Raw genomic sequence first — 70,419 nt, 5'->3', positions numbered from 1 at the left:
ACACAAAAATGCGAATTAGATCATTAATTAGATTTTATTTCATCTCTAAATGTGAATAGTTGTATAATCAACATAATACTGCAAACTTTATTGCCAAATTTTATTTTTATTTTTTTCTCCACAATATATATATATATATATATATATATATATATATATATATATATATATATATATATATATATATATATATATATATATATATATATATATATATATATATATATATATATATATATATATATATCACCATGGATAAATTAAGCGATAAAGATTGTCATAATACAAATAAAGCCCTTCCTCCATACCCGACCAATTGCAAACCTCCTCCTTACATCGGCCCCCAACCGCATCTCTAAAATAGTCGAACATTACATAACTCGTTGTCCTAATTCCGATTACGAATATACACTTAACTTTATACGGTGCGCCGTGACTAGTGTCGAAATAGTAACTAAACCTCATCGTCTCTCCCGTTCTGATCGAATCCGCGGCTATGGATTTTCCGCCAGCCTGGCATGTAATGTTCATGGGCAATGATCCAGGTGCAAATTCATCTTCTATCAATATTTCGTACAGAGTTGCTTCTGATTCAGCCAATGGCAATTTATTAATTATGAGAGTAATTATTGTCAATATAAAGAGGTAAGAAATTTGATTATTGGAACGAGTCATTGTTTTTTTTTTTTTTTCCTTTTTTGATGGAATAGAACTTTTGATTGTACATTTATATAGAATTGAGTACGTGAAGATTATGGTGATGTATGGTGACAATTTGCATGGATTATTTTTTGATTTTTCTTTTATAATTTTTTTTCCTTAAAATTATAATCGTGTTACAAATTGGAAATATAGGAGGGGCATGATTTGAACATTCTTGTAGTATAAAAGGTAAATATTTGTAACTCATGTAATCAAATTGTATTTACTAGATATTTGGTCAATGGTACAATAGTGAAATTTCAAAAGGTCAAATATTATATGGGTTAAATAAAGAAAGAAATCATATCGAAATGAAAGATATGGAAAGGAAGGTAGTTTATTGTGTGAATTGATAATTATTACCAATATTGCATATTTAAATTTGGGGTTTTTGTGGAGAAGTACTTAACCAAATATCTTTATTATTGTAGGTTTAGAGGTTATATCTCTATTATCAATAAACTCATCTCTTTAATATTCATTATAAATAAAGGAAAAATTCATGTATATGACAAAATTACCCCCAACCCTTTATACACAATTCTTAATTGTAACCCCAATTTCATCAATTTTGACCACAAACATCCAATTTTGACTACTTTTTTTCATAAAATGTTTTTTTGCCGCCGGATCCGGCGTTGACTTTTCGGGTTTTTTTTTTTGCACTTTAAAATAAGCCCATCAATGGGTACTTATTCATAAAGAGATCCAGACAATAAACTATTTTACAAAAAAGTCCACACATGGTTCAAAAGTTTGTAGAAAACTAAAATATCCCCTCATACTTTAATATGCTCAAATTTCATCATTTAATTTAATATAACCTCAATTTGACCCAAAATATCATAAATTATTCAATTTTGACCCAAAACACATTTTTATGGACAATTTCGTCTGTCACCGCCGGTCTCTGGCGTTGACTATTTTTTATTATTTTCTTCTTCCTGATTTTTCCGCCGGTTTTCGGTGTTGGCTTTTTTTTCTTCTTGATTTTTCCACCGCCGTTTTCCGCCGTTGACCAACTCGTTGATTTTTTTTGATTTTATTTCTTTAACATCTCCCTCCCACCGTTTAAACAGCAATATTGTTGGGGTTAACAGTAATATTAACTATATTACCGTTAAACATAGTAAAATTAATTATACTACAGTTTAACACAATAATATTTGCTATATTAATCTCAAGCACAGTAATATTAACACAACAAAACTCATTACTATTGTGTAATGGAGTAATATTAATATGTTAACCGTTCAACAAATGTAAACATAATAAAAAGCCAAAAGAATTAATATTACTGTGAGTGACAGTAATACTATTACGTTACTCCGTGAATAACTCAAACAAAACAAAAACCCCAAAAAAATAATAATTGATGTGGTTGACAGTAATATTACTATAACAACAGTAATATTACCGTCAACCACCGTAATATTATTGTGTTTGCAGTAATATTACAATAATAGACAGTAATATTATTACGTTGGGCCATGAATAGCTCAAACAAAACCAAAAAAAACCCAAAAAAATAATAATATTGATGTGGTTGACAGTAATAATATTGTGTTTACAGTTATTTTACTCTCAACGATAGTAATATAAGACTTGTCAACAAATCAAACAAAATTTAAAATAATAATAATAATAATAATAATAATAATAATAATAATAATAATAATAATAATAATAATAATAATAATAATAATAATAATAATAATAATAATAATAATAATAAATAATAATAATAATAATAATAATAATAATAATAATAATAATAATAATAATAGTAATAATAGTAATAATAATAATAATAATAATAATAATAATAATAATAATAATAATAATAATAATAATAAATAATAATAATAATAATAATAATAATAATAATAATAATAATAATAATAATAATAATAATAATAATAAATAATAATAATAATAATAATAATAATAATAATAATAATAATAATAATAATAATAATAATAATAATAATAATAATAATAATAATACTAATAATAATAGTAATAATAATAATAATAATAATAATAATAATAATAATAATAATAATAATAATAATAATAATAAATAATAATAATAATAATAATAATAATAATAATAAATAATAATAATAATAATAATAATAAATAATAATAATAATAATAATAATAATAATAATAATAATAATATATATATATATATATATATATATATATAGAGAGAGAGAGAGAGAGAGAGAGAGAGAGAGAGAGAGAGAGAGAGAGAGACACACAATAAATTGAATATCATGCTGAATTATCGGCATGTACCGAATTTTTGTTCGGTTGGATTCGGTCGGTTTTACCGACCAAATGAACACCCCTAGGTAAATTTGACACTGTAAGAGTGGACGTGTAAGATAATATATAATTAAGAGGTAATTACAATTATGCAAAAAATATGATTTTTTTCTTCTCGTAATTTAACCCTACCTTAGGGGATGGCCGTAATTTGCTCCGTGAAAAAAAAGGGGGGAAAAAATATTCTAAAAGTCAAAAGAGGTCCAATAATTATATTTTATATATGTCCTAAATATTTGATCATAGTTTTAACTGAAATTTATCATACGTATCTTATGTTTATTGTGCTATTTTATATGTCAATCACAAAAAATCGAGGGCGTTGTCCCAAAGTCCCGTAAACTTTTAACTCACAGAGTTATTAAATTATGACTCCACCATTGTATTGTACTGCTCTCTATTTGTCAATTAGTCGTAAACTTTAGGTTATCGCAATCAAATCGAAAAAAAAAGGGAGAGACAGAGAGATTATACAGTAACTTAAATTACCTCGTAAGAAAACACAAAAATGCGAATTAGATCATTAATTAGATTTTATTTCATCTCTAAATGTGAATAGTTGTATAATCAACATATATAATACTGCAAACTTTATTGCCAAATTTTATTTTTATTTTTTTCTGATCTCCACAATATATATATCACCATGGATAAATTAAGCGATAAAGATTGTCATAATACAAATAAAGCCCTTCCTCCATACCTGACCAATTGCAAACCTCCTCCTTACATCGGCCCCCAATTCACTACAAAAAAAAGTATTTTATGTGACAATTTTTTTGATTTTATCACAATAAAGAAAGATATTATGACACAATTTCACATTGTCACATAAGTGAATATTTTAGGTGATGAAGGTTAATTTCGTCACATAAACTTCATTTTATGTGACAATAATGAAAAACCGTCACCATAGAATATACAAAAATTTTAAACAATTGACGACGGGCACTATCTTGCGACAAATATTTAGGTTTCTCATGACAAAGTAATTTCGTCACATTCTTTTTTTGTTGTGACAAAATTATTTCGTCGCTACATACAAATAATCTAAATTACTAGAAAATCTTCCCCCAATTTTCTAGACTTAGTCCGATTCCTTTATTTTTTTTTTCTCTCATAAATCCCGTTCTCTTTCCTTCTCATTTTCTTTACCCGAGCGATCTGCTCTTCGATTTGGCTTTCGCGTCCACCATCATCGTTGCACCGCCAGTGTTCGTTTGCCTTCGCCACCGCCAGTGTTCGTTTGCCTTCACCACCGCCGGTGTTCGTTTGCCTTCGCCACCGCCAGTGTCCGTTTGCCTTCACCACCGCCAGTGTTCGTTTTCATTCGGCACCGCCAGTGTTTGTTTGCCTTCGCCACCGCCAATCTCAATCAATCCAGGTATAATTACTAATTTATTTTTCTCTCCATCTCCCCTCTTCACTCTAACTCCACCTCTCCCGTTTTCTTCTCTCCATGGAATGTTAGATTATTTGCATAAAAGGACCAGAATTTAGTTATGTTCTCAAAATTAAGTTAAGCAGGTTTATGATTTTATTTTTGTACCTATTCAAGTGATTTTAGGTTTGGAATTAAATTAGATTTTGTAAAATCGCCTATAAAAAAATTAAGTAAGGGTGTTTTGTATCCATGAATTGCATGTTTTACCCCTCTTTGCAGAGTCATTTTCTGTGGAACGGCTTTAAAAAAAATCAATTATCAAATATTTACTTTTTTCACAAACTAATCATAATTTTAAGTTTCAGGAAGTTCACTAGTGATTAGTGAAGACTTCAAAGAAGAAATGACAAAGAAAACAAGGGGTACAGGTATTCTCATAACTTTGACATTAGTTTAATGTTTCTTTGTGCATTTTTCTTTCTTTTGTTTCTTCTCTATGCTTCACATTTTGTTCATTAGGTTGTTACTCTTCCTTCTATTTTTCCTATTTATTTTGTTGTTGTTCTACCTTTTTCCACTTGTCTTTTCAGATTGAAGACCCTAGGAATTGTCAGTGATTGTTGATTTATGGTGGATTGCTGCTGGATAGAGTGGTGTTTTGCTGCTCGATGGACTGGTGTGTCAATTGTTTCTAAAAATGTAAGGGAATAACACTGCCCAAAATTCTTCATGGTATAAAGCTTTTGATTAAAAAAGTAATTCACTTTCATTTTTTTTTTGTGTTTGATAAGAGTGAAAAATATGAAAATACTAGTTAATTATATCTACTTGAGTCTCCTTACTAATCTAGTAAACATTAGTTGTGTTGCCATTATTTGGGTTGTCATTTGTGTTATATCATAAAAAATAGCATGTGGATTTTCCTCGTAAGTTGTCATTTTTCATTCGTTAAAATTGATAATACCCTCAGTTGACTTCCTAGATTGAGTTTGTTAAATTAATTTATGTTGTTTAGATGAAAAGAGCTATATTAATATCATCTATCTGTCTATATTGATTTGTCTATTTTTTATACATATATAATTATTTTCGTACATGTGTATTATGATTATTAATGCAGGACGTTGTTGAGTGTGTTTTTGGAAATTTCAGTTTCAACTCAACTGGTGACAGGTGATTGTTTCATGCCTTACTATCTCACGTAAATGCAATTTTTTGTCGAGTAGTTGTGGAGCCATTTATCATTTACTTTTAATTGCGTTCTATCTTAATCTTGCACTTTCTAGACAATGCATCTTTTCGCTTGTGGTTGGATTTAGATTTATCTTGATGCTAAAATCTTATAAACGCTGCATTTTGCTCTCGAGAGGAGTAGAAACTTACTGTCTTGTTTTGTGTTTGATGGTCCGAGGAGGATTTCTTCACATTAAATTTCAGAACTCTATTCATGCTCATCTTTTGGTCTGAGAAGCTGAGAAACTGAATTATTTTTATTCTATTATATATATATATATATATATATATATATATATATATATATATATATATATTTGTCTATGTTTTTCTATGTTATGGATTAATTTTTGTTGGTGCAGGTTGATAGAAGGTACCAATACTTCTGTAATGCATGAAAAATGAGTGTTTTCACTATTATAAATAATTGCTGGAAATAGATTTGCAACAAAGAAAATGAATTATGGGTCAAACTACGGCCACAAATTCCGATTACATAACTCATTGTCCTAATTCCAATTACGAATATACACTTAACTTTATGCGGTGCACCGTGACTAGTGTCGAAATAGTAACTAAACCTCATCGTCTCTCCCGTTCTGATCGAATCCGCGGCTATGGATTTTCCGCCAGCCTGGCATGTAATGTTCATGGGCAATGATCCAGGTGCAAATTCATCTTCTATCAATATTTCGTACAGAGTTGCTTCTGATTCAGCCAATGGCAATTTATTAATAATGAGAGTAATTATTGTCAATATAAAGAGGTAAAAAATTTGATTATTGGAACGAGTCATGGTTTTTTTTTTTTTTTGATGGAATAGAACTTTTGATTGTACATTTATATAGAATTGAGTACGTGAAGATTATGGTGATATGGTGACAATTTGCATGCATATTTTTGTGTTTTTCCCTTCTAATTTGGAATGGGTATGGAAGGTAAATATTTACTTCAATTCATATAATCGAAATCGTATTTTATCTCATATTTTAGTTTAGGGTAAATTCCACTTTCCTCCCTATACTTTGGTTCGATATTACTTTACCTCTTTCTATTTTCGATTGCATCGATTTGCCCCCTTATATTTGAAAAATTGTCTCAATGTGGCCATCACCATTAGTTGTCAGACATTTGATCGTAACACCGTTTGATCTAAGTCTGAAAATTACAAAAAAAACACCACTAACAGTTTAAATAATTATTAAAAAAAATTAAAAAAAAAAAAACAAAAACAAATTGTGACTGGCGTCGTGGACTAGGTTTTCTCGTTGTCTTGAATTTTTTATCATTCTAAATTAAGCACATAACCCCTACATAGTATCCATAGCGATCTTCTGTTTTATTAAAACGATAATGTTGCTCTTACGATTTTCTTCCAACTACACATCCTACGGTTTTTTTAATCAATCCGAGACTTGGCCACGAGAGTCGTTTTTTATAATGATTTAGACAATGTTTGAATACACTTTTGGTAGGTTGTGAAGAAAATGGGGATAGAATTTTAGGTTGATTTGGGGATAGAACTTTTTTAAAATATCAAGAACTGAATTGAAAATTCTGAAAGCTTCATTCACTATGAGGAAAATGACATTAGTGACACCAAAATTATGATAACATCAAAAGTTCTCAATAAAGCATATATATATTAAGTCACAACATTTTCTTTTTGTTTTTGACACTAATAACTATTTTTGTTGTCAATTAATTTTTTTTTATTGTCACTGCAGAAAATTAGTGACAATGTTTGTGCCCTAACCATGTGAAAAATTGTGTTCTCAGTCAAAAGATTAATTTTTGTAGTGATTTTGAGTTTATGAACATTTTGAGGTAATTTTTATAATTTTCATTCTTTTTAATTTAAATAGTATTTTAGTACAAAAACACATATACAGTCGCACAAACCACGAGTGTATCGTCAAGAAGAATTAAATTATGATTAAAGGGTGTTTACCAAACTGCCCATTTATTAATTAATTGATTGTAACCATTACATTCCAATTTTTTGATGATGGTAACACGAAAACAAAGACTTAATTACTTCATCTCAAAACCAAAAAAAAATGTAACACAAATGTTAATTGTAGTACAAACTTAAAATACTCCAAACTTAAATTTAATCAACACACGTCAAATTAAACTCTCTCTCTCTCTCTCTCTCTCTCTCTCTCTCTCTCTCTCTCTCTCTCTCTCTCTCTCTCTCTCTCTCTCTCTCTCTCTCTCTCTCTCTCTCTCTCTCTCTCTCTCTCTCTCTCTCTCTCTCTCTCTCTCTCTCTCTCTCTCTCTCTCTCTCTCTCTCTCTCTCTCTCTCTCTCTCTCTCTCTCTCTCTCTCTCTCTCTCTCTCTCTCTCCCCGCGATTTACGTCAATCGCCACGGATACACCAAGCGATAAAGGTTGTCATAATACTCAGAAACACCATCCTCAGTCGCCGACCACTCGCAAACATCCTCATCGCATCGCCCGCCAACCACATCTCTAGTATAGTCGAACAAATTGAAATTCGTCCATTTCTTAGGTCCGATTTTGAAAGTGCAAGAAAGGCTAGTGACGCGGTGGTCAGGGTCGAAAGTGTAAGTAATGTTCATCACATCTCCCTGCCTGAGGGAATCTCCGGCAATGTAGCGGCGACCGGCCTTGCATGTCACGTTCATTGGCGGCGAGCTAACCGACAACTCGTCCTCTAACAATATATTGTAGAAAGTTGATTCTGATTGAGCCAATTGTAAGTTAATTATGTTGATAATTATTGTCAATAGAAATAGAGGCGACGAGTATGAAATTCGATTATCGGAACGAGTCATGGTTTTTTTTTTTTTTTTTTTTTTTGAGATGAAATAGAACTTGTGATTATGTAATTATATAGAATTGGAAACGTGAAAGATTATGGTGATGTATGGTGACAATTTGCATGGATTATTTTTTGATTTTTCTTTTGTAATCTTTTTTTTTCCCCCTTAAAATTATAATCGTGTTACAACTTGGAAACATAGGAGGGGCATGATTTGAACATAAAAGGTAAATATTTGTAACTCATATAATCAAATTGTATTTACTAGATATTTGGTCAATGGTACAATAATGAAATTTCAAAAGGTCAAATATTATATGGGTTAAATAAATAAAGAAATCATTATCAAAATTAAAGATATGGAATGGAAGGTAGTTTATTGTGTGAATTGATAATTATAATTAGGTTTAATCCCACTTTGCACCCTTGGAATGGAGCCTTTTGGCACTTTGCACCCTTAAAAAATAATAATAGCACTTTGCACCCTCAAAACACAATGAATCATTCACAATGGCACAATGCACCCTTAACTGAATAATAAAGGATAATTCATTTTTTATTGGGTTTTTTTTTCCGGTTTGCAAAATAACAATTATTTTCTTCAACCTCCAAACTAATTTCGAGCACAAGAAGTGCGAAAAAATAAAAATCATGCACATCGAATAATTGAAAAAAAAATATATTTTCTTACAAAATAAAATCAAATAAACTTTTATCACTAAATTATTCAATTGATAGATCTTTTATTGTAATTGGTGGAAATATTAGGTAGAAATATTTGGAAAAAAATATGATTTTCAAATAACTTGATAACAAAATAGTTGAAGGTTTTTTTTCGTAAATATGTTTTTGTGATAAAAAATATAATTTTTAAATACCACTAAAAATATTAAATTATATTTATTAGCTTTAAAAAGTAAAAACTCATGTGGGGCGCATTATGCATGATATATTGTATTTCGAGGGTGCAAAGTGTCAAAATGGTATATTTCAAGGCTGCAAAGAGGGATTAAGCCTTATAATTACCAATAATGCATATTTAAATTTGGGCTCTTTACAAATAATAATAAACCCATCAATGGGTACTTATTCATAAAGTCCAGAAAATAAACTCTTTTACAAAAAAAGTCCATACATTGTCCAGATTATTGTAAAACACTAAAATAGCCCCTCATACTTTAATATGCTCCAATTTCATCATTTAATTTAATATAACCTCAATTTGACCCCAAATTTCATAAATTATTCAATGACCCAAAACACATTTTTATGGACAATTTCATAGATTTTTTTTTTCTGTTTTTTTTTTCTTCCTGATTTTTCCGCCGGTTTTCGGTGTTGACTTTTTTTTCTCTTCCTGATTTTTCCACCACCGATTTCCGGCGTTGACTTTTTCGATTTTTTTTTCTGTAACATCTTTTTTTTCCATTTAATCAACAATATTGTTGTGATTGACAGTAATATAAACTATACTAGAATTTTCCCCCGTGCGATGCACGATGCACGGGATAGCCTTTAAAAGGATAATAATGATTAGTTTAATACATGATAATAACAATTAACAATTATAATAAAATTTATTAGTGATATCGATAACAACATCAACATTATACAAATTTAATATATAATACAAACTCATTCAAAAATCAAACAATAAAAACTTAATTATCATAATACGAAATTGATCATTAAATAAATGAAGCAATTTTTTTTAGAAAAAAATAGGCTGAAAAATAGGAGATAAAATAATAATAATTAAAAAATATAGATGTGGTGGATTATAATTGTGGAGATTTGATGTTAAAGTAATTAGAAAAAAAAATGGCTTCAAAATAGAAGATAAAAATAATTATATAGACACATAAATTAATTTATTTTTACAGATATGCTATTAGGGTTTTTTAGGTTACCCAAGTGTTTTTTTCTTTTATATATAAGATTACTGTTAAACACAGTAAAATTAATTATACTACAGTTTAACACAGTAATATTGCTATATTAATCTCTAGCACAGTAATATTAACACAACAAAACTCATTATTATTGTGCAATAGAGTAGTATTACTATGTTGACCATTCAACAAATGTAAACATAATAAAAAGTCAAAAGGATTAATATAACAACAGTAATATTACAATAATAGACATTAATATTATTACGTTACTTCGTGAATTACTCAAAAAAAAAAAAAAAAAAACTCAAACAAAATAATAATATTGATGTGGTTGACAGTAATATTATTATAACAACAGTAATAATACCGTCAACCACAGTAATATTATTGTGTTTACAGTAATATTACAATAATAGGCAGTAATATACGTTACTCCGTGAATAACTCAAACAAAACAAAAAACCCCAAAAAAAATAATAATATTGATGTGGTTGACAGTAATATTATTGTGTTTACAGTTATTTTATTATCAACGACAGTAATATAATTACGTTGACTTGTCAACAAATCAAACAAAGTTAAAAAAAATAACAAAAAAATAATAATAATATTATGTTAATTTATTGTCAACAGGAGTACAATTACATAAATGTATTGTCAACGACAGTACAATTATGTTAATATACTGTTAATGACAGTATAATTACGTTAATATAATTTACTGTAAGTGACAGTATAATTACCGTTAATGACAGCACAATTACGGTCAGCGTTTAGCGGCAGACGTAAAAAAATAAAAAAAATAAAAGTCAACTCCGGAATCCGGCGGTGGAAAAAACTGACCTGAAAAAAAAATAGAAAACTCAACGCCGGAATCCGGCAGCAAAAAAATTTTTTTTTTTGACAAAAAAAAGTCAAAATTGGATTTTTGTGTTCAAAATTGAGTAAATTGGAGTTACAATTAAGAATTGGGTAGAATTGCAAAACAAGTTCGGCGTGATGCTTTATTTGGGATTTCGACTCCGTTTATTCCTGGAATTGATTTTGCACTTCAAATTTGTATATGCGCATGAATATGAGATTCCTAACTTTTGCCGACCTGATTTCGAGTGTTTTCCTTGGGAGTATCGTCTCTTCACTCGCAATCTAAGCGACAATGCCAGCGAATATGTGATCCTCTTCTACCAAGGGCATTGTAGAGCTTTTATAAATAGAAACAACTTCAGTTAAACTTTATCCCAAGGGTCATCTCCTTCCCATGTAGTGATTATTGTTGTTGTGAAAATTTATAAATATTATGTGAAATTTTTGCATTCTTTTATGTAATTGTAATTCAGAACATGAGATTGTGATAAGTTGTTCTTCCACATGACTAGAGCATTTGTTTTTTTCTTGCTGAACCTGATTGATGCCTTCAAAGGAACAAGAAAGTTAGCAGGAAATTATGAATAAATAAAGGTGAAGCTATGTGGGATGTGTTCATGGTGGCTATTCTTCATCTTACAAAAGATGTTATCCGAAATATGTTATGCGTACAAATTTTGAGCAGTTGACTACTCATGGTGTATTATGGAAAGTGGTGTTGTGTTTCTTTGACTCTTCTCAGATCTACTACACAGTTTTGTACGCTCTGTCACAACTTGTCCAAATATGAATCTTGACTCTTGAGGATTCTGAAACAACGAAGATATGGCAAGTGACGATATGTTGGACTTCGACAAGCTGTAGAACCTTAGGTTTGATTGTTCAATCGTGCGGCGTTATTTATTCTCAATTATTTAATTCCGTTTGTTTTGTAATGGTACCCCGTGCAACGCACGGGTATAGTTACTATTGTTGTTAATTACAAGATATTTACTCAAAGAAAAAAAAATTACAAGATATTTCAATAATGGAATTAATTACATAATTGGAACGTTTAGTCAAGATAAGATAGTCTGTTGATAACCAACCACCTTGCACCTAGGATCTATTTGATCATGAATTTGAAACACCATAAACGGTCTTGGGGAATCAGTAACTATAATTCTTTAATAAAAAAGATAAGAAAAAAATAATAATTGGAATGTTATACTGGGTGAAACACATTGGGTGAGTTTGCAACATAGATATATACAAATAAGGGTAAATACAGCCACCCTCTCTGAGGTAAGGTCAAATTACACAAAACCCCCTCATGCTTGGGTAATTACAACCACCCCTCAACTATGAATTTTCTTACACATCCACCTTTATGGTGCCAAATTCAACATCATCTTCTAGATTCTACGGAATGTTCTCTAGTTTATACTCATTGTGCAAAAAATGTTGTTTCTGATGCACCACAATATGAAATATCCAAGCCAAAAAACACATCTTATGATCATCTTGTTTCAAAATGTGGAGCTCGAATGGGATAAAACGGGTACAATCTTGAGAATATTCCATATCATCTAGAATATTCTACTAAATTTGACACAACAAGGATGGACGTGTAAGAAGATTCATAGTTGAGGAGTGATTGTAATTACCCAAAAAAGATGGGGTTTTTTCGTAATTTGACATTACCTCAAGGGAATGACTGTAATTTACCCATACAAATAATCACACACTAATTAAGCACATATACACATAAATGTATGTTATTATGTGTAGATTAATAATGTTAAATTCAATGGGGTATTTCATCGGGTGTGATATCTACAAAAGCGACGTAATGCATACTTACAAACTGTTAGTGTAAGATATCATATGCATGTTCAATTAATATATATACTAGTATTTTTCCCCCGTGTGATGCACGGGATATGATTTCAAAAGTGAAAAAAAATAATCAATTTAATACAAAATAAGAAAATATAGTACACTATAATGTGGTAAAATTTAATAATATAGTATTTTTCATATTTTATATAACATTAGTTTTTTTAAATTTTACATATTGAGATTTATAATTCAAAAATATATAGATTAAGATTTAAACATTAGGGTAGGATTCTTCATGGTTTAGTTTCAATTTGATAATTGTTAAAAATTAGTAGAGAAAATTTATTAAAAATAAATATTTAGAGAAATACCATTAAGGTTTTGCTAGGGTTGCCCAGCGTTTCTTTCTTTTATATATCATAAATTAGTAGAGAAAAATTATTAAAAATAAATATTTACAAAAATACCATTAAAGTTTTGTTAGGGTTGCCCAGCATTTTTTTCTTTTATATATAAGATAATAATGGATTTCGAATATTATTCTCAAAGACTAATGAAATTAATCATCACTCGATCGATATTATCCTCAATGAGTAGATCTATTTAATTGTTGGTCAGGCAATCAAATTCATAATGCACAAGAAAACACAAATAAAACAAGGCAAGGTTACTTTTATATAAATTAATGGGTTATTTGCATTCACCTTCCCTCAATTTTGGTCTTTTGGCAAGCACACCCCAAACGTTTAACATTTTGGCATATACACCCCCTTCATCCATTTTTCCGTTAGTATTACTCAGTATTAATTTTATATGTTTTGAATTAATGGGTAGTTATTTTTTATATGCCAACAGATTAAACGTTTGGGGTGTACTTTCGAAAGACCAAAGTTTAGGGGGTGTGGATGCAAATTACCCATAAAATAATTCTTTAGTAAAATGCTACATTGGATCGATATCCTCTAGAAGGATAAATAGCATTTGAAACCCTGTGGTTACAAGATTTAGTAGATGAGTGCCACAGGTGCTCGTAATATCAGCACATAACCCCTTTGTGGTTGATAGGGGTAGATTCTGATAGTTTTTCCGTCAAATTTAACTGCGTGTGTCAAACGTCAAAATACTAGCTATATTTTGCAGATGACTTTCTTGTGCTTACATTTTTCCTTTAATTTTTGTAGATGACCCTCTTGAAGTTTGACACGCGCTGTTAAGTTTGACGAAAAAACTAACGGACGCTACATCTATCAACCACAAGGGAGTTATATGCTAATATTACGAGCATAAAGGGGTCATCTGCAAAAAGCTTATAACTTCAAGGGGTTAAGTGTTATTTTCCCTGAATAGAATCAATGCATTCAATTTATGAGATTCATTATAAAAGAATTAAGAAGAAAAGCAAAAGTGAACCTGTCTAATCTTTAAACTCTAAACTTGCCAAGTGTACGAGTTAACTCGCTGAGTGAGCTCCCAAAATGTAAGCTAATTTTTGGCTTAAAAGGATGTCCTATGTGTAATGGTTTGTGAATCAAAGGACTTCTAGCTAAGAGTGTAAACAAATCGAATCGAACTTGTTGGCACCAGATTTCTGTTAGTGAAGATTGAAGAAATCCGCCATACGTGGAAATTAAAGATTGGCAAAGATTTGTTTTCCATGTTTATTTTGGAATTAATTAAAGTCCTATTTTTGTAATATTTTTATTAGGACTTAGATTTATTTCCATGTATTATATTCTAGTTAGGTATCTTTTGTACTTATCTAGAATAGAAATAGAAACCGACTAGGATTATATTACCTAGTTAATCGATTTCTTAGGGCTCAAGTTAGGTTTAGGGTGGAGATTTCGTGCCTATATAAGGCACTCAACCTCATATGAGTCCGATGGAGCTTCAATAAGAAAAATCCCAGCATAAAGGTTTTGAAGGGTGCAGCCCGTGCTGCAGCCCTGTATGCACGACAGGTGTGGCAACAAAACAGGTTTCTTCTACCAGGCCATAAAGAAGATCGGCGTTTCGGGAGAAGTGATTAATTCTACCAGGCCATAAAGAAGATCGGTGTTTCGGGAGAAGTGATTAAAAGATCTCGGGAGAGGTCGATCCGTCGTTTGAAGGAAGTTCAACATTGGAGGAAGTCCAAGAGTGCGGAGGAGGAATTGCTTTGATTATCAACAAGTTCGAGTCGTGTGCAAGAACGGCATATTACATAAAGAGGGAGTCTTTAGTGTTTTTATTAAGTCCTATTAATGTACACTTAAAATTTGAACTAGTTTTGCAAGTCCTCGTGGATGTAGGGTACGTTTGTATCCGAACCACATTAAATTGTTGTGTTCTTTATTCTGCTTTTAGTAGATTTATTACTGTGACAACACAAGAATTCTGTTACGACACCTAATGTCGTAACACGTAATCTGTCTCAACAGATGAGTGGATATTCATAGGCATTTAAAATCAATAATTGGCATCAGAGCGGGTCACTAAATATACTTAGTGTCCGATTTTGGATTTTGATTTATTTGCTTTGCTTATTGGATGACGTGTGTTCACAAGGACGGTTGAGACGGAAGTCTGTCACGACATTCACCCAATTCCGTTGCGTTGTAATGTGCCCCATGATGGGACACTCTGATAGAAGACCAAGACGGGTGAAGAAAAGTGACATCTGTGTTGCAGAGGGAGTAAATCTCATCTGCAGGGGGAGTTCTTGTTAAACATGGATTCTAACCAATCTATGCGAGATTGTTGGCACGAGATTTCTGTTAGTGAAGATTGAAGAAATTCGCCATACGTGGAAATTAAAGATTGGCAAAGATTTGTTTTCCATGTTTATTTTGGAATTAATTAAAGTCCTATTTTTGTAATATTTTTATTAGGACTTAGATTTATTTCCATGTATTATATTCTAGTTAGGTATCTTTTGTACTTATCTAGAATAGAACTAGAAATCGACTAGGATTCTATTACCTAGTTAATCGATTTCTTAGGGCTCAAGTTAGGTTTAGGGTGGAGATTACGTGCCTATATAAGGCTCTCAACCTCATATGAGTCCGATGGAGCTTCAATATATAAGAAAAATCCCAGCATAAAGGCTTTGAAGAGTGCAGCCCGTGCTGCAGCCCTGTCTGCACGACAAGTGTGGCAACAGAACAGGTTTCTTCTACCAGGCCATAAAGAAGATCGGCGTTTCGAGAGAAGTGCTTAAAAGATCTCGGGAGATGTCGATCTGCCGTTTGAAGGAAGCTCAACATTGGAGGAAGTCCAAGAGTGCGGAGGAGAAATTGCTTTGATTATCAACAAGTTCGAGTCATGTGCAAGAACGGCATATTACATAAAGAGGGAGTCTTTAGTGTTTTTATTAAGTCCTATTAATGTACACTTAAATCTGAACTAGTTTTGCAACTCCTCGTGGATGTAGGGTACTTTTGTATCCGAACCACATTAAATTGTTGTGTTCTTTATTCTGTTTTTAGTAGATTTATTACTGTGACAACACAAGAATTTTGTTACGACACCTAATGTCGTAACACGTAATCTGTCTCAACAGATGAGTCTATATATTCATAGGCATTTAAAATCAACAGAACTGAACACATGGCTATTCAAATTTGTTGGGGTATTTATCGATTCTTAAAAGTCGGGTTTCAACTTCATTTTAGCAGCAATTGAGTTGAGCTCTAGTCGAGTCATATACAAATCGAGTTCGATTAATTAGAGTTTTAGTTAACTAATTCAAATTTGATTGCTAAATCAATAAGAAATTAGCAAAAAATTTTAAGAACTAAGTTGTGAAGATGTGCTCAAAACTTTATTACAACACCAATAGTTATAGCGCGCACCGTTTAATTCTAATATGTTACAAATAACTCTTAACTCTTGAAAAAAAAAAATTAAACAAAATAAACAATAACTCAAGGCCAATGATAGATCAAGTTATATTTGTTGTCATAGAATTGGTAAATCCCGTCGGTTCGCACACTCCAGAGGCACTTATCGCCGGGACACAATTCTTCATCAAAGTAATTAAATATCGAAAAATGGCCTTTTCTCTTTCCGATTTCAATGTTACAGAAAAGAGCCAATCCCGAAAATTTGAAAAAAAATATGTAGGATTCACCCTCTATGAGTGAATCTTCACCGTTAAAGAATCCCCCTTCGCATTTTATGTGCATCAGTAAATCGCCAGGCACATTATCCACGATCGTAATCTCGTAAGTGGTTGGAGACCGAGCGAAATGAGACGATGGAAAGTAAATCAGGACTGCCAATAGTAAAACAAGAAAGTAATTAGGGAAAATAATATGAATCTTGGAACAAGCCATAATTTTATTTTATTTTTCTTGTCGTGATTATAGAGATGGGAACCCTTATTTATAAGATTGATTGTAGTGAATAGTTATGAGATTCATTTGATTTAATTTGTGGGGGTGAAATTAGATCAACTCTATTTTTATTTATTTTTACATTGGAAGCTATGGAATGGATAATCATTACCAATAATCCATATTTAAATTTTGTGTCAATATGATTCCATTGTAAAAAGAAATAAAAAAGAAAAAATAATTATCATTAATTCAACGTGGATAATGTGCATGTGTTGACTAGATTACATGTGTTAATTACAAGATATTTTAATAATGAGGATTTACATAATACCTACATGCAAAATATAGAATAATTAAATATTGCTCTCAAAGACTAATTGATTTTAATTCAAGTATTGTACTTCAAGAAGTTGATGAAGTGTGCAAGACGGAACGACAAAGTACATACATATGGAGTTTTTAGTGTTTTTGGTAAGTTTAGTTATTGTATGTATAAATCTCAACTAGTGAAATTTTATTTACATGTTCCGGTAGATTAAGTCAGATTTATGTCTGAACCATGTTAAAAATATATATGTCTGCATTATTTATATGTTTTACGAACTTATAAACTGAATACGAATTCTTGTTGGAACATAAAACTTATTGCAACAATTTATCTGTTACAATAGAAACTAGATTTCTATAGGCCTATAAATCAATATTGTTGAGGTGCAAACAATGTCCCACATCGGTTTAATATGAGAAAGACCAATGGTTTATAAGGAGGTGGATAGCACATTTATTTATATGAGGCATTTTGGAGAAATTCAAGAGCAAAAATTGGTTGAGCATGAAACAATTTGGACAATATCATACCAATGTGAAGTCTGTGTCAGAATACGGGTGTAAATCCGTCTATAAAACATTAGAAGACTTTATTAAAAAAAATTCATAAAGTTTTTTTATTTCAAAAAAAATCAACGCCGAAAAAAATAATTTTTAAAGAAAAAATGTCAGCAGTGTGAAATTTTGTTTTTGAGAAAAAACAATTCATACAAATTCAAAACTTTATGAAAAATGGGTATCAATATTGCAATATGGGGTTAATGTGCAATATTTATTAAGATATGAAGTTAGGATAAAAATTAAAGTAAATCAGATGGAAGGTGTATTTTAGTCTTTTGTAATTTGTAAGTTAAATTTTGAAAAAGATATAGTTGCAAATTGCAATTAAGTATGGCCTCATATAATTATCCTCAGGTTTTTATTAGCAATAAACTAAACATATTCCTAACTATGCATTTGTACTAAGCAATTTTCCTTTTTAATTTATTCTTATTCTTATTTTTTATTTTTTATTTTTTATTTTTTTTTTTTGTACTTTTTTATTTTATTTATTATCCAAAAAAATATGTTTTAACAACTCTTTTATGATTTTTTCTCACTTTTTAATTTGTTTTCAAGGCTACTAAAATCGTAATTGTAGTCTAGTCGACTACTAAAATCGTGATTGGTTGACGTTGTCGACTACTAAAATTGCAGTTGACTAGCGTAGTCGTCTACTAAAATCGAAGCATTAAACTACTACCTCGTGGCAGTCAACTATTGAGTTCCACCACCAACAAAGTGTAAATCGAATTTCTTTTCAAAAGTTCCAACTCCGACGCGAACTGTTCGATTTTCACCCCTAGTCTTGAGTGACTAAAGCAAGGGGAGTAATATGCAAGTACGTACGATCCTTCCACAAAAAATCGAACACTTCGTCTCATTTCAACAACAAAAAAATTGGATATTTTCATGAGTTTCACAAGGCTAACAATATATATATAAATAAATATATAACCTGTGAAAAATTACACATTTTGAACTCATTACACCTCAAAAATTGCACAAGGACTATTGACCAACGATTGTTCGTTCGTTCAACACAGCGACACGGTAGTCCTCTGTCTCTCTCTCTCTCTCTCTAACTCTCTCTCTCTTTCTCTCAATGTGAGAAGAAAATCAAATGAAAAAAAAAATGACGATTCTCAAATTTCTTCATAGAACAAAATATAGCCTTCGGAGCGCAAAACGTCTTCGAAAGAAACCTCACCAACAAAAGAATCACTTGTGTGATACCAAACGCAATCCCCGTTATTATCTTTAATACCTCTCACGTACGCGACGTAATGCCCACCTCTCATCGTTCCTTGATGCTCCACCACTCCCACTAAACGGTACGTATACCTCTCTCTCTCACTGCACCTGCCGATAAAACAAAAAAACAAAAAAACGAATTTCAGAAAAAGAAAAACGAAAAAAAAAAACGCATATCCATTTTACTTAGACGAAAGAGAAGTACGAGTTCTAGAGTGCATTTGAAGGAGAAGCTTAAAAAGTGTTTCTACGTGAATTTGTTTCTATGTATCTATTTTTCACCGACTCGTCAAAATTAAGGGAAAGGATTAACAATCCCTACACAAAAATAAACATTTTCATGTATCTAAGATTTTATCCCGAATATGTTACTGCATGCAAGTTCCGTATCGCATGCTCAACATGTATATCAGTTTACAAACGTACATATACTTTACCCTTCCGACGAATTGTCACACATTTTAGATACATAGTATAGAAATCAATGTCGATTTTATCATGTTTGAGATGATAATTTAGTGTAAAGAATAACAATTACTATCACTTAGTCGATTTAAAATACTTCACAAGAGATCAACGGTGAGAAACGAACCTGGGATCCATGTACGGTTTGAGATCGACTATCTCCCCAAAATTCACATGCCCATTCAATTTATTAAGACGCCCTCGAGCATCTTGTATGAACCTCTTAAGGTGGATCGTCAGTATCGAAGGGGCCTTATTGATAAGTGTACTCTTAGTCGCGTCCCTCTTCACTATCAAATTCTCCGAATCCGCCTCGTCATCTTGCTCACTACCTTCGGATTCGCGTTCTTTATCAGCCTCACATTCATTATTACCAGCCACACAACCATTTTCTGACTGGATATCGATTGCATTCACCTCCGATTCCGTGCTAATTTCAATACCAGTATTACTATCCCCACTACCATTTCGAGATTTCCTCATTAACCTACGTCTTTCTTCTCGCAGAGCCTTCGAACACTTTTCGCACTGCCAAGCGTGTTCGTCTTTCGAAAGAAGCTCAGGTTTCATAAAAAGGGCCAAACAGCTCTCCACGGATACCGGTGCGTCGGCATTACTATCGACCTGGTCTGGATCGGATTCGCTGCTGTTATTTACAACAACTCCGTTTTTCGTAATATCACTTGCCTCCGAAACGGGAACTTCCGGTTCACTGAATAAATCTCCGAATCCAACAAAATCTAAGGAATCTTGTTCATCAGGTACTACTTCATTGGAAAGTGAATTAACTTCCGAATTGTTAATCTGTGCAGTATTTGAATCTTTCGAACAAACTTGACTGGAAGAATCGGAACAACGAGCTGCCTCGCCATCAAATACAACAATTTCCATGGAAACAGAAACTTCAGGTGGGATTCCCTCGTTTGATTGTGAATTTACATTATTGCCCTCGGAATGGGGAAAGGCATTTTCTTGCTCCGCTACTGAAACGCCGTTTACCAAAGAGACAGCATTCTCAACAGCCGAAGTTTCATCGGTTTCTGAGGCTACATCGACTGGATTTTCATCAAGATAATCCAACCATGCAAAACTATCCAAGGGAGAAATCAACGGCTCTCCTTCAATCTCAACCGCTTGCTCGTTTTTCGGCTTTTGAATAGCCGAAAGATCATCAGCTGTTAAACCCATATCGAGAGCTATATCTGTGTCGAATTCCTCTGCCACCGGTTGTGCTATTGTTTGGTCAGAAACACATTCTTGAGGTGGTAAAATTATCGCATCTCTTCTGATTTTTGCAAGATTTCTCGAACTTTTTTTCGTAGGCAATTTTGATTTCTTACTTCGAACAACGGGCTGGTTCCTTTTTGCTACAGGAGGCCTCTTGGTAGGAACAGGTAAAGAAAGATCAAGAAACGGTTCGTAATTAGTCGAAGCGTAACCGCATTCCAAACAAGTGACAGTACTAGAAAGCTGCCCACCGAAGATTGTGTCCACGAATGTGGGACCCACCAAAGATTCGGTTTGCTTCTTCTTTCTTGAGCTCAGTTCTTCACCTGACAAATTATCAAGCAAACACCTGAGCAGCTCGTGACTATCTTGCTGCAAAGAGCCCTTGAACTGTGGAGCCTTTGTGCAGAGAATACCGAATAAGGTTCGAGGGTTAATCACGGTTTTGAAGTTGGACCCCATGTTGGTTTCGATGAAGAGCTTTCTTAGAGCAGAAGTTAGTGGGCCGATTGATTCGGTTTCGGTTTTGAAGAAATATTCGCGTAGAGTGTTTATTGATAGAAGATTCTGCATGGTTGAGTTGAAAAAACACGTGTTCCCCAAATTCGATAACCCTCTCACTGAATAGCCAACTCTTTCACAAGCAACACTAATTGCCGAACAATCTGAGTTTGTGGCGTTTGTCTCGTTATTACTTCCACTTCCAAACCAAATATCTTCGACGTTTTTCACACACGGTTCTTCGCCCGGTTTCTTTTTCAGCCTTTTTACGACCTCGCTCAAGACTTGCTTATTTTCGCTATCTTCGGCCGATTTTCCCGAATTTATTAGTTTATCGCACGAAAAACACCAAATTAGTTGGTGATTTTCGCAATGGACAACTAGCCAATGATGCTGCTGTTTCGCGTGGCGAATAGCGTGGCTCTGAGGTGTGGTCGGTAACCCAACACCTCCGCACGAGAAATGCCCACACTCCAAACAAATCCATACAGCTTTCGACTCCGACCTTGCGCCTTTCCCGTTTCCACTTTGTTTGCCTTTGCCTTTCCTCGCCCGTGCATCGACAGAATTTCCACGACAGTCTTCGCACTTGAAAGATTCCGAATAACGGAGCTTGGCAGAGAGTTTGTCCAAATTGATTCCCCGATCTATGTGGGAGCATATTCCTCGATCTTTAACAGCAGTAACGGCATCATCGGGGGTTTTGGATGCGCTCGCGCCTTGCTGAGAAACTGTTTCTTGAGAAACAGACGGAACCCGTTTGTCTTTCTGACCGGTTTTCGGCTTCTTCTTCACCTTCTTCCCCATCCTTGCCTATAATGTATCCAAGAAAATGAAAACCCATTAATGCAAATTAAATCGAAAATCTGAAGACCCATTATACATTTAATATGTCTAGAAAAATCAAATCTAAACTAGATGATAAAAGCAAATATTCACAACTCAAGCATTCTACTGGAGTTCAAACAAATTGAAAAAAAAAAAAAAAAAAAAAAAAACCCTAGAGATTCAAAATTGAGTGATATACTAAAATGGAATATTCCGAATCGATACACCAGATGAAATTCAATACAAAATGGAAGTGCGGCAGAGCAAAGAGTTCACTTTTAATCAAACACCAATAAAAAAATCGATTTCGCTAAATTAAAAAAAAATTAACTAAATTGAATTAAATTATACCTAAAGAAGATGGGTAGAAGAAGGGGCTGATACTTTGTCGCCAAGAATCTCTTCCTAGTAATATTGCATCAAATGCGAAGAAACAAATTGACAGATTGTTATCTTCAATTCGTTGAATTGGGGATTTTGGGTGAATCGGATTTTTTTCAGTAGAGAAGCTGATTTATTTATTCTGTGAAGAGTGTTTGAGAGCAAAAAAAAAAAAATGAGGTGAAATTGGAAAGCAGCAGAAAGAGAAGAGAGAAGGTTAGACCGGAAAATGACTCTGGGCTGTGAGGGCTGTGTGGGCAGGAGCGGAAAAGCCTTTTTTTCTTTGTGGAGGGGCTAGAAATGATATTATCGAATTTTTGGGGGTGAAAATGTAATTTTGTTTTTCTTTTGGGTTACAATCAACCTCCAACTATGAATCTTCTTATACGTCCACTCAAGGTATTAAATTTAGTGGAATCTTCTGGATATGTGAAATATTCTTCAGTTTGTACATGTTTTGTTTACCCCATTCGAACTTCATATCTCGAAACAAGATGATCATAAGATGTGTCTATTGACTTGTAAATATTAGATTGTGGTGCAGCTGAAACTGTTTTTTTTTTTTTTTTTGCACAAAACGAGTACAAACTAGTGAACATTCCATGGAATTTAGAAGATTTTGTTGAATTTGGCACTATAAATGTGGACATGTAAGATGGTTGGTTGTAAGTACACAGACATAATTTTTTTTTTCATAATTTAACATTTACTCAAGGGTCGTGGTTTTACCCTTTTCCTTTTACTTCAATGGCTCGAGCACACATTGTATTTAGAGCAACTACAAGAGTGATGTGCAAACCTATGTTTCACATTTTTTACATAATTTCAGCCCAAAAATAGAGCTCCAACAGCAAAATGAGAAAATGCAAAACTTGTTCAATTTTAATTTTAGTTTTTCAAATTTGAAAAACCAAAGATATCATTTAACAAATTGTGTAAAGATAATAAAATAATAAATTTGCCACCACCCATCCCTTTCAACATATTATATATATATATATATATATATATATATATATATATATATATATATATATATATATATATATATATATATATATATATATATATATATATATATATATATATATATATATATATATATATATATATATATATATATATATATATTAATTTAGTTGTTCGAAGTTGTTTGGAATTTAATTTTTCGAATTTAGTCTTTTTATTAAGAAATTATTTTTTATTAATAATATTAGGGTAAATTACAAACACCCCCCTGAGGTATGACCAAATTACAAAAACACCCCTCTTGTTTGGATAATTACAACCACCCCCCTTAACTATGATTTTTTCTTACCTTTATGGTGCCAAATTCAACATAGTCTATTATTTCAAATAATTTTTTAAATGGTCGTTACAATACGATCGTTTGAATTTGCTCGTTGAAGTATAGTTGTTTAATTTAATTTAAATTAAAATTTTCTAAATAAATAAAATATGATAATTGTGTAAAATATAAACAATATTGTCGGCGTGTGAGGTTAAAAGCAATGGTATATAACAATGTTCGTCTCTTAAATTATAGATATAAACAACCGATTTTTAAATAACTGTTGGAGATGGTCTTAGAAGTGAAATAGTGAATGATGGCATAAGGTGAAAATTAACACATTATTACAAAACTTGCAATAAAAACTGAATTAGTTTGTGGTAAATTGTATTTCAATAAATTGTAATGAGTTATTTGGATGGGTATAAATTGTGCATTTGTTTTGTAACTTTGTATTACGGGGTGCAAGTCGGAACTGGATTTCCGACTTTTGCCGATTTCGATTTAAAAATTTATGACTTTGGAATGAACAAATATTTATATTTCAATTTCCTATTTATGATATTTATATTTGTAACGTGTATAATTTTTTTTTTTTTTTTTTTTTTTTTTTTGTAATGCAGGAACCCGCAGCCAACCATATAGGTGCACTGGGTAAGCCTACACTCTCGTATAATAGCTTGCCTACACTCTCGTATAATAGCTTGCAAACCATACGAGAGATGTAAAAGCCTACACTCTCGTATAATAGCTTGCAAACCATACGAGAGATGTAAACCACACTAGGCTAACCATGTGTGACAAGCTCGACCTAGCGACCGTTGACAAGGGGATTCGAACTTGGGTCAATTGACCCAAGCTCTCTTGCTCCAACCGCTAGGCCACCCTTGCGGGTATGTGTATAACTTTGACAATATAATAAATAATTTCAAAAATACAAATAACATTCTTAGATTGATTTAACGTTTCTTTCTCTAGTCTAAATATAATGTATGTAGTATACTCTGATTACATGGACTTGACAACTTTTATTGAAGGATACAAATGTCTTTTTGATATTATTATTAGGGTAAATTCCAGCATCCGCTATATACTTTGGATCGGTACCACTTCACCCTCTTATATTCTTGATTGCATCGATTTGCCCCGTGAATTGAAAATTTGTATTAACGTAGCCTTTGTTGTTAGTTTTCAGACATTTGGTCTTAACACCGTTCGGTCTAAACTCTGAAATTACAAAAACGCCACCCCTCTCAGTTTGCATAATTATTAAAAAAAAAAAGAATAATAAAAAATTCAAAACAATGAGAAATCATAGTCCACGATGTCAACCATAATTTTTTTCATTTTTCTTTTATTAATATTTTTTTAATAACTATTTAAACTGGGAGGGGTGGTTTTTTTTGTAATTTTCAGACTTGGATCAAACAGTGTTAATGTTAAACATTGAAAATTAACGGCGAACGCCATATCCAGACAATTTTTCAAGTACGATGGGGCAAATTGACGCAATCGATAGTAGAAGGGTAAAGTGAAATCGAGTCTAAGTACATGGGAGAAAATGGAATTTACACTTATTATTATTCACGGTGTCAAAAAAAAAAATAAAAAAAATAAAAAAATAAAGTGTTATATATTTTTAACCTATGGAAGTAAAATTGAGAAAACTGTAAAACAAAATCCCTAACTCTCCCAATTCTCTCTCATTTTCTGATTTGGGAGCAGGAATTAGGAATTCTGGAGGCTTAGCAGCAAACCAGAAGAATTTCGTTCCCCAATTCACAACTTGGAGGCGATGCCGTCATCTAGCAAACGCCGACGCCGCCGCTCCTCCGACGGTTCTCCGTCGGACTCGCCTTCCGAATCCGACAGACGCAAGGACCGGAGTCGTGGCCGCCGCCGGAATTCCGACAGCGACTCCGGTAAGCCGTCAAAGCGCAGCAGTAAGCGAAAGATTACCGAGGAAGAGATGACGGAGTACCAAGCTAAGAAGGCTCAAAAACTGGTCGGTAGCTTCAGCAATATTTGTATTCTAGTTTCTATGTTAAAGGTTAATTTTTTTTTTTTTCCCCGTGTTCTTACGTTTCGTCGTGTTCTGTCATGATAGGCTGCGAAATCTGCTAAGAAGCTGAGGATGCAGTCGGTTTCTGGATATTCGAACGACTCGAATCCCTTTGGTGATTCTAATCTCAATGAAACGTGAGCCCTCAATTTAATTCTGAACTTCTCCTGTGTTTTAAAACTATACCGGGCATCGTTTTGATACGAGAATTTTAAAATTTGAATTTCAGATTTGTGTGGAGAAAAAAGATCGAGCGCGATGTGACCCAAGGCGTTCCTCTTGACGAGTTCTCCGTCAAAGCGGAAAAGAGGAGGCAGAGAGAAAGAATGGTAATGTTGTTTTAAGCCCGATTTTTTGTATGTACTTTCTCTTCGACAAGTCTTGAAGTAGTATATAAGAGTTTCCTTAATTAAACGAGTTATTTCGTTATCTTTATTATTACCATGGTTGTTGTGGCTGTGGTGTTTCTTCTTTGTACAAAATGAGGCGAGGTACGATTTTATTGTTCCTTGAGTAATCCTAGTGTGCAAGTACTGTAGCTTTAGTAGAAACTAATTGCTCGTAGGGTAAGGCTTGCAAGCACAGTTTTAAATAATTGATGTTTCTGCTTCGATATGGGAGGATGGCAAAGAGAAGTTAAAGAGATTCAATTTAATAGTATCATGATAGATAATCTATCTGCTCTTTTTTTCAGTTATTTTTTTCTCGACAATTTGAACTGGAAGTCCATGCATCCTTATTTGTGTATTTATTAGTTTGATTCCCTTATGCTCCAATGTCTATGGTGAATCTTTTGGGAGATTCTTGTTGAGTCCTGTTAACTTCAGTTTTCTTTTCTTCATTTTTGGGATGGCAATTTCATCCTGCAGGGTAATATAATAATAAAATTTCCTTATTTTTGAGGCCCTTAAACAGTAGAACATAATCACACCCTTAATAAAGTTCTATTCTACTATTCATTTTCTAGAAAGCGAATATTTACTTATGTTCTCTTCTTCTGTAGGCTGAGATTGAAAAGGTTAAAAAGAGAAGAGAAGAAAGAGCTATCGAGAAAGCACAACACGAGGAAGAGATGGTAGGATCCTAATCTTTTCTTGGAGTAGGGGTTTTTCATTAGGCTTATCTGGCTGATTTATTCTATAGCACTTATTTGTCCATATTCATCTTAACTCTATATTTTTTACGTTGCTGACCTTCGCTTTGTAGGCACTCCTGGCAAGAGAACGTGCTAGAGCTGAGTTCCATGATTGGGAGAAGAAAGAGGAAGAGGTAACACATTGACTATAGCTCATTCTATCATTGTTTCTTTTGGATTATGATGCATTTATTTCGCTTCTGTGATCTGTCATTCGCCAAAATCAACTCATTTCTAACCTTGTCTTATGTTTGATTTACAGTTTCATTTTGATCAAAGCAAACAAAGGTCAGAGATTCGGATACGCGAAGGTCGTACTAAGCCAATTGATATACTCACTAAACATCTTGATCCTTCGGATGCTTTTGATATAGAAATAAATGAACCATACATGGTCTTTAAGGTAAAAATTTTATAACTCATTTTTTTTGTTATAACATAATTCCTTATGCTAATATTCAAATATAATTGATCAAGCTTTTGTAGATTTCTCCTTTACTTTTTTTTAGGGCAATTAAGATTGTGCCCGATTTTTTGATGACTGTATTTTGATGTTTGATTGGGATGTCTGTTGTTCAGGGTTTGACTGCAAAAGAAATGGAGGAGCTTCACAACGATATAAAGATGCACCTCGATTTAGACAGGGCAACTCCTACACATATTAAATATTGGGAGGTATAATGGCTCTGGTTATCTTGTATCTTCGTGTATTCTGTATGCAGCATATTCTGTTTAATTGTATGTTAATTTAGTATTTGGTTTACAGCTTATTCTCTATTTCTTTATTATCTTCATTCGCTATCAGTTCTTGATTAACTGTATACACTTGTTAGAATCCATAACTCACTACTTCAACATGGATATTACTTTTCTGATGCTACTGATAATTTCGACGCTTCAGCATGTGAAGTATTGGTTCTATGCAAATTAGTTTGCGTTTTTCCTATTGCACTTTGGTTATTCATGTTAATTTAGCAAGTCTTATCATTCTTAGTCTTCTTTCTTTTTTACTTCCCAACTATTAATTATGATGCATGTAAGGTTGTGAATTTTAACATGCTTGGATATTTTGGGGTTTTCTATCTAACTTCATATATATGAACAACAGGCACTTCTGGTAGTTTCTGAGTGGGAACTAGCTGAAGCAAGGAAAAGGGATGCGTTAGAACGTGCGAGGGTGCGTGGAGAGCAATTACCTCCAGAGATGATCGGCGAAGATAGAGGATTGCACGCGAGCATTGAAGCAGATGTGAAGAGTCTTTTGGGAGGCAAAACATACGTTGAACTAGAAACCCTACAATCGCAGATCGAATCACAAATGCGATCTGGGACTGCCAAGGTGGTCGAATATTGGGAAGCTGTTCTTAAACGTCTCCATATTTACAAAGCAAAGGTAGTTTTTTTCGCACGCTTTGTGTTTTCTGGTATTTTGCAGAAAAAAAATGAGACAGCTTTTGACACCACACGTGAAAACTGCAGGCTTGTTTGAAGGAAATCCATGCCAAGATGCTGCGCAGGCATTTGGAACTTCTAGAGAAACCATCTGGGGGTGAAAATAACAAGACGGAATTGCCCCAGCCAATCGATGAGGAGGAATCTGATCAAGACAAGGATGGTATGGAACTTTTGAAGTATTATGTGTTTGCCTTCCTAGATTTATGGATATAAAATAGTCCACTGACAGCCGTCGAATTTATAGGTGTTGTGTCCTCTCCATTACCTGCAATGGATCCAGAGATTCATGATGAAGAAGAAGAAGAAGAAGAAAACGAAGAAGATGGATCATATTCACCCCAGCTACTGGACGAGGATGAAAATGAAGATGCGATTGACCCTGAAGAGGACAAGGCTATCTTGGTAAGTGGATAACACTCTCTTTTGTTTGCCTCTGATTACTTCTCATTATGCTCGATTCTTTGAATTTTGCCACATTGCAATGGTAGAAGTTTTTTGATCTCACTAGGGTGGTTAATAAAGTTCTCGTAGTACTGTCAAAATCGGTACGTTGTTTGTTCTTTCTTCTTTCTGCTTATTTTTAAAACCAGTTTCTTGTAGTAACTTCCATGAATTAATTAGTTAGGTCAAATTCAAATTCCTGCTTCAAGAAGGATTTTTAAACCTAGGGAATCTTAGTTAGTGATTCTGGATAATTGGAGGAAGGTGAGTGAAAATGAAAGTAATGTTTGTTTAGTGATAGGGGAGAATAGAATCACTGTAAACGTTTAATCTTGTCATTAGTAGTGTCAAATCGGACTTTCATAACATTTTATGTTATGTTTTTTGAATGTAAATAAAAGAATACATGTATTTGTAGTTTTATTTTTTTGATATTCCAGTTAACGAATTATGTTGCGTATATTCGTTTCAATTTCCTTGGGATTTCTTGTCATTTCTCGTTCCAATATCTAATAAGGTCAACTGAGTATATTTTCAGGAAAATACATACGCTAGATGTACTCTTGTCTAGATACGTAAGCTGACTGTACATTTGTGCAATCTGTGTGCAGGAAAGAAAACGTATTGCTGTCAAAGAAGAGCGGCGAATCCAAGAACTGTCTTCTTCAAGGCCTGCTCCTCCTCCTCCAGACAATTTTGAGAGAACTGCCATGAAAGCCATGGGAAGTGTTGAGGAAGGTGATGTCGTATTCGGCTCAAATGACGAAATTAACCTTGACTCGCAGGTATATAAATATTAATATTACTGTCCCAGCTTCTAAATTTTTTTTTGCCCCCTCGAGCTATCTTAATATATAGGAGAAGCTAACAACTATAATTGAACAGGTTTATTGGTGGCATGATAAATATCGTCCAAGAAAACCGAAGTATTTCAACCGTGTTCACACTGGCTATGAGTGGAACAAATACAACCAAACGCATTATGACCACGACAACCCTCCTCCCAAAATAGTGCAGGGGTACAAATTCAACATTTTCTATCCGGATTTGGTTGACAAAATAAAAGCTCCGATTTATACAATTGAAAAAGATGGGGATAGTGCCGAGACTTGCATTATAAGGTTTCATGCTGGCCCGCCTTACGAAGATATAGTAAGTTATCTATTACTATCTTTCTTGAATCTCTATATTTCCAAAATTTTATAATCCCACAAAAGAAAGAAAAATCAAAAACGAAAACGAGATATTGACTGAGAATTATTTATTTTGTGAACAGGCATTCCGCATTGTTAATAAAGAATGGGAGTACTCACACAAGAAGGGGTTTAAATGTACGTTCGAGAGGGGGATATTACACGTGTACTTTAACTTCAAGCGGTATCGATATCGTCGGTGATGTGTCTCTTTTTTATGTTTGTGTTGGTTTTTACTATTTTTCAATTAGTGAAAACTATATGAACTAGAAAGGGTGTTGTTATTCTTGATGCCTTTGTAGAGTTTACCGGTTTAGAACGTATTGTTGTACTTACTGAGAAATTAACCGTCGTATGTATTAATGTTTTGTCGAATTGAATTGTTCTAGTACCGACAAATAATATGATAATTTGTTTATGATTTGGCAAGTTTTGGGTCCATACAGCACAATAGCTATTGGGATTATTAAAGGTGGAAATTGGACGGTTTAGATCGAAAATAGGCTTTCCGGAAAAATTCTAATTTCTTATTTTCTGACAATTTATGATATTTCCAAAAAAATATTGAAATTTTTGTACTTCTTTCATTTTTGAAAATTTTGAAATTTACAAAATTTTCGAAGCTTTTGGAATTGAAAATGGAAGTAGTTTTTTACTCCCAAAAATAATCAACTTTTTTCCAAAAAGGTCAGTTTCAATCTGTTCCATCCGATTTAGGAAATTTTAAATTTTCTACAGTACATTATGAGAAACCTCTTTAATAGATTTTCTATCAAACCCATTAAGTATCATGCATAAAACCTTATGAATACGAAAAAATGATTCGAGAAAATACCAAAATTGATGAATAAAAAGTAAACATGAGTAATTTTTTTTAAAACCGTGCAATTTGACAACAAATAAACGATTTTTACTAACTTAAACAAGAAAAAAAAAACACTCATATTTTAGTATCATCGTAGGGATTTGAACCAATTTTTAAATATTTTTCAATATAACGACTATTTAAAGAAAAAATGTAACCTACACCACAGATAAAATAGCAGTGGTCTTCAACTCCTTAATCGACGAAAATGGTGTTTGATTTTGGGTACTAAAAAAACTACTCTTCTTCTTTCGGTTTCCGAAACTATAACTACGAAATCGTGTGACAAAAAAGTAGAAGAGACAAAAAACGTTTCATCGAACCGCCTCTCGATTTTGTTTAAAGGGAGGGGAAATTTAGTTGTTTCACAACCTTTGAGGAGCAAAGAGTGTAGGAATTTTCAAATAGTAAAGAATCTAGACAAAGTCCAATCTTACGGGGACTGAACTGTAAACCCTAGTATAGATTAAGGACTTTACTGTATATTTTTCCCTTTATTTTTAGGGTAAATTACAAACACCCCCTGAGGTATGGTCAAATTATATAAACACCCCTCTTGTTTGGATAATTACAACCACCCCCTCAACTCCTCAAATTTAGTGGAATTTTCGAGATTATATGTAATATTATCACTTTTGTACTCGTTTTATCCCATTCGAACTCTACATTTTGAAGCAAGATGATCATAACATGTGATTTTTAGCTTGTATATATCAGATTATGGTGCATCAGAAACTGTATTTTTACACAAAACGAGTACAAACTAGAGCACATTCCACAAAATTTAGATGATTATGTTGAATTTGACACCATAAGGGTGGAGGTGTAAGAAAAAAACATAGTTGAGGGGGCAGATGTAATTATCCAAACAAGAGGGGGATTTTTGTAATATGACCATACCTCAGGGAGGTGTTTGTAATTTACCCTTATTTTTATAACCTATCTGCCCCCTTCTTAGGCGGGATTTTGCCGAGCCGATCAAAATTCAAAATTCAAAAAGCTTTAAATTTTCAACTCACAAAAATCGCAAAAAAACCGTCAAAAAAAATTAAACGAGAGAGAGAGCGATCAGAGATCGGAGATCGGAGATCGGAGATCTAGAATTCCATCAATGGAGAAATACGAGAAGCTGGAGAAGGTAGGCGAAGGCACGTACGGAAAGGTGTACAAGGCGAAAGAGAAAGCCACCGGACTGGTCGTAGCCCTAAAAAAAACCCGCCTCGAAATGGACGAGGAGGGTGTGCCGCCGACGGCGCTCCGGGAGGTGTCCCTCCTCCAGATGCTGTCGCAATCGCTGTACGTGGTCCGACTCCTCTGCGTCGAGCACGTCGACAACAAGAGCGGGAAGCCGCTCCTCTACCTCGTCTTCGAGTACCTCGATACGGATCTGAAGAAGTTCATCGATTCCCACCGGAAGGGACCGAACCCTAGGCCGCTTCCGCCGCAGTTGATCCAGAGCTTCCTCTACCAGCTATGCAAGGGCGTGTCTCATTGCCACAGCCACGGCGTACTCCACCGCGATCTCAAACCCCAGAATCTGCTCCTTGATAAGGAGAAAGGAATCCTCAAAATCGCCGATCTTGGACTCGGTAGAGCATTCACCGTCCCCCTTAAGAGCTACACCCACGAGGTTATCGTCGATTCATCGTTTTTTTTTTAATTACATTCATTGATCAATTTTTTTTTATTTTTTTTATAATTTTGATTAATACTGTAATTTGAATCAATGTTCAGATTGTGACGCTTTGGTATAGAGCGCCTGAGGTACTTTTGGGATCGACGCATTACTCTACGGCTGTTGATATATGGTCCGTCGGCTGCATTTTCGGTGGGGTGAAATTTTTCCACTTCATACATGTGTACCTTTATTTTTTAAAATTTTAATTCTGTAAATAAAATTAGCAATTGGAATTATTTGGTTCTGACTATTGCAGCTGAGATGGTAAGAAGGCAAGCTTTGTTTCCCGGAGATTCCGAGTTTCAGCAGCTGCTCCATATTTTTAGGTACATCTGTTCTCTTTCTATCTGTCCTTGTTATAAAGAGATTGAGATGATTACGTTATATGACTGGTCTACTACCGTTTACAAAGTTCGAGTGTTGATTTGAATTGTGTTTTACGCAAAAGATACCAGCATTACAAGAATGATGATATCGAATAATATTGAATTTTTTATGTCTACAGAGAATGAAGTTTAGTTGATGGACTGCTTCGTAGTTATAGTGATTGGGATTAGATCAATTAACAGCTTAATGCCTTTGATTAAGTATATAGTCTTTTTATTCAAACCTGTAATGGAACCCTCGTCTCCTTATTTCGTGTAGTTAAGTAACTTGTTGTGTTGGTTGAATGGTCGTAATATTGAGCACTAGGCAACGTTCGAGAGCAATTTTAAACACGTTCCTTAGATAACCACACATAAACGCGCATGCTATGTATTTAAACTTCATAGAAAAGAAGGTGTTGAAGAGACTTATAGAGTCCCGAGAATCGATAAACGAGTGGACAAGGTTAAAACATCTTTTGAAGAGTTAATTCTCAATTCTTAATGATTGTACGAGCGTTTATGTTAAATTCTCCTGTTGTTGTACATGTTCCAAAAATTGGACTGTAGAAGACTTCAAAAGTGGATATTGGTTCTTGAATTCTATAATAATGATATCCCAAATCGAAGAGTGTACAATCAGAAGCGAAGTTAATTTAATTGTTTTGTACATAATTTTGCTAATTACTAACGCATCGTTGCAGGTTGCTTGGAACGCCAACCGAGAAGGATTGGCCAGGAGTTAGTTCATTGAGGGATTGGCATGTGTACCCTCAGTGGGAACCTCAGAATTTGGCCCGTGCAGTTCCTTCATTGGAGTCCGATGGTCTTGACCTTCTAACGGTGATTCTTTATTTCTCGGGTTATCTCCATTTGTCGATGAATACTAATCTTGAATATCTAAAAACTAATGAATGATTCGAGTCCTTTTACAATCTTAATCTTACTTTATTGCACACTTCATTTTGGACACGGAAAATGATCTCCCAATTTCAAATTACATTCTTGTGGTATCGATAATGTTTTTTTTTTTTTTTGTTAAATTGAATTTTGATTAAGCAGAAGATGCTGAAATACGACCCAGCAGACAGAATTTCGGCTAAAGCTGCTCTAGACCATCCCTACTTCGACAGCTTGGACAAATCTCAGTTCTGAAAGTGGAGGAAGCGACCCCGATTCTTGAAAAAGAACGTAGTCACTATTGTTGGATGATGTCATCATCTTGGTGATTTGAGATTTTGATGTCTATGTTACGTGTATTCGTATCAAAACATCTACGAGCGCAACGTATCATCACTCTGGTGATATCTTTATAGTATGATATATATATGTTTATCAGTAACGTAATTGAAGACATTTCAATTATGCTTTATGTTGTGTAATCGATGCATAACCAGCGTGGAGGCACGCATTGTATGGTTCTAGTTTATTGTATTGTACGACTCTTTTCTTCATAGTAACAATGGAGCTGTGTTTCGTTTTTTATTACGATACCGTAAAAAATTTTAGAATTGTAAAAAAGTGCACCCTTCAATTATAAATTTCATGGAGAAGAGAAATTCATTCTCCATTCATTTCTTAACTTCATGGTCACTTGTTTGCACTGTTGTTTATTATTGAAGTAGTGATCAACATAGTTGCATAAATTTAGCAATCCGACTTTAGCTCAGTTGGTAGAGCGGAAGACTGTAGTTTGCTAGCTGTTATCTTTAGGTCGCTGGTTCGAATCCGGCAAGTCGGAATTTAATTTTATATAATCTTTTTGGAGCTAATTGCACATAACCCCCTGTGTAATCTTGAATAGCCAAAAAAGTCCCTGTGTTATAAAAATTAGCAAATACCCCCCTATGTTTTGTTTGACAAAGAACTTCGCCCCTTTTTATGAAATTGGCTGCTAAGTTATATGAAATTACTAAACTAACCCTGATAATATTTAATAATATTTCAAGTTTAAATAAATAAAATGCATAAAATAAAATAATTAAAAAAAAATGAAAAAAAAAAAGAAAGAAAGAAGAACAAAAAATTTATCACGCACAGGGCAGTCAACTCATGGCATCATCTTGCTCCCCCAACCCAATTCTTCCATCAGCCCTCCACCGCCGCACCACCACTGCCAACACACCCGCCGCCCCACTTCAAACAATTACTTCAAAACGTTTTTAATTCAAATCCACCATTAGAGAAACGGAGAAGGGCCGGGCAATTCTTCCAATTCTCATCTGTCAATTCTTCAATGTGAAGTGCCTTCGTTTTCCGCTGGGTTTCGATGGAGAAAGCAATTTTTTTTTTGTTTTTCCTTCTTTTGCAAACGGGCTGGAATTCTGGAGAGAGGGTGGGGGGCTGGAATTTTTTGTCCCCTTTCTTTTTTAGCAAATGAGCAAGATCTGAAGTAGGAGAGGGAGAGGAAGCTGATTAGGTTTTAAGAAATTATGAAAATTGCAATTTGGTCCTATGCAATTTGGAGAGAGGGCTTTTTTGAAATTATTAGGGACTGAATCGAAAATTCTAAAAACTTCATTTCAGGCATGTGAAAAATCCTGGATAAATTTGTAATTTTCGAAAATGATGAGTTAGGGGTATTTGGGTCTTTTTAGGTCAAAAATCAGACTCCCAGTCGCACAAACCGCGAGTGTATCACACATTGAGCTCGGAGGGTCCTTTTTGGCTTTGACTAATTTTCACAGGGGGTTATGTGCTAATTTTTTTAACACGGGTGTTTTTTCGGCAATTCGAGATTATACAGGGGTGGTTTTTGTAAAAAAACCCAATCTTTTTGTGATGTAAACTGTAGTTATTCGGAATTAGTGTTAGTTTTCACTGTTGCTAAACATCTGCAGTTCTGCTTTCTTTTTAAAAGTGTTATTTAATGTATTTTGGTATGAAAAGTGATTAGTGATACCCCTTGATTTGCCTTCATGTGTTGATGATCCTAAGGATATTTTGGTAAATTGAAGAGGGGTTATCCTTCATCGAAGACAATCGATAATGTTTTGTATTACTGAAATGATTTACGCGGCAGCAAAATTACGAATGTCGTTCACAATAGTTGTCTCTTTCTCTCTCTAAAAAACCCCCAAATCCACCAAAACCCCCAAAATTCACAAAAAACCCTCAACCTCTCACACAAATCCTTCCAAATCCGAAAATCTCGTCAATTTGAAAGGTAATTAATCGTCTAAAGTAATTATATATATTGAATTTGTGTTTAATCATGTGAAAATCCCCAGTTTGGGGCTATTTTTTAGTGTTGGGTTTTCGAATTTTCCACCCCATAAAATGGGAGTGTGAAAGCAGTTTCCACGCCTAAACCAGGCGTGGAAACAGCTTTCACACGCTCATTTTGGGCGTGGAAAATTGGTTTGGGTGTTCGGTCCGGTAATTCAATTCAAAATTACGAATGGGGGTTTAAAAAATCACTCACACATTCTAGAAGTTTGAGGGGGGCGAAAGTGTATTAATAACTAATATAACTAATATATTTCCCCTCCCCCTTAAATTTTTTTTCACAATTTTTTTGTTAGATATGTTGGAAGGCCGGTAGTCAATCGATCGACTCAACCCAGTCTCAACCCTAGTAACGGGTATTGTATAGTAAAATATATATTTAAATAAAAGAAAGTTGAATATTATATCCAAATAATCAAATGACAAGGACCATCATGAATCATTGATGACCTTATTGTACATATTTGTGTATTTCATTTAAATAGGGTCTTCTGCATCAACCCAGTTTTATTCCACTTTTGAACACCCCACCATTAATTCAACTACTACAACAATTATTCATATCTTTTGACCTAACAAATAACACACACACACACACACACTTTCAAGAAAATGGTGAAAGGTCTCAGTGGGAGGAAGAAGCCGGCCGAGGAACCAGTTCTTCCCAAGGTTACAATCTGCATTGCCCAGGTACACTCACAACTCTCTCTCTCTCTCTCTCTCTCTCTCTCTCTCTCTCTCTCTCTCTCTCTCTCTCTCTCTCTCTCTCTCTCTCTCTCTCTCTCTCTCTCTCTCTCTCTCTCTCTCTCTCTCTCTCTCTCTGTGTGTGTGTGTGTGTGTGTGTGTGTGTGTGTGATCTTTTGCCTTGTGATTTTAGAGGTTTATTACAGCTGATCTCTAGTGGTTCTATACTGCAATAAGTACTATAATCTGCTGTCTTCATATCAGATCTGTGTGTTCACTGCCCTTTTCTTTTTTCTTTTTAATAAGAATAATAATAATAATAATAATAATAATAATAATAATAATAATAATAATAATAATAATAATAATAATAATAATAATAATAATAATAATAATAATAATAATTATTATTATTATTATTATTATTATTATTATTATTATTATTATTATTATTATTATTATTATTATTATTATTATTTAAAATCTTTGCTTTCTGTTACATTTAATATATTTATTAAATCTAAATAAAATTAACATATCACATATGCTCACAATTAGGACATAACTACACATATTAATGTGAGATGTTAACTAGCCTTGGCTATTAGGGTTACAGTTTAGGCCTTAGGGCTCCAAATTTACAGCTTAGTATTTTAATTTATAAACAAAATTAAATTACATATTAATTAATAATTGGTGTCTGATACAATATAAAGTAATAAAAGGTTGTCAAATAAACATACTAATTATTAGTTACTTATTTTTATTTATATAAAGTATATAATATTTTGGCTGATTAATTATTTTGTTAAATAAACCGGCTGATTAAAACGTAGGATGGAGACGAAGTCTACTTTCGATACGTTCGAAACAAGAAAATACAGAATTTGTTGTCCATTTATTGCAAAGAAAAGAACATCGACTACCGATCTGTCGAGTTTTTGTTCAACGGTAAAAGAATCGCAACCGGAAGAAATGCTAATCAGGTAATAATTTCTCGTAATCTATTTTTAATTTCATTGTTATTTAATTAAGTTGAAGTTCATCAATCGTTTCCGTATTAATTAATCTAAAACGATACGTCAAAACACGCAAAATATATGTTGTGCAAGCGGTTAGTTTCGGTTAATCGGCTGTTCTTGGATTAATATGGTTTTAATTTGTCTCGCTGATTATTCGAAAATGCTATTTCTTAAAGAAAAAAAAAATTATCTTATTTTTCTTTAATCATATAAATTAAGATTGATTAAATATTTTCATTTAATTATTAACTGCAATGTTATATACAGCTTGGCATGGTGGATGGAGATCAAATAGATGTTATGACGCATAATATTGGAGGTGGCTAAAGCTCTCAACCAATGAAAAATTAAATAATAATTAATATATGGTATTTAATTTGGTTTATATTATAAATTAAAATTAATATCTCTAGGATTTGTTTGGGTTGTGGATTAATTAGACATGATTTATTAATTAATCATGTAATATTATCAGGTATTTGTGAAGTATGATTTTGGTTACTGATCATGCAAATGAAGGATGCCTATAGTATATTGTTTTATTTAATTTCGACTTTTAGTAAACGTAAGACATTTTATTTGTTAATCAAAATCTGGCACCAACCCTATTTTTTTCTTTCAAACCTTTATTTTGCCGGAATATCGCATTATTAATTGTCAAAGCACGAGTTTATCAAAATTTTGTGACCCGGACTAGTGTTTACAGCAAACACTCGACTTTTCTGAATTTGTGAATCTTTCTTAAATTGAACTGTTCGTTTTTCTGGATTTGTGAAGTTTTTTTAAATTGAACTGTTCTACCGTTTTTTGTGTCTTTAATCCGCAAAAACAATCAAAAAACTATAAACTTTTATTTTTCAATTTAAAGACAAATATGTCGACAAATTTTGACTGTAACAAATATGTCACCAAAATATATACTTTTTTTAATTAATATATATAAAAATCATTTATTTTACAGGACCAAATTCTTAAGTAACATTTGACTAAAAAATTCTATTAGGAGTGCTCTGATTTGATTAGGTTGAATGACACAAAGAAAGCAATTTATGTAAGAGATGTATGCATGTATGCCTTACGTTATCCAATATTCTTGGTTTGTCTGAGTTGTCATTTTCACTAAAATCTTACCATTTGATTCTATTCATTATTCAGACTATAATAAATATTATTTATGGATTTATTTAATTATTAAATCAAACCTCGAACACAACTTAATTTACAATATACATAAAGTTTCAAATGAACCATTATACGCTGAGTTCGACTCCATTCGTTTATGCTCGTATACCTCCTTCGGTTAATTTTGTAGCGATCCACTAAAAAACAGGAAAGATCGATTTTATCCCTAAATTGAAATGAATTAGGATATTATTATATTGTTAATTTAACGAGGTTACTTACTGAGAAATCATATTTGATACCATTCTTTAACAGGTTTAGTAATAGATCTAATATAAACAAACCAAACTTCATAGTAAGTAATTAATTAATTAGTTAGTCAATGAAATACATTACAAATTAATCCGATACACGTAATCGAACGAGATGTCTAACTTAATAATATTTCTTATGCTCCAACTCGTTACGTAATTCATTTAATTAACATTCTAAAACTATAGATCAAATTTTGATATTTTTTAGTACATATGTTTGTCGTTTACGAAACTATCGGCTATCGTCGAAATATATGTAGATAGATATTTATTATTTTTTCGTACACAATTGTACAATCGGGCCTTCTTAGAAACTTCTAGTACATTATTCGGCTATGCGCGGAAATAAAATTCTGGTTCCTCCAGCGATTCGATATATTAGTGGTGTTGAAGTAATTAATTTAAATTAAAAGTAGTGGATTATGATTTTCTTTTTCTAACTATACAAGAAATATATTAAAATCTAAAAATAATTAATTCAATTTATGAGACACTAAAAGGAAGAAGATATGACCTTTGGTACAGATTAGTGTAAGTATTTAATTAGGGTCTCCTGCCAGCAAATTGTATTTATTGCTAATTACCAACTATATATACATACATGTATATATATGCAAAAAAAAAAAAAGGATTTGAAAATATAATTAATGAGATATACAAATAAATAGAATGCCCTAATTGAAGGACTAAACGACAGAATTGAACGGTGTAGTGATTTTAAGACAAAATTATATATTATATGACTATTTGGTTTTAGTGTCATATTCTTCTGTCAAAACACACACACACACACACACACACACACACACACACACACACACACAGTAGGTTTGAAGAAAAATGGCGGAGAGAAGCAGTGAAACACCACCCCGTGAGATGAACAGGCCGTTGGTGGAGGAACCAGTTCTTCCTAAGGTTACATTCTCCATCAAATCCCAGGTCTCTCTCTCTCTCTCTCTCTCTCTCTCTCTCTCTCTCTCTCTCTCTCTCTCTCTCTCTCTCTCTCTCTCTCTCTCTCTCTCTCTCTGTGTGTGTGTGTGTGTGTGTGTGTGTGTGTGTGTGTGTGTGAAGAACTGATGATTTAATTTCTTTGTTTCTAGGCATGTGTTATGTATATATATAATTGTGTGTATTTTCATTTTATTTGGACTAGAGTCTACCTGTATGCATATCACACACACACACACACACACACACACACACATATATATATATGGGATCTGTATTCATGTGAAATTTTTCTCTCTGTTTTTTTTTTAAATTTCTAATTCATGAACATAGTAATAATGTAGATAAAATAGATGCTGACAGTTTATAATAATAATTATTTAAATTTATAATGGTGGTGTGGTGGCTAATAAGTGATATCAATAGATACATTATAGATACACTTGGTGCATGCTTTTTTATTTTTTTTATTTTAATCCTATTTTATTTACTCAATATTAGTAACTAAACAGTTTATAATATCTGGCCTGATTATTTATGTTCACTGGTTGTTTTAAATATTAGGATGGCGACCGAACGTACTACCGATTCGCGCGCGATCGTAAAATACAATTCTTGTTGTCGGAATATTGCAAGGTAAAGAATTTAAACTACGCAACCGTAGTGTTTCTGTACAATGGTGAACGAATCAAAACTTCAAAGACCGCTAACGAGGTAATGTTATCCGATTTATTGGCCCCGTCGTTAATTAGTGTAATCGTATTAATTAGCCCGTCGCTAGTGTGATCGGATTAATTTGCTAGCCCGATGTTAGTGTAATCGTATTAATTGGTCCGTTGTTAGTGTAATCCGATTAATTGACCTGTTGTTAGTGTAATCGGAATAATGGTTTCGATTAATCGACAATGCGTTTTGGTAAAGGAAAAAAATCTATTTGATTAAATAAATATTGCTTGAATCTACCCTTAAGTACTGCGTTAGGGAAAATTGTAATTTTGGTCCCGTAGATTGTCCTATTTTGATTTTACGGACAATAACTTTACAAATTTAGCATTTTAGGTCCTATTTTAATTTGCTTGAAATTTTAATTCTACTCTTTGATAAATTATGTGGCGATGACGAGATTCTAATTTTTTAAAAGTCCGTAGAAGCAAAATCCGTAAAATTTGTTTGCCATATGATAAAATTTGTTTCGTTTGCCTAGATCCCTAAATAGACCAACATAGAAGACAAAAATTACAGTTTTGCCCACTGCATTATATATTATTATACTAACTATGATTTTTTTTTTTTTTAATATAATAGCTTGGGATGGAGAATGGAGATCAAATAGATGCAATGGTGCATCAAAATGGAGGTGGCAGAGCTTCAAATGTGTGATGTAGTTTATTTATTTATATATATATTTTTTACTTTAGATTTATTATTCATTTATGAAAACTGTGTAATTGCAAACTTATTCTAGTGTGTGTTAAACTTTGTTTTCGATCAACAATATTAATTCTCTGATTTTTGAATTTGTAATATGTGGCTCCAATTTCATGTACTCAATATACTTGGTGTCTAATATTTTTTTTTAAATCAAAATATTATATAGTTGCAAATGCATCTTCAATATCTTTTTAATATATGTAGTTTATTTATATATATTAAAATGTTTAGAGGGTGTTTGGCTAAGCTTAATTTTAAATGTTGATAAACTCTTACGTCTGATAAAATGTTTTAAGAGCTGATAAACTGTTTACATCTTATTTTTAGGATTAATTTTTAGAGTGTTTGGATAATGAATTTATTTCCTATTTTCATTATAAGGTCTTAAAAAATGTGGGGTAGAGTTACTTTAATAAAAATATATTATTTGCTCTTCAATAGCGTATTTGAAAAAAAAATTAAGATCTTTTTAAAAAAAATTACCAAACACCTTGGAAGAGCTTATAAGCTCTAAAACATATTATAAGTTCCTTTTAACATCTTATAAGCTTATCCAAACACCCTCTTAGTTTTTTAAAAATAATTCATTTTTTTGTAAATTGTAGGAGTCGAACTCCGACTATTTAGGTTGTGGCGAGTCCACTCATATGGCTAGGGTAAACTCAAGCTCCTACTTATTTGTTGTAAAATTTCTCCGCCTTCTTCAATCTTCTTCTTCCATGTAAAATTCAACTTTATGTTTAGTTTTGTAAAACATACATGTGGTGCAATTTACAATGTAGTTTTATACTATTGATTTACACATAATAATACACAATCACTAACGTATGTATGTGTTTAGTTGATAGTTATTTATGTAGATTTACGATTTAACACCATATGATGTATTTCATCAGGTGTAGAATCTCATTAAGCACACGGTGACTAACATTGGGAGATGTTTACCCTAATTTGAACATCATATTCTGAGATATTTGGTTAAATTAAAGAAATTAAGTATTCGATTAGTAATGCGATTTGGTTGAGAATGCCATATGAAATTGAGACCAGACTACTTATTGATGACATTATAAGTACAATTGAGAAGAAAAAATGAGTAAAAAAAAAATGCTAATTTCAAGGTAATGAATGAAGCACATCTATAAGCTTTCAACATTAACAAAAGATATATATACATATCAAATAAATGTGTAAGGACATCAACAAAAAAAGACAAATGCTATAATACTATTGGTAACAAGAAAGTCAACGAAGACAAAGTCAGCATATTTAAAGATAAGGGTATAAGCTGAGGAAGTATTTGGTACATTTCATAATTTTGGGGTGTGTTTGAGAAGCAACCTATAATTTTGGGGGGCAAAGTGAGATATATGGGATAAATGTGACAATAATCATTATTTGACAACACAGTCCTGAAAAATAGCGACTGTAGTAATTAATTAATTATTATTTTTTATGACAACTGAAATGATGTTACACTGCAAAGATCTATCATGCATATATTCTCAAGAAAAAGGAAAAATCATTCACAGAAAGATTCTGTAATTTGTAGGACAAACTGAACATAATTATATATATATATATATATATATATATATATATATATATAAATCGTGTTGTAAGTTAAATAAAGCTCTATCAATGGCAGAAAATGGAAGCAACAGAGAAGAGCCGGTTAAACAGCTTCTTGTTAATTTAATTATCAAGTGCAATAAGGTCTCTCTCTCTCTCTCTCTCTCTCTCTCTCTCTCTCTCTCTCTAGCATGCATCAGAAATGTGGATGAATGAAATATAAATTCTTAATTGATTGTTACTTAATTAGTTTCTTTCAAATGAAATTGAAAATAAATAAATTATAAAAATCAAAAAAATAAAAGAAAGTGCTGCATATATGCATGCCACACATGCTTGGTTTATGATGGTTGATTTAATTATTTGCTAGTGTTGTGGTATTTCTTTTCAAATGACAGTGATATATATAGACTCAAATTTTTTTTTTTTTTTTGATGAGTTATATAGACTCAATTAATATACATATATGTATGTATTCTTTTTGATATACACAGACTATGAAAATACAAATACAATTTAAAATGGTATATATTATAAGTTATTCGAAAATTCGTTAGACGGGATAATTATCGACTATACTGCAGTTAATTAACTTGATTCGTTTATCGCACTCGATATATAATCCAATCAACGAGCTGCCTATACATTACATTCATTAATTCAAATTCTGTACGTATAATTAATTATCTAAGATTTTTACAAATATTTTGTATTTCCTTACATATTACATATATATTTATATGAAATTTATAATATTCGTTGTCTAGGATGGGAAAGAGATTTACGTGAAGGTAAAACGGAACGTGAGAATAAAGAAGCTCCTGCGTGGCTTTTGCCAGCATGCTTCGATCGAATATCGTTCCACTCGTTTCGTGATTGATAATCGAACTTTCTACCATGACAAAACTCCAAACCAGGTATGTATATGTTTTCTTCAATTTTGCTATTAATTTCTTTAATCCTGGCTCTTCTTTTCGTTTAATGTCGTTACGTTATTTTTTTTTTTTTTTTTGCTAATGTACGATAAAATTTGCAGCTGGGATTGGAAGATGACGATCAAATTGACGCGTTGGTTGATGCGAGTGGAGCTTGATAATTTGAAGATGAAGACCTTTTTGATTAACTATTAATTAGCTCTCAATTAAGAATTTAAGACCCCTTTTTTATTGAAATATGTTATGCAAATTAAGTATGTTTTATGCTTCTCATTTTGTATTACCAGTAATTAACTGTTGAAACATCTGCCTGGTTAGACAGTTAATTAGTACTTGTTATTAACTATAACCATTTGTATTATCGCAAGGGTAACGTTGTCATCAATTGTCGTGTATGAACACGTTCGATCCATTTAAAAAAAATATATGTATAGATATATGTATACATAGATGCTAACTATAACCGCAACCAAATGTGACTATAAATACAAATTAAATGCTCTTTACAAAGCTACAAAACGGTGCGCTAGCTGGGAAATTCTTACGAGTAGTTTGAAATAAAATAAAAAATACTTACGACTGTTTTTAAAATCGAGCGAAAATTAAAAATCGGAAGTGTGGAGTGTCTAAAGAGAGTTTGTATGTATTTTGTCAATAATTCATTGGCCGGCCGTCGGATATTGTGGAACGCAAACTACTCAAGCAGGTAATTCTAGCTTCACATTGTTCTTCCAGCTGAAAATTTGAAAGAAGGAAATGTACGTTTGTTAAAAGACGAAACTAACCTTCGACGGGTTTTCAGTAAGTATCTGAGTTATTATAATACCTTTGGAAGTAGTAATAGAAGAAATCGGCATAAAGCAGCGTCTGAACAAGCCCTGAAATCCAAGCTGCATATATAGGCAGAACCACAATGTAAATATACATCACTCGACTTCATGTGCGTGTGTGTGTGTGTGTGTGTGTGTGTGTGTGTGTGTGTGTGTGTGTGTGTGTGTGTGTGTGTGTGAGAGAGAGAGAGAGAGAGAGAGAGAGAGAGAGAGAGAGAGAGAGAGAGAGAGAGAGAGAGAGAGAGAGAGAGAGAGAGAGAGAGAGAGAGAGAGGGAGGCATACTAATCCAGTGCACAAAATGTGGTTCAGTGAAGTAGCGATAAATCCAGTTCAAAATGTATAATGTTCGGTACCCACTGCAAGAAACGAGCATTAAATTATCATTTAATATCAGAAACATAGTAATAAGATCGCCATTTAGGCTTCTCTTTTCGCAAAGTATCGACTTTACGTAAGGATTCTAGCAAGACCTTATCAGTTATTATATATATCAACCCAAAACTATTGCTTCTTCATCATTCTACGTGTGAAAAACCGTACACATTTCCGTAATTGTACTTTACTTACATCTTCTTGATCAATAAAATAACCAACGTTTACGCACACAAAGATCTCCATTTCTCGCATTACGATTCCGAATACTTTTTTTTTTTTTTAATATTTTCCAACTTCCGTATTTTGATTGCAAACCAACCCCTCTCGATTAAAACACAGGACACTTATGAATAATACAAAATATATATATATATATATATATATATATATATATATATATATATATATATATATATATATATATATATATATATATATATATATATATATTTCTTGTTGCTAAATAGAGGATTACCCGAGGAGAAAAACATATTGACCAGTCAAATTGTCGATATTTCTTGTTTTCTGCAGCAAAACTAGCTGAGGAAGTATAGCAACAGCTTCCAAGTACAACGAGAACGTCCACATTACCTTCAAATTAAAATTAAAAAAAAAAAGAAATAAAATTGAATTTTTTTTATTGACTCCGATAAATGAAGGTAAAACCACAAAAAAAAAAAGTACCTCTTTGACAGTAAACTTGTGGTGTATGAGTAGGGCTAATAACAAACAAGGGAGGATAAGGAAATAGTGGCGAAACGAGTCGTGTTCTTTGTCGTAAGATCTTCGTACGATTTTATGTCGCCTTATATACCATACTATCGAGAAAGAACTTCCCAAGAAAATTAGTTTCATTAGGGTGTTGTAGAGTGAGATGTAATCCGTGACAAGATCTAAGTAACGTGTCACGAAAACAATCGCGTACAGTTCTTGCGTCTTCAATGAAATGCCTGTAAATAGTAGTATAGATTAAATATTTCACAAAATCGTACCATGTATATAAATATACACATATATATACCACGTTACGTTCGTTTAGGAGTTTAATTAGTAGAAATGTGCAAATCTAAACAATACAAACAACAACTAGCGGAGCCAGGATTTTAAGTTCGCGGGGGCCGAATGTTTTAATTTTTTTTGAAGTGGGAGCGATAATGCTAACTATACACAATTATTTTTAAATCTTTACGTAAAAAAAATAAAGATTCGAGAATTGTTTGGGGGGTCATGGCCCCCTCTGGTCCTATACTGGCTGCTCTGTCACTGCGAAAAAATTGGAATAACTATAAAAACAAAGGAAATCAGAAATCACTTCAATAAAACTCCGAGATTAAAAAATAACAATTAATATTTATTCTTGGATAGTAAATATTAATATATAAGATCTAGTAAATTGAAAAATAAACTAAATTCATGAACCCTAGCCCAAACTTAAAAAATAATCTTTTTTTAATTTTCTTTAATCAGAGAAATTGTACATTGCAAAATGGGAATCTAGTGTAATTGAAACAATGCCCATCCATCATCGTAGAATTAAATCAAAGACGAACAAACTCACGGAATAATTGATAGTGGAAATTGAAAAAAAATTAAAAAAAAAAAAAAAAAAAAAAATACCAGCGCAAGATTTGATAGTGTGAATCTTGAGGAGCAAAACAAGAACACTTGCCAAATGGGTCATGTCCCCAGCTAACCTGAATATATTCATCTTCTCTCTCTACTCTCTCTCTCTAGAAAAGTTTTATTCTGTTCTTGGGTATGAACTGAACCATAAATCTCTCTGGGGTTGATCGTTGATGCAAACAACATAATATTTTTATTTTTCATTTTTCTCTCTATTTTTTTCTTTTTTTCTTTTTTAAAATTTTGACCATTGGGTAATTTACACTTACACCCCTGTGGTATGCTAAAATTATTTTAAGGTCCATGTGATATTGGTAATAACAATCACACCCCTGAAACAATTAGCTGAGCCAAAATTTCATGTCTTGGCGACTGATATGAACTATATTTATTTTCTGTGGGATCGTTAATGCTACACCATAGACGGAAATTTATAACTTTTATATTAAATAGTAAGTATTTAAAAAATGTTGTGAGAGTCATGTCACCTCTTATCAGACTCTATGTTGTTGACTTGTCTCCACCACTGAAACAATATGAGCCTCAAAATTATTTTAATAGAACTCAGGGGCCTAGATGAAATTTACCCTAATAAATTAAGAAATAAAATAGTACTTAAAAAAAAAAACAAAGGAATATGCCGCAAACGTGTGTCGTCCAATAAGCTCATAAGTTTGTGACAATTAGGAATTATTTACATTATTATGTCACTAGAAATCATAGGTTATCAAAACAAAAAAGACAGAAATCATAGAATATTAATTTCGCTATTTTTAGATAACTTTTTTTAAATTATTTTAGAGTTTAAACAAATTTTTTATTTTTAATAAGAAGATCTTCCTAATCTTTGATGATTTAAATAAATTATTTAGAAAATATATATTCTTAAAAATAACAATTAACAAGTGATGTCAATGAATGTATGATGCACTAACCCAATTTTCAAAAGTAAATGACCCCCTCAATTGATGGAACTTGACAAGTCAGCCACTTCTTTTTTGCTTTTTTTAAAACGACACGTCACCATATTGAGACTCATTTTAACTCCCCGGTGGAGTTTTGTGCACATACCGCTCTTATGCTTTCAATTAGGACCGGCAATTGAGCCGGGCCTAATCAAAGCCCGATGGCTCGACCCAATTATATTTGAGCCGAGTCTATTTTTTAGTGAGTCGGGCCGAGTTTGAGCTATTTTACTAAACCCGTTTTATTTATGAGCCGGGTTTGAGCCTACTATGGCTCAACCCGAATAAGGCCCGACCGATTAGGATAATAATAAAATATATAATATATTTATTATTTTAATACTATAGCTCAACATACAAGTTATGACCTTATAAGATTATTTGAATAAGTTAAATATGAATCAAATGCAACATATCACCGAGATTTGAGAATATAAAATGTTTCCAATAATAAGAGTTGCTAATCTTTTTTTACTTCTTTCGGTTTTATTTTCAAGTTTTTCCTTCACATATCGTTTAGAGTTTTTTTTTTATTGGCTTCAATGGAGGTAAATCTTGTTCATCAATTATTTTTATAAAAAAAATTTACTTATTCCATTTATATAGTAATGGGGCCCGATATAAACCCGAAACCTGAAAAAATACATGAGCCGAGCTTGAGCCTATTCTAATGGGGCCCGATGACATGTGAGCTTGAGCCTATAGTAATGATGCCCGATGGTATGTGAGCTTGAGCCGACCCAAACTCAGCTCACATGGCCCGATTGCCAACCCTACTTTCAATATAAGCACATGATCCTTCTATAGTTTGAAGTTTGCACATATGATCTACTTGTACTTCTAATATAAGCACATCTAGTGGCAGATTTACTAAGGGGCAGGGGGCAGCCGCCCCCCTAGAAAAAAAATATTCCAACTTTTTTATTGCTTTTTGACATACTATTATACAAATATGTGTTTTTGCCCCCCTCCCCTATTTTTTTTTCTTCTCTATTATTTTATGTAATTTTAGATATTCTTTCTCTATTTATTATTACAACATAAAATACAACTAATAAAATATATATTTTTACTTCAAAATTATAAATATATACTTATTTTAGCAATATTTTGTGAATAACCTGAAAAAAAAATTCGGGGCACTGCCACTAAACTCCCCAAAATTATAACCTTTTTTTGGATATATTATTTCCTAAAAAAATCGCCCCCCCCCCTTAAAATGTTGTCTAGATCCGCCACTAAGCACACCAACCCCTATGGTATTCTATTTGGTAAATAATCTTTGAAAGTACAATGTGGTTATGTACTTATATTAGAATACAAGGGAATCATGTCCTATATTGAAAATACAAGGAGGTCATGTGCACAAAGTTCAAATAACAAGAAACTGCATTTACCTTTAATTTTTCTTTTCGTTATTTCAAAATAAAATGTGTTTCTTGAGCTTTTCAATTTGACTCAAAAAATATTTAGGACAAATTTCAAAAGTTTTTCTCTCTTTCAATCTTTCAAGATAGTTTTAACAACAAACAACTACAGCACTAAATGTATTCACTAAAGTACAAACAAAATCATTTTATTTTTCAAAATCGACGCACTTTGCCATAAATGTAAATTGAAATCTTGTAACAATAAAAAAGCAAAAACAAATATCATATAAGAAACTTAAGAATATTGCCTAGTAATCAATCAAAAGGCTTAATTGATTTGAAGGCGTTGGAGAGCACACCAAAAGATTAATTGCTACACAAAATTGTGCTAACCTATTCTTCTTGACAAAACATAACATTGGCGAAATTGATTTTTTTTTTTAACATGCTACATTATTTGGAAAATAAATAACAAAACAAGCAAGAAATTCAAACCACAGAAGATTGTTTCTACAGATGCACGGGGCGAAGCATTAAGCGTAGAAGAGTAGGGTACCACGGGTCCCGTGCCCGGATATAGGCCTCCGCCGCCACCATAGAATGGTGTAGTGGTGGTGGTTCCCGGTGGTGGCGGTGGTTCATTTATAGTCGCCGGAGTTGTACCTTGTGTGGTTGTGCCTGCTGGCATCCCTCCTTGTGCAATCATTCCTCCAGCAGTGCTGAAATTTTGTAGTACCAAAATGCAAAATAATTACTAATTCTAGAACAATTTATTTTTGGGAAAAATTTAGTTTTCATCCCTCAAGTTTGGAACAACTTCACATTTTGTCCCCATGTTCACAAAAAAACATTTGGTCCCTCATGTTTTAAAAGTTGAAGTCAATTTTCGAACATGTACCCATCACTACCGGAATCAAACACGTACCCACCACTACGTTAAATGACGTACTAAGCGTAAATTGATGGAAATGACAAAAAATGTCAAATTATTGAAACACGAGGGACCAAATATGTTTTTCTCTGACATAAAGGACCAAATAAGACATCGTTGCAAACCCGAGGGATGAAAACTGTAAATTTCCCATTTATTTTTATTCCGATTCTCGGTACTCATACAGTCGTACTAATTTCTCGCACTAATTTCTCGTACTAATTTCAATCTGATCCGTTCGATTTCCACCACTAGGTAAGACTATTATCGAGTCTCTTCACTCGATTTTCCAATAGTGAGTAATATTCTAATTAGTGTACGAATATGCAAGTTTTCTATTCTCATTTTCGTTATAATCAGTTCTCCATTCAGGCTAACCGAATAGTATTATTTATCGAAAATATCCATATTCGAAATTCCATTCAAATTTCCACACATTTCCTTTACGCGGGAAAATATAGTACGGTAAAGAAAAACAAGGGGAAAAAAAGCAGATAAGCAGCTTTTGGAAAAAGCAGCAGTAAGCTCAGAAAAGCTAAAAGCTGCAAACCAAGACCAGTAAACGTACCTCGGAGATGATGGATATACACAAGATCCATAACCTGGAAACAAAGAATAAAAAAATAATAAAACTAATAAAATTAATAAAATAAAATAAAAAAGTGAAATATAAGAAAGGGCATATTGCATGTCACCCCCTATAAATTTATTTTTTCACACTTTTACCCTCTCAAAATTTAAAAAAGTGAGAGTCCCCCTTCAAAATGTTATACTTGTTGCACATTGCCCCAGTAGCAAAATTCTGATGGATTATTAACCGGAATTTAGTGTTGTTTTTTTTGCACGTTTCGTTGTCGCTTTAAATGTTATTTTTGTTGCAAATTGTCCCTTAAAAACATTATTTTTGTACACATTGCCCCTTAAAATTGTTATATTGTACACAATGCCCATAAAAAATCAACCAAAATGATATATTGAGGGGGTTTATCTCTTTTCTGATTTCTTAGGGGGGGAAGTGTCAAAATAAAAAAATTATAGGGGGTGAAGTGCAATTTGTCCAATAAGAAATACGAAAAATCCAAACACAAGAACTTAAATAAAAGCCCACAAAATCTCTACCAATTAAAATACAGAAAGAGTAATTTAAAAAAATTAAAATACGAACTTGGGTCGGTGGTGGCGATGGTGGCGGTGCCGGAAAAAGAACAGGCGGCGGCGGAATCGGCGTTGCGCTGGTAATAGCTGTTGTAAGCATAGGAGGCGTGGGCTTGCACGGTGTTCGGAAGATAGCACAGCCCGGAAGACTGAATCGGCGCGCAGTCGGCGCCGGCGAAGCATGCGTAGTCTAGAGCTGTCTGCAAAGCCTCGTCGCTCGCCTCACTTCTCACCACGCACCACGTGGCAGCCGCCGCCGCGCCGGAGAAGCTGGCGGCGGTGTAAACCAACCACAGCAGCGGCGCCACCGCTTTCGATACAGCTGCTACCGCCATAGGCTGCTGGCCGTGATGAGCTGTCACAAGTTGGTAAAGCTGTGTGTGTGTGTGTGTGTGTGTGTGAAAAAGCCAGGATCGAGGATAAATAATGGAGTTGTGTTTGTTTATGTGCACTCTTTTTTCTTTAGTGTAAATTACGAGAAGCCCCTAACGTAAAATTACAAAACAAACCCTCTCACCTATTTGTAATTATTAAATAACCCCTAAAGTTTGTTGCATCTTACATTATCCCTTATGGTGCGAATTATGAAGGAATTTTTTTTTTTTTTTTTCTTTCAATGGAATATTCTTAGGCTCGTTCGGTTATTTATATTGGATTACATGAGATTGAATTAACTCCTTACTAACTAAATAATTATTTAGTTAGGAGCATTCGTTTCCTAGATTAGATTTTCTATTAAATTTGTTAAAATCAATCATTGTATATGAATTGTCTATAAACCACTTAGGGCTCGTTCGGTTACCGCTATAAGGTTCTACTGACTAAATAGTAGGGGATAATAGCATGTCCGGTTGGTAAGATTCACATTTTTTAAAACCCGCTACTAAATTCAAAGTCCGCTATTAAATGCTACTATTTTATTAAATTAGTAGCACCCCCGTGAGATTAATTTAATAGGGAGTGACTAAAAATGAAAAATACAATTTTATCCCTAAATTATATTTATTATTGTAAACTAAGTGGTTTTATAGACAATTCATATGTAATAACTAATTTTAACAAATTTAATAGAAAATTATATCTAAGAAACCGTACATGCTACTAACTAGATAATTAATTAGTCAGTAGGAAGTTAATCCAATCTTATGTAATCCAATTTAATCCAATATAGGTAACCGAACGAGCCCTTAGTTTACAATAATAAAATATAATTTTAAGAATAAAATTGTATTTTTTTCTTTTTAGTCACCCCTATTAAATTAATCTGAGAGGGAGGGGTGCTACTAATTTAATGAAATAATACTATTTAATAGTAGACTTTGATTTTAGTAGCGGGTTTGAAAAAGTGTGAATCTTACCAACCGAACATGTTATTAGCCTTTACTATTTAGCCAGTAGCACCTTATGGCGGTAACCAAATGAGTTATACCTTTAAAAATTCTTTTTTTTTTTTAACTCTTGAGGTAATTGTAATAATATTATTTCATGAGTAGGTAATTGTAATATTCTTTTGTAATAAAATATGATCAGTTTGTACTAGACGTTGTGTATGAGAATTTTTAAATTTGTGTTTTTGTTATTTTTTTGTAATGTTAATTATTGAAAAGAGTGTTAATTATATTGTGTTCATTTTTTTTTTTTTTATGGGTATGTGGATGGTCTTTTCGTAATCTGATCACATCTTAGTGGGGTTTAGGTAATTTTTACTTTTTCTAATTTTATTGAATTTAAGGCCATTATAGGAAAAACACATTTTTCTGTTAAGAAATTTGGTAAACATAAATTGTGAAGTGTTTTTTTCTCTCTCTCTTTATGAATTTAATTATTTTTTTCCTTTATTGCCCTTCTATTTGTGGGCTTAATGCCACTTTGCACTATTGAAATAGAGAATTTTAGCACTTCGCACCCTTGAAAAACTTATCACTTTGCATCCTCAAAATATAATAAGTAATTCACAATGCACCATAAATTGAATAATAAATGCAAATTTTTTTTTTCATTTTATTTCCAAGGTGAAAAATAGCAAATTAAATTGTTATTTTATTCAACCTCCAACCTAATTTCGAGCTCACCGAGTGCAAAAAAAAAAAAAATAATAATAATCACACTCGATTATTGAAAAAACTATATTTTCTTAGAATATAAAATAAATAAACTTTTATCACTAAATTATCCGATTGATAGGTCTTATATTGTAATTGGTGGAAATACGAGGTATAAATATTTGGAAGAAAATATGATTTTGAAATAACTTAATAACGAAACAGAAGGATTTTTTTTTTTTCCGTAAAAGTATAAAAAAAATAATTTTTAAATATAGTGATGATATGTATTTTCCTTTTTGCACCTTTTAATTTCAAAAATCTTTGAACAAAAAAAATTGATTTCATACTCGGCATTCTTAAAAAATACCACTAAAAATATTAAATTACCTTTATTAGCCTTAAAAATTCACTCGGGGTGCATTATGCATGATTTACTGTGTTTCGAGGGTGCAAAGTGCTATTAATTTATTTCAAGGGTGCAAAGTGCCAAACTACTATATTTCAAGGGTGCAAAGCGGGATTAAGCCTATATTTGGGCATTTAAATGAATTAGTCTTGTGGGTTTCGTGCTTAAGCTCGAGACTCAAGAATAATAATGGAATATAAATGATGTCTTAATTCTTACGTCCAGTAGTACTCCCAGTGTTTCGCGCGGTTTACAAGTTTTGTACAAGTAATAATACTATAAAAAATGGGGATTAATGGAACTGTTAAAACAAAAAGGGAAAATTACAGTTATCACCCTCCAATTTGCACCAATTTTACATCTTGCCCCTCATGTTTCAAAAATTCAATACTTCTAGTGGGTATACTGCAAGAAACCCCCTTTGTGTTATAGAAATCCTGCACCTAACCCCCCTGTGTTAATTTTATTGCGTAGAACCCCCTTGTGTTTTATGTTATCTTGCATGAAATCCCAATTCCGTTAACAATTGGCACTGTTAACTATTTAGGGTATTCAATGCAAGTTTTTTCATAACACAAGGGGGTTTGTTGCATGTTATTTAGAATACAAGTGGAATTTATGTAAAAGTTATTTATTTATTTAAAAGTTGAATTATTTTTTGAATTTAAGTCACGCGCATTTGTTCAATCTTTGAAAGTCGAATTTTTTAAATTATTAATTATAACAAAACTAAATTCGAATTTTCATATTATTTTATATTCTTTGACATATAACACATCCAAGCTAAATTATGTAATATATAACAATTTTGATATTATAAATATATAATTTCGAATTTTCAAAATTATTAATATAATTATTTATAACAAAACTAAATTCGAATTTTCATATTATTTATATTCTTTGACATATAATACATCCAAGCTAAATTATATAAATATATAACAATGTTGATATTATAAATAGGGCAAATAGCACTTTACCCCTTGGAAAAATTAAGTTTTGGCACCAAACCTCCTACCAACATAAAAAAGAGAAAGTCCCCCTTGAAAATATAAAATCCATTGCATTTTGCCCCAATAGTAGATTTGTTGATAAAATGAGATTTTTAAAAAGGGCAAATTTGTCATTTATTAGGAAATTTGAATCCATCCTCACTTTCCTTCTAATGGATTTTTCTCTGCATATTGGCGTACAACCGACGGTGCCACCATGCCCCCCACCGGAGAAGATTTAGAGACCGCAAATTCGCGGGGAATTTTAAAATGGCGTATGCAACCATCTGGATGTGCTTGCGCCACTGTGGCGAGTTCTTCCGCTTCTTTAACCATTCGATCTATGCAGAGAAAATTCCATCGGACAAGGAAAGTGATGATGGATTTTAATTTTCTAATAAATGACAAATTTACCCTTCTTAAAAATCTCATTTTGCAAAAAATTCTACTACTGGGGTAAAGTGCAATGGATTTTATATTTTCAAGGGGGACTTTCTCTTTTTTATGTTTGTAGGGGTTTTAGTGCTAAAACTTAATTTTTCGAGGGGGTGAAGTGCTATTTGCCCTTATAAATATATAATTTTGATTTTTCTAAATACATTGGTAAAATAATTTTTTTATTCAAAATTTGAAATTTCCAAAATGTTATTTAGTTTCAATTTTGATGCAATTATTTTTTGTAAAAGAAATGGAATCAAATTTTGGAATCCAAATGGGAGAACAAAATGTTCTAAAAATTTTACATTTTTAATTGGAAACAGCAAAACTAAAATATGATTTTTTCTTACACCTCCACCCTTATGGTGTCAAATTCAACATAATCATCTAGATTTCGTGGAATATGCTCTAGTTTGTACTCGTTTTGTGTAAAAATACAGTATCTGATGCACCACAATCTGCTATATACAAACCAAAAAACACATATTATGATCATCTTGATTCAAAATGTAGAGTTCGAATGGGATAAAAGGGTATTGCATATAATCTCGAAGATTCCACTAAATTTGAGGAGTTGAGGAGGTGGTTGTAATTATCCAAACAAGATGGTGTGGGGGGGGGGGGGGGGGTTTCTAATTTGACCATACCTCAGGGGTGTGATTGTAATTTACCCTATAAAAAATAATAATTAATATTTTTAATTGAAGAAAACAAAGAAAAATAATAAATAATTCTAATAAGTAAGATAAGGAATTTACGACACTTGAAACTAGGGACGAGTCCACTATCGGGCAAGAGTGCACTCATGCCCACCAAGTTTTTATTATTTAGTCCACCCAAATTCAGATTAATGCAAATAAGGACCCAAGTTTTCTTTTCCTATCTTTTTCCAAAAATAACAAAAATCCTATTTTTTTTCGGGGGCGCTGCCCTGAACTCTCGAAAATTTTAGCCTACCATGTAACAATATCATCTTAACCTCGTGACTCTTGAAACAATCATTGTTGTTATTAATTTTGTTACCCTATTTTTTATGTATATTCGGCCCTCCGATGATGAAATCCAGGCTTTGCCACTACTTGTGGAATGAGTATCAATAGTATTAGATAATTAGTTGAGTGGAATGACAAAAAGGAATTCCATTCTTGAAGTTTCATATGATTAATTAATTAGGTTTTGAATTTGAATTTTTTATATGAACTTTCCATTAGGGGAGTGGAAAAAAAACAATGAATCCCCAATATGTTTTAGGAGATTTTGGAAATAAAACATATATAATATGATATTTAAATTTTGGGATAATTAGCAAGAACCCCTCATTTAGAAAAATGAGTTAAAAAAACACCCCCTCCAAAAAATAATTAGAGAAAACACCCTTACCTAATATCCTGTCCAAATATTATTTAATAATTCCCAAACCACCCTTATTAATATTAAATCTATTCAATACCCTAACCCATTGCTGTTCTCTCTCTTTTTTTTTTTTTTTTTCTCGTCTTCTCCTCTTCTCTCTTATGCCGTTCTCTCTTCTTCTTTTCTTGTCTTCTCTCTTCTCGTCTTCTCTTTTATCTTCTCGACTGAAATTCGGAAGAAAAACAAGACATCGACCGATGGAGGTGGTGGCGGTGGAGAGTTTTTGTCACCGCCTCCCGCCGCCGCGTGAAGGGTGGTGATGGATCTGTAGTTCGCGGCGGTGGTTTCCACCGATGACATTGAAGATGATGACTGGCCAAGCTGTGGGTTGACGGCCATGAGGATGAGGCATGAGAAAATCACTGTTGCAATTGATGTTGGTGAAGGTATTTGTTTTTTTGTTTTTTTGTTTTCTTTTTATATTATTTTTTGATGTTGGTTTTGACAAATAACTTGAATCGTTTCTTTTTTTTTTGGACATTGAAATGTTAATTTGTGTTTTTTTGTATGAATTATTTAATTTATTTATTTTATTCTTGTTAGGGATTGGTTGAATAGTGTATTGTGGCAACGATATGGTGACGATGGGGAGGCAGATTTAGGGTTTTTTGGTGGATTAGGCGCGTGTAGAGAATTTCGCGCAAGCTGAAACCTTAATCGACTATGTACATATTCATAGTCGATTAAGCTAATCGACTATGTTCTGGTAGTCGATTAAGGTTGATCGACTCCAATTTTTTTTAGTTTTTTTGGATTTTTCGTTTATTGATTCCAATTGTATAAATCAATTATAATGTTTGTATATTTTTGTTTTTGTAATATATAGGTGATTTTGCATTTTTTCGCAGTTGTGATTGTTATTTTTAGTAGCAGCTTTTTAATCGGCTATGCTCTGATATCGATTAAGGTTGATCGACTCCAATCTTCTTCTTCTTTTTTTTTTTTTTTGTTTTTTTTTTTGTTTTTTTTGTTTTTTTGTTTATTGATTCCAATTGTATAAATCAATTATAATGTTCTTATATTTTTTTTATGTAAAATATAGTTGATTTTGCATTTTTTTGCCGTTTTGATTTGTTATTTTTAGTAGCAGACGTTTGATCGACTATACTTCATCATAGTTGATTAATATACTTATATAGAAAAAAAATTAAAAAAAAAAAAAAAACAAAAATAAACAAAAATAAAGAATTTCCTTAATCGACTATGAAGCATAGTCGATTAAGGCTAATCGACTATGCTCCATAGTCGATTAAAAAAACGGAAAAAAAAAATCGCTGAGCGTGTGACCCAGTGATGAGGTGGCGGGCGGGGTAAAGCTGGAAAGTATAATGGCAGAAAATAGGTTTGGGCTTTTCTCAAATGGACTGAAATGTTTTAGACCTCCATCCATTAAAAAAAGTAATGAGGGGATTTCCTCAAAGAGCCCCTTAAATTTTAGTAAAATAACATAAATTAAATTATATATCTGTTATGATTAGGGGTGCAAGTTGGAACGGAAATTCCGATTTCCGCCGGTTCCGATCCGAAAAGTTCCGATTTTGGAACAACTTTTTTCATTCCGATTTCTGAAATTCCGATTTCTGATTTTTTCCGATTTTTTTGGATTGGAATTGGAATTATATAAAAAAAAATTGGAATTTCCGATTTCCGATCCGATTATTTCCGAAATTAATTCCGAAAAAATTCCAATTTTTTTCCGAAAAAAATCCGATTTTTTTCCAAAAAATACATCTTTGAGTAATATATATATATATATATATATATATATATATATATATATATATATATATATATATATATATATATATATATATATATATATATATATATATATATATATATATATATATATATATATATATATATTATACTTATTTTACATTATTTAGTTGTATTTATTCTTTATGGGCCATGTCACCTACAAAAGCCCTAGTTTATTTTATGTAAAACCCTAGTTTTACGTTTATTATTTCTTGTGCAAAGTCAAAGAGTCATAATTTCTGCCATAAGTCAAAAATCACAATTCACAACTCATAATTTTTATTTTTAGCAAATTATGAAATTTTCAGCGATGTTTCAAAATTTTAATACTTTTGTCATTTCCGAAAATTTTCCGAAATTCCGAAATTTCCGGGCCTTTTGGAATTGGAATGAATTTTTAGATTCCGAAAATTTTGGAATTGGAATTGAAATTGATTTTGTACTTCCGAAATTTTTTGGAAATATTCCGAAAAGGCTAATTCCGATCCGATCCTTCCGACTTTCAGCCCTAGTTATGATATGATCATTATTGAAACTCTTTACACTTAAATATTATACATTAAAAATAATTTTATTTTTTTATAAAAAAAAGATGGACCCGAATCTCCCGCCCATGATTGCATAATACAAATAAAAAATAAAGTATTATTATTATGTAATTAATTGATTATTTGAAACAAAATAAGTACATATATATTCTAACCATCCCATACTTGAACTTTTATAGGGGCAGATGATGGCTCATCGTCATAGCTTAGGTAGAAGCCATCCGACTTCACTGAATAAATTACCATATGATGATATTTGCCTCCATCTCAAATTGCATTAAACACAACGAATGCCTTCGTTTTTACACCCGACCAAAAGTGACAAAAGTAGAGCGTCGTTTCAAATATATTAAGGCGAAAATTCCAACTGAAAATTTCTCCGGAAGAAAAGAAAGCGGTGTCCCAAATCATCGTCTTTAGACGCAAAATGACCCCCAGTTTTCCAATATTACTAGAAAAATGTCGTTTTTTACAATGACCGTCTGTCTTCCCATCACAACAAAAGCTTCAATCTCACGAGCGAGATTAAATGACAAACATGTGGTATAAATACTTGTGTGATGAGCCATTTTTAAATTTGAAATATGTATTTGTGAATTATTTATGTTGTGATTTGTTAATATATACGTCCTCATTTTATAATAATCATGCATGTGTAGTGTGCATATGCACATAGGTAAGAAAAAGAAAATGGGAATCACAAAGTAGATTTCAAGAAAGTGACACAAGATTAAATGATTATGTATAAAATCCCTTGTGTGTATTGAAATATTACAAGGAACTTACTTTTTGGGTTCAGAAAATTGTTGTTTGTAACTTATTCAATTTTTTTTATTTCTCTAGACAAAATTACTCTCCTCACTAATTTGGCCTAAAATTATCTTTGTTGAAGTGATATACGAATACAAATGAGCTCATCGGATGAAGATCGGGATACACATCACAACGAGGTAAAAATTTCGTCATTTAGTTCGAAAAATCTGGACTAAAAAGCCAAACGCCCAACTAGGGCGCGCGATTCAGTAATACACGCCCAAGTTGGGCGTGCAAACCTCTGTTCCGCGCCCAAACCGGGCGTGTGACATTGCTTCAGGCGCCCAGTTTGGGCGTCCGAGCCCCCCGCCGGTTTTTTTTTTTTTCTTTTTTATTAATTCTTTTTACGTTTTTTTTTTCAGGAAAACCAACACAATACTCCATGACTTGTGACTTATTTGGGGCGAAACGAGATACTCCATCAACTAACCCAACTGCGCGCCCGAGAAGATGGACTGGTAGCAAAAAAATTCATTGTGGTTTTAAGGTTGAGGGAGTGAAACGGTGGGATGATAGATGGGAGCTCAGAATATTATATGGGAAGCATAATAATTTTCCGATATATACATCTGGGCATGGGCTGAGTCCATTGTCTAAACAGGAGTTGGAGATTATTAAAGATTTAGTATACCGCCTCGTTTGCTTACCTATATCGGATTAGACCGGATTAAGTTAGATTATGTTGGGTTGGATTGATTACCTATTCGTTAACTAATTAATTAGTTAATACTTTGTTTGGTCTTTTAGGTTACATGTCTTATTAAATTAGTTAGATGATGTTATTATATGTGAATTATCTATAAAGTTTTTTATTTAATAAAATTAAGTTGTTGTTTGAAGGATAAAGTTGTAGTTTTCCGTTTAAAGTTGTAATTTTCCGTTTAAGTTATCTGAGTAGATGGTTCTTTGTCATGTGTGCTGAACCTACACAACAACCAAATCTCGAAGATCGTATATCAAAATTCTACGAGATTCGCAAAGAAACGTCTCCGATTAATAAGTCTAAATGTGGAAGCTCACATCTTGCTTTGTGTTACACAATGAGCAGATGAGTTGATATCATAAATATTATCAAAAAGTCATTATTTAAAGGTGGTCGTCAAAAGTTCACCGAAAAGTCATAGGAATGTCATTTAGAAATTTGTCAAAGTATAAATATACGAGGTCAGAGTTTGCAAAAAAAACTATTTTACCCTTCGAATTACATTTTAATTTTATTAAAAAAAAATGTTTTATAGACAAATCACATTACATACCCAACATCATACAAACTAAATAATTAATTTGTCATTAAGGAATTAATTCAATCTCATCTAATCTAAACTTATCCTATATAGGTAATCAACTAAGTCGTCTTAGCTCAGCTGGTAGAGCGCATGGCTTTTAACCATGTGGTCGTGGGTTCGATTCCCACAGACGGCGGATACTTATTATTTTATATTTAAAAAGAATACATGCTGTGCATGCCCCAAAACTTCATGGTTAAAACCAATGTTATCAGAACCGGATGACCATTTGGGTCATGGGTTTATAGGGTCGAACCCCATTCAACCCAGTTTTTGATTTTTCCTAATATACTATTATTTTATTACTTTTAATGTTCTAAATATTAATTTTCTTTATATTTTTAATCTCCCAATTATTATTTTTATTTTTATCTACTTCACCTCACTTTTTATTGTATTTTATTACTTATACTCTTTTGTTTTCATTTTTAATTCTTCAAATCCGGCAATCGGCCACCCTTATTCGATCACCCATGATCATATCCCACAATCTTTCGACCACTCATGACTAGATCCGGCCACCCACTACTAAGTTTGTGAAGGTTCGCTCAAATCTAGCCACAAATAACCAACTTAACAGTGATTCGAGACGTTTTAGCCGGAAATCGGGTTTCTTGACAGACTCGTCGGTTCTTGGGTTTTACCCGGTCGAACCGGATTTTGGTCATTTGACCCCGGTTTTCAATTTCTCCGGGTTTAGACGTTAGACCGGACCGCTTTATTGCCGGGTCACGGTCGAACCGGTCCGACCGGCCTCGGTCCGGTTCTAACAACATTGGTTAAAACAAAGAAAACAAATTGTTCCATTATATGTCAAACGTAATAATTTATTTCAATTAAATATAAGAATAGTTAATTATAAATTGATTTTTGTGCTAAGCAACTTCTCATGTCATTGATGGGTGGTAATTTTCTTTTACCTAGATATTTATATCTATATATTTATTATGTCCATCCTAATTTTATTATTTAGCCTATCAAACTTTCAAATTAAATGCAAAACAGTCCTGAAAATGATATTTTCCTTTCATATTTTCTGGTTTTGTAAAAGGAGAAAAAGATTTTGTTTTTTCCTAGTTTTTGGTTTTGTCAAAAAGAAGTCCTAATTTGTTTCCAAGTGCGCTGCTTTAAGTTCACACTGTAACAAACTCATGGACTCGCACTGTTTGTGTAATTTAATTTCATGGTCTATGCTCCACGAACTATGTCACCCGGTGTGGAATCGATTTCAATAGTATTAGATAAGGAATTCCATTCTTGAAGTTTCATATAAAAAAAATAATAAGGTTTGGGAACTGAATTGTTCGCATGAAATTAATTTAGGAGATTTTGAAAATTGAATTAACAATGAATAATATAATTTTTAAAATGTTGTAAAATAATATAATTCAATTTTAATATCGCTATGATCATTATTGAAAGTCTTTGAACTTAAAAAAATATGAATCCTAAATGCTATTTTATTTCTTATAGGAAAATACATAGAATACATTAAAAAAAATCATTATTAGTTAATCAATTATTTGAAATAAAATAATTAAATACATATATACTCTAACCATCCCATACTTGAACTTTTATAGGCTCGGATGATGGTTCATCATCATAGCTAAGGTAAAAACCATCCGACTTCACCGAATAAATTAGCGTATGATGATATTCATCTGCATCCCAACCTGCATTAAACACAACGAAAGCCTTTGTTTTTACACCCGACCAGAAGTGACAAAAGTAAAGCGTCGTTTCCCAAAAATTAGCTCGAAAACTCCAACTGAAAGCTTCGCTGGAAGAAAGAAAGTGGTGTCCCAAATCATCGTCTTTAGACGCACAATGAACCTCCAGTTGTCCAAAATCATTGGGAAGCTCGTTTTTAACGTTGACCGTGTGTCTCCCCATTATAACAAAAGCTTTAATCTCGCGAGGGAGATTAAATGACAACAAAAATAATAATAAACATGTGTTATAAATGCTTGTTTGAGAAGCCATCTTTAAATTTGAAATGTGAATTCTTTATGTTGTGTTGTGATTTGTTAATATTTATGTCACCATTTTATAATAATCATGCATGTGTACATATTATGGGAATCACAAACTAGATTTCAAGAACGTGACACAAGATTAAAAAATTATTTATAAAATCCCTTGTGTATTGAAATATTACGAAGTATTGGGAAAATGAATAGTTAGGTAATTAGGTTGCATTTGCAAGAATAGTACAAAATTCAATATAATATTTATGAATATTTTGCATGTACCTTAAAATTATGTCTAACTTTATCGCTCTGACATTATTTTTTTTAATATTATTTCTGATCAATAATATATTTTTTTCTTATATAAACTTTTGTTTTATTTGATAAACTTTATGATTTATATAAATTTACAGATATAAATTGATGCTAGTGTAATGAACCGTATAATTTAGTTGAGAAAATAAAAAAAACCAAAATAAGTCAACGGTGCTACGAATTGCTTTTTTACGGTTTGATGAAAATTAAACTAACTTTTGATTTTATGGGCTAAATCCCACTTTGCACCTTTAAAATGTAGCATTTTGGCACTTTGCATTCGTGAAAAAAATTAATAGTATTTTGCATCATTGAAACACAATAAATCATTCACAATGTACTATTAATTGAATAATTAAAACTTATTGAGGATAGTTTCATTTTTATTGGTTTATTCATTTTCAAAATGCAAATTAAAAAAAAATTAAGTTAATATTTTATTTCACCCACAGCATAATTTCGAGCGTACCAAATGCGAAAAAATAAAAAATCACAATGGAATACTGAAAAATATATTTTTGATTGAAGATTTTTTTAATTGTTATTAGTGAAAATATTTAAAAGAAAAACTTTAGAAGAAAATATAATTTTGAAATAACTTGATACCAAAAGAGCTGAAGGGTTTTTTTTTTGTTCTTTTTGTTCTTTGTAAAATATTTGTTGTGAAAATAAAGTAATTTAATATGTTGATGATATGTATTTTTTTTCTTTTGAAGTTTTGAAAAAGATTGATGAGTATAAAAAAAGTTATTGTTATTGTCATAATAAAATAACTAAATTTAGTACAATCTATTATACATCAAATTGAGTACACCAATTAATAATATATATATCAAAAACAATTTAAGAAGATTAAGAACAATTTTAAAACAATTAATCATCATCTTCGCTACATTAGAATATCAAAAACAATTTAAGCTTCTCATAGAGTTTTTAAAAATTAAGAAAATTCTAGCTACAAAAAGATAAAAATTCCATTAATGTAAATATCAATATTAGATCCATTTATGGCCACTTCTGCATTATAAGCATAGGGTTTGATGGTGTCTCACCATAACCAACAAAGGCACCGTCTTTGTTCACTTCATAAGTATATGTGTGATGATATCCCCTCTTTTCCCAATCCGCATTAAACACATCGAAAGCAATCGTCTTTCGGCGCCACCAAAATCGACAAAAGAAAAGAGTTGTTCCCCAAAAGTTGGTTCTGAACGACCAATTGAAATCCTGACCAGTGTAAAGTGTACGGTATCCAAAATCATTGTCTTTAGACGCACAATGAACTGTTAATGCTGGTGTACCTTGTGGCATACGATTGTAAATTTTAACTATATGCCTCTTCTTAGCTTCAATCTCGTGACAAAAATTCAATGATAAAAGAATTAAGAAAAATATAGTGATACTTGTTGGTGACATAATTAAACTAGTGAATTGTAATTGTGTTTGGTTATGTTTTCTTTTTTTTTTTCTCACCATTTTATAGCCATACATTTGTGAAATTAGGAAGAAAATAATTTAAATGCGAATTTTAGGAGCCTTGATTTTCCTTGACTCTAATTAACAACATAATTTATGGGATTTAATTTACTTAATTTTATATAATACATATATTAACAAATCATAATGAGATTATCACTGCAAACACCCAGAATAAGGCTTAATCCCACTTTGCACCCTTGAAATGGAGCATTTTGGCATTTTGCACCATTGAAAAACAATAATAGCACTTTGCACCCTCAAAACACAATAAATCGTTCACAATGCACCATAAATTGAATAATAAAGGCACTTTCAATTTTTATTGGTCTTTTTTTGGAATACAAAATAACAAATTAAATTGTTATTTTCTTCAACCTCCAACCTAATTTCGAGCGCACAAAGTGCGAAAAAATAAAAATCACACAGAATTATTAAAAACAATTATATCTTTTTACAAAATAAAGTAAAATAAACTTTTATCACTAAATTATTCGATTGATTGATATTTTGTTGCAACATGTGGAAATATTAGGTAAAACAATATTTGAAATAAATAAGATTTTCAGATAGCTTGGTAACAAAATAGTTGAATGATATTTTTTCGAAATATTTTTTTGTGATAAAAAATATAATTTCTAAATATGTTGATGAGATGTATTTTTATTCCTACACTTATAATTTCAAAATAATTGATGAATAAGAAAAAAGGATTTGACATTTGTCATCCTAAAAATACCACTAAAAATATTAAATCACCTCTATTAGCTTTAAAAATTCATTTGGGGTGCATATGAATGATTTATTGTGTTTCTAGGGTGCGAAATGCCATTAATTTGTTTCGAGGGTGCTCAGTGCCAAAAATAAATATATCAAGGGTGCAAAGTGGAATTAAGCCCCCAGAATAAGGATAGTGCTTTCAATCTTTTTTTTAATGGATGAAATAATTGATTCAATAATATTAATTGATAATTTAAATTAATATTTTTAATATACGATTATACTAATATTTATGGCAATACAAAAGAGTTTTGTAATATTACTAAATAATATTTACACCAATACAAAATATTAGGGTTTTAAAGTATAATTGTATAAAATTAAGGTTTAACTTTAATAATATATTATGTCTAGATATATGTATTTTAGTTTTATTTAGAAACCTACTATACACATAAATCACTATGAAAATTGTACTATATAAAATTGCTTTAATCATTTGAAAAATTCTCTGTCAACACAATAAAGTTATACCCATGACTACAAATCTTAATTTAATCACACTCATTAATTAAATAGTTGACTTGATGATAGAAAATTGGGGGGGGGGGGGGGGGAAGAATATTATTTGTGTGTGTTATTGCTCGTCCTTCTTTCACAATTTTATAAGCTAAGCCAATAGGTAATTAGAGTGTATTTATTTTAGGAGATATTTAAAAAATCTAGTCCTAATTTTTGTAATTGGATTATATGGGAAGGACAATGTATATTTTAGGGGATAGTTGACCTTTAAATTAGATATTGTAATTTTGAAAAGGTCTGAAGATTACATACATCTTGTTATATCCTCAATTCGACGATGTTCGATATTCAATAGGCAGAATTCGGAAACTAAAAGGTAAAAGAAAAGGAAAAAGCGTTGTGGCCCCACAGGATGGTCGTCTCCAATCGTGCAGAGCGTAAAGAAAAGGAGAGGGGGAAATATTTATAAAGGAAAACTGGATGAATACAGTAAAACGACCCCATTTCACAGGCGGATGTGAGAAAGAAAAAGAGAAAAGAAAATTGGAGAGAAAATTAAGACGAAATATATATGTAATTCCAAGGACTAAACTCATCAACAACATACATAAATCATGATCTTATATCACTGCAAATTTTATTTTTTTGTGATCCAACATTTAAAACATTTGATTTCAAAATAATTATAATATTTATAAATTTTGCAATACTACTACATTTATCAATCCATTCCCACGGATTACCTAAAAAAATAAATAAAAAAAATGAAAATAATGGAATGTCCATGTTCAGATATAAACAATTAATTTTAAAAATCAAGAAATTATACATAAAAATCAATTAGTTTCATTTTTTTATTATCATAAATCTCAATATTTTGGGGGTACAATATACAATAAAACATTACATCAATTTATGGCCACGTGCTTATTTGAAGCATATGGTTTGATGGTGCATCATCATACCCAACATAGAAACCTTGGTCGTTCACCACATAAGTATATGTGCGATGGTATCCCTTTATGTCCCAAAGAGCATCAAACACGTCGAAAGCAGTCGTCTTTCCGCCCCACCAAAATCGGCAAAAGAAAAGAGTTGTCGCCCAGAAGTTGGTTCTGAACGAAAAACTGAAACTCTGACCAGTAGGGAGTGGACGATATCCAAATTCATCGTTTTTAGACGCGCAGTGAATTGTTAATGGTGAGGTACCCTGCGGCATCTGATTGAAAATTTGAATTAGATGGCTCCTCTTAGCTTGAATCTCGTGACAAAAATTCAACGACAAAAGAATTACGAAAACGACGGCGATGCTCGGAGGAGACATGGTTAAATTAGTGATTTGTAATTGTGTGTGGTCATATTTGTCCCTATTTCACCATTTTATAGCCATATATTTTTTATGAAATTAATACAAAAATAATTTAAATCCTAATTTAATAGCCTAGATTTACATGTAATTCAAGACTCTAGTCAAGTAAATGTATTTATGTGATCTGATTAAGTTGATCATATTTAAGTACATGTATTAACAAATCTTAGTGGGATTATCATTACAAAAACTCAAAATAAGGATGGTGCCTTCAAGAATTCATTTTTTAAAATTGATGAAATAATTGACTCAAATACTTGTAAGTTGTAATACAAGTAATAATAGTTTTAAGCAATATATATTTTTTTTAATATTAGTATTAATATTTTTAAAAGTATAAAAAGATGGGATTTCGAAAGTATAAAATTAATATTTAACTTAAATCAGTATTATTTTAGATATGTGTATTATAGAGTTATTTACAAACCTACTGTATTATAACAATGTGGATTTAAGTAAATAAAATTGCATTAATCATTTGAGTATATCTCTATCAACACAATAAACTATAAATCTAAATTGAATCGCAGATTAATTAAATAGTTGACTTGATAATAGAAATTTGTGACACAAAATTTTAAAAATAAATCAAATGAAACTCTGTAATATGCTAGCCACTTACCATAAATATTAAAATAATTTCAAAATGGTAGAGTATAATAGATTACCCAAAGAAAATCATATTTTAATTGCAGGACTATAGTCCAAATTTGAAAAGTTCCCAATTTCTCATTAAAGTATCTCAATATATATTCGTGTATTGTAAAATAGCTAGAGGTGGAATCGGAATGAAATTTCCGAATTCCGCCAATTCCAATTCGAGAAAATCTGAATTAGGAACCATTTTCTTCATTCCGATTTCAGACTTTCGATTTTTCCGAATTCTTTTGGAACGGAATTGAAATTGTAGATAGAATTATCGGAAATTCCAATTTCCAATCCAATTTTAGTTCCAAATATTTAGATTGTTTTTCGACATATATATAAAATATTTTAATATATTTGTAATATATAATTTTATGATATGTTTTATAATTTCATAGTATAATTTATGATATATTTTATAAAAAAAATATAAATATTTAAGGATCAAGTAAACTAAAACCCTAGAAAAAAATAGTTGATATAAAATAGTTGCATTTTTTTCAAAAACTCTGTGTTGCATTGTGTTGTTCCCACTGCTCACAGTCACTGGTGGTTTTATTTCATTTTGTTGAACCATCTTTTGGATTCTATTATATTTTGTTGTAAAATTTCGGAAAAAAATGATTTTTTTTTCTTCTAAAAATTCACATTATGCCCGAATTTGGAACGATAAATTATAAATTAATGTCATTTCCAAAATTTTCGAAATTCAGCCGATTCCGAGACATTCCAAAATTGGAACGGATTTTTGAATTATGTATTTTTTAGAACATAAATTGGAACCCATATTTAATTTGCGAAAAAAATTGAAACAAGAATCGGAAGAAACCATTTCCGATCCGCTCCGTCCAATTTCCACCCCTAGCAATCTAACTAGCAAGTAAACATTGAGTCGTTCGATCTGCGAGCATATACCGCCTCAATTGGGTGAAAACGAGACACCTGGCTTCGGTCGAAAAGAAACTCAAAGATCTGAAATCAAACAACAAATTTCAGGTACAAATTTTATACAAAGAAAATATAATTTTTTTTAGACTCCTAAAAATATACATGTAGATGAAACAACTCCGATGATCTATTGATATCCAGGTCGATTTGTCCAGATGTAACATTACGAATCTATTGGGATATAAAAAAAAAAAACGTCACCAATTACCTCTGATGATTCTCGAACCTGTAATAAATATTTAAGAACCAAAATAATCATTCGATAATCTTCTTCAATTGGGAGAAATGACAATAATCATTCGATAATCTTCTTCAATTGGGAGAAATGACGCGTTTGTTGCATAAAAAACACATGTTAGGGGCCCACAACTTGGATCCGGCAAAAACCCTCTGATACTAAAAATATGGAGAGAATGTAAGAAAAATATTCAGAGATAATTGAACTGTTTATATTCACGATTAATTTAATTATGGGCCTAAGATATTAATTTGAATTTTAGTTAATAGTTAGGCCTCAGATTTATAATTATAAGTTTTGGACTTCACTATACTTCTAGCCCAAATACATTACTCGTGATATATAAGAAAATATCAAAAGTCCGATGCGACCACTAATTCACATAATAAAAATTGTAGAAATAATAATTGAGAAATATAAACATAAGTTTAGAAACTAATAAAGGGGTTTCTAGAAATATAAATAATAAATCAAAGGATTAAGAATCCAAAACACTTTGTGCATTCAATTTTTTTTTGTGGGATAATCCGAAAAGAATTAGGCAAGCTAATGAAATTTCTTGAACTTGTTCAATGAAGATTGTCATAAATCAAAATAACTAAATTAATTTATCAGCAAGATATTAAATAGCAAAATTGAGTACACCAATTATTCC

General features: G+C 32.0%; 8 protein-coding genes, 1 long non-coding RNA gene and 2 other non-coding genes across 13 annotated transcripts; 7 read left to right on the top strand and 4 right to left on the bottom strand.

Annotated features, from left to right (window-relative positions):
- Nucleotides 1-246: 246 nt before the first annotated feature.
- LOC148769020 (Plant self-incompatibility protein S1 family) lies at nucleotides 247-675 on the bottom strand. Its single transcript, XM_088820916.1, has one exon. The coding sequence runs from the start codon at nucleotides 673-675 to the stop codon at nucleotides 247-249; it is 429 nt and encodes a 142-aa protein (XP_088677042.1).
- Nucleotides 676-4,777: 4,102 nt separating this feature from the next.
- LOC148769019 (uncharacterized) lies at nucleotides 4,778-6,649 on the top strand. Of its 2 annotated transcripts, none has more exons than XR_016031997.1 (4): nucleotides 4,778-4,848; nucleotides 5,011-5,119; nucleotides 5,541-5,593; nucleotides 6,016-6,649. It is a non-coding gene; the product is annotated as an uncharacterized LOC148769019 (long non-coding RNA). The 2 variants fall into 2 exon arrangements; XR_016031998.1 differs by having other exon boundaries at nucleotides 5,011-5,152.
- A 12,440-nt stretch (nucleotides 6,650-19,089) lies between these two features.
- UBP2 (ubiquitin-specific protease 2) lies at nucleotides 19,090-23,216 on the bottom strand. The gene is made up of 3 exons (XM_012989154.2): nucleotides 22,833-23,216; nucleotides 20,053-22,466; nucleotides 19,090-19,568 (listed from the first exon to the last, which is right to left on the bottom strand). Exons 2-3 carry the CDS (start codon nucleotides 22,458-22,460, stop codon nucleotides 19,352-19,354), a joined length of 2,625 nt encoding a protein of 874 aa, XP_012844608.2. The 5' UTR covers nucleotides 22,461-22,466; nucleotides 22,833-23,216; the 3' UTR covers nucleotides 19,090-19,351.
- Nucleotides 23,217-25,727: 2,511 nt separating this feature from the next.
- LOC105964650 (cactus-binding carboxy-terminal, cactin) lies at nucleotides 25,728-30,868 on the top strand. Its single transcript, XM_012989153.2, has 13 exons — nucleotides 25,728-26,158; nucleotides 26,261-26,352; nucleotides 26,445-26,544; nucleotides 27,219-27,290; nucleotides 27,422-27,484; nucleotides 27,613-27,753; nucleotides 27,930-28,025; nucleotides 28,459-28,743; nucleotides 28,830-28,965; nucleotides 29,050-29,207; nucleotides 29,858-30,031; nucleotides 30,132-30,398; nucleotides 30,523-30,868. The coding sequence occupies exons 1-13, from the start codon at nucleotides 25,949-25,951 to the stop codon at nucleotides 30,640-30,642; spliced, it is 1,914 nt and encodes a 637-aa protein (XP_012844607.2). The 5' UTR covers nucleotides 25,728-25,948; the 3' UTR covers nucleotides 30,643-30,868.
- A 1,396-nt stretch (nucleotides 30,869-32,264) lies between these two features.
- LOC105964649 (cell division control protein 2 homolog C) lies at nucleotides 32,265-34,948 on the top strand. Its single transcript, XM_012989152.2, has 5 exons — nucleotides 32,265-32,934; nucleotides 33,039-33,132; nucleotides 33,239-33,308; nucleotides 34,052-34,190; nucleotides 34,410-34,948. The coding sequence occupies exons 1-5, from the start codon at nucleotides 32,416-32,418 to the stop codon at nucleotides 34,500-34,502; spliced, it is 915 nt and encodes a 304-aa protein (XP_012844606.1). The 5' UTR covers nucleotides 32,265-32,415; the 3' UTR covers nucleotides 34,503-34,948.
- A 54-nt stretch (nucleotides 34,949-35,002) lies between these two features.
- Nucleotides 35,003-35,088, top strand: TRNAY-GUA (transfer RNA tyrosine (anticodon GUA)). The gene is given in 2 exon segments: nucleotides 35,003-35,039; nucleotides 35,053-35,088. It is a non-coding gene; the product is annotated as a tRNA-Tyr (tRNA).
- Nucleotides 35,089-37,029: 1,941 nt separating this feature from the next.
- LOC105964623 (small ubiquitin-related modifier 2) lies at nucleotides 37,030-38,828 on the top strand. Of its 2 annotated transcripts, none has more exons than XM_088820798.1 (3): nucleotides 37,030-37,244; nucleotides 38,096-38,245; nucleotides 38,549-38,828. In XM_088820798.1, exons 1-3 carry the CDS (start codon nucleotides 37,188-37,190, stop codon nucleotides 38,606-38,608), a joined length of 267 nt encoding a protein of 88 aa, XP_088676924.1. In that variant the 5' UTR covers nucleotides 37,030-37,187; the 3' UTR covers nucleotides 38,609-38,828. The 2 variants fall into 2 exon arrangements, with proteins under 2 accessions (XP_088676924.1, XP_012844583.2); XM_012989129.2 differs by having other exon boundaries at nucleotides 37,036-37,265.
- Nucleotides 38,829-43,708: 4,880 nt separating this feature from the next.
- LOC148769017 (small ubiquitin-related modifier 2-like) lies at nucleotides 43,709-44,978 on the top strand. The gene is made up of 3 exons (XM_088820797.1): nucleotides 43,709-43,812; nucleotides 44,436-44,585; nucleotides 44,705-44,978. The coding sequence occupies exons 1-3, from the start codon at nucleotides 43,738-43,740 to the stop codon at nucleotides 44,759-44,761; spliced, it is 282 nt and encodes a 93-aa protein (XP_088676923.1). The 5' UTR covers nucleotides 43,709-43,737; the 3' UTR covers nucleotides 44,762-44,978.
- An 85-nt stretch (nucleotides 44,979-45,063) lies between these two features.
- LOC105964612 (ER lumen protein-retaining receptor) lies at nucleotides 45,064-47,636 on the bottom strand. Its single transcript, XM_088820796.1, has 6 exons — nucleotides 47,427-47,636; nucleotides 46,494-46,759; nucleotides 46,285-46,400; nucleotides 45,717-45,790; nucleotides 45,430-45,493; nucleotides 45,064-45,338 (listed from the first exon to the last, which is right to left on the bottom strand). The coding sequence occupies exons 1-6, from the start codon at nucleotides 47,515-47,517 to the stop codon at nucleotides 45,302-45,304; spliced, it is 648 nt and encodes a 215-aa protein (XP_088676922.1). The 5' UTR covers nucleotides 47,518-47,636; the 3' UTR covers nucleotides 45,064-45,301.
- A 2,393-nt stretch (nucleotides 47,637-50,029) lies between these two features.
- Nucleotides 50,030-52,285, bottom strand: LOC105964616 (glucan endo-1,3-beta-glucosidase 3). The gene is made up of 3 exons (XM_012989123.2): nucleotides 51,864-52,285; nucleotides 51,267-51,300; nucleotides 50,030-50,486 (listed from the first exon to the last, which is right to left on the bottom strand). Exons 1-3 carry the CDS (start codon nucleotides 52,186-52,188, stop codon nucleotides 50,216-50,218), a joined length of 630 nt encoding a protein of 209 aa, XP_012844577.2. The 5' UTR covers nucleotides 52,189-52,285; the 3' UTR covers nucleotides 50,030-50,215.
- Nucleotides 52,286-61,621: 9,336 nt separating this feature from the next.
- TRNAK-UUU (transfer RNA lysine (anticodon UUU)) lies at nucleotides 61,622-61,694 on the top strand. The gene has a single exon. It is a non-coding gene; the product is annotated as a tRNA-Lys (tRNA).
- Nucleotides 61,695-70,419: the final 8,725 nt, after the last annotated feature.

This window comes from Erythranthe guttata, chromosome 7, assembly GCF_056151865.1.
Source record: "Erythranthe guttata isolate IM_541 chromosome 7, IM_541, whole genome shotgun sequence".
Lineage (NCBI taxonomy): Eukaryota > Viridiplantae > Streptophyta > Magnoliopsida > Lamiales > Phrymaceae > Erythranthe > Erythranthe guttata.
The sequence above is the reverse complement of the archived record's forward strand: the minus strand, read 5'-3'. Positions and strand labels throughout refer to the sequence as shown.

What these genes read in the sequence shown, in the direction of transcription:
- LOC148769020 (XM_088820916.1), bottom strand. Translation starts at nt 675, where the DNA reads ATGACTCGTTCCAATAATCAAATTTCTTACCTCTTTATATTGACAATA.
- UBP2 (XM_012989154.2), bottom strand. Translation starts at nt 22,460, where the DNA reads ATGGGGAAGAAGGTGAAGAAGAAGCCGAAAACCGGTCAGAAAGACAAA. An exon ending in AAACCGTACATGGATCCCAG is followed by an intron (nt 19,569 to 20,052) that starts GTTCGTTTCTCA and finishes TTTTATCGGCAG; the next exon opens with GTGCAGTGAGAGAGAGAGGT.
- LOC105964650 (XM_012989153.2), top strand. Translation starts at nt 25,949, where the DNA reads ATGCCGTCATCTAGCAAACGCCGACGCCGCCGCTCCTCCGACGGTTCT. An exon ending in GGAGGCAGAGAGAAAGAATG is followed by an intron (nt 26,545 to 27,218) that starts GTAATGTTGTTT and finishes CTTCTTCTGTAG; the next exon opens with GCTGAGATTGAAAAGGTTAA. An exon ending in CACATATTAAATATTGGGAG is followed by an intron (nt 28,026 to 28,458) that starts GTATAATGGCTC and finishes TATGAACAACAG; the next exon opens with GCACTTCTGGTAGTTTCTGA.
- LOC105964649 (XM_012989152.2), top strand. Translation starts at nt 32,416, where the DNA reads ATGGAGAAATACGAGAAGCTGGAGAAGGTAGGCGAAGGCACGTACGGA. An exon ending in TTAAGAGCTACACCCACGAG is followed by an intron (nt 32,935 to 33,038) that starts GTTATCGTCGAT and finishes ATCAATGTTCAG; the next exon opens with ATTGTGACGCTTTGGTATAG. An exon ending in CAGCTGCTCCATATTTTTAG is followed by an intron (nt 33,309 to 34,051) that starts GTACATCTGTTC and finishes GCATCGTTGCAG; the next exon opens with GTTGCTTGGAACGCCAACCG.
- LOC105964623 (XM_012989129.2), top strand. Translation starts at nt 37,188, where the DNA reads ATGGTGAAAGGTCTCAGTGGGAGGAAGAAGCCGGCCGAGGAACCAGTT. An exon ending in TTACAATCTGCATTGCCCAG is followed by an intron (nt 37,266 to 38,095) that starts GTACACTCACAA and finishes ATTAAAACGTAG; the next exon opens with GATGGAGACGAAGTCTACTT. An exon ending in CCGGAAGAAATGCTAATCAG is followed by an intron (nt 38,246 to 38,548) that starts GTAATAATTTCT and finishes TGTTATATACAG; the next exon opens with CTTGGCATGGTGGATGGAGA.
- LOC148769017 (XM_088820797.1), top strand. Translation starts at nt 43,738, where the DNA reads ATGGCAGAAAATGGAAGCAACAGAGAAGAGCCGGTTAAACAGCTTCTT. An exon ending in TAATTATCAAGTGCAATAAG is followed by an intron (nt 43,813 to 44,435) that starts GTCTCTCTCTCT and finishes TTCGTTGTCTAG; the next exon opens with GATGGGAAAGAGATTTACGT. An exon ending in ATGACAAAACTCCAAACCAG is followed by an intron (nt 44,586 to 44,704) that starts GTATGTATATGT and finishes TAAAATTTGCAG; the next exon opens with CTGGGATTGGAAGATGACGA.
- LOC105964612 (XM_088820796.1), bottom strand. Translation starts at nt 47,517, where the DNA reads ATGAATATATTCAGGTTAGCTGGGGACATGACCCATTTGGCAAGTGTT. An exon ending in CACTATCAAATCTTGCGCTG is followed by an intron (nt 46,760 to 47,426) that starts GTATTTTTTTTT and finishes TACTATTTACAG; the next exon opens with GCATTTCATTGAAGACGCAA. An exon ending in ACAAGTTTACTGTCAAAGAG is followed by an intron (nt 46,401 to 46,493) that starts GTACTTTTTTTT and finishes TTTAATTTGAAG; the next exon opens with GTAATGTGGACGTTCTCGTT.
- LOC105964616 (XM_012989123.2), bottom strand. Translation starts at nt 52,188, where the DNA reads ATGGCGGTAGCAGCTGTATCGAAAGCGGTGGCGCCGCTGCTGTGGTTG. An exon ending in CATCGCCACCACCGACCCAA is followed by an intron (nt 51,301 to 51,863) that starts GTTCGTATTTTA and finishes CTTTGTTTCCAG; the next exon opens with GTTATGGATCTTGTGTATAT. An exon ending in GTATATCCATCATCTCCGAG is followed by an intron (nt 50,487 to 51,266) that starts GTACGTTTACTG and finishes ACAAAATTTCAG; the next exon opens with CACTGCTGGAGGAATGATTG.